Source organism: Hypomesus transpacificus, chromosome 4 (genome assembly GCF_021917145.1).
Source record: "Hypomesus transpacificus isolate Combined female chromosome 4, fHypTra1, whole genome shotgun sequence".
In the NCBI taxonomy this organism is placed as follows: Eukaryota; Metazoa; Chordata; class Actinopteri; order Osmeriformes; family Osmeridae; genus Hypomesus; species Hypomesus transpacificus.
The window spans coordinates 4,406,552-4,476,350 of record NC_061063.1 but is presented as its reverse complement, the minus strand read 5'-3'; the positions used below and the strand labels follow the sequence as shown (position 1 = coordinate 4,476,350).

General features: G+C 42.4%; 7 protein-coding genes across 11 annotated transcripts in view; 2 read left to right on the top strand and 5 right to left on the bottom strand.

Annotated features, from left to right (window-relative positions):
- Positions 1-9,894: 9,894 nt before the first annotated feature.
- On the bottom strand, positions 9,895-12,253 carry LOC124467492 (cellular retinoic acid-binding protein 2-like). Its single transcript, XM_047019793.1, has 4 exons — positions 11,958-12,253; positions 10,943-11,121; positions 10,334-10,450; positions 9,895-10,211 (listed from the first exon to the last, which is right to left on the bottom strand). The coding sequence occupies exons 1-4, from the start codon at positions 12,037-12,039 to the stop codon at positions 10,161-10,163; spliced, it is 429 nt and encodes a 142-aa protein (XP_046875749.1). The 5' UTR covers positions 12,040-12,253; the 3' UTR covers positions 9,895-10,160.
- A 1,375-nt stretch (positions 12,254-13,628) lies between these two features.
- polr3gla (RNA polymerase III subunit GL a) lies at positions 13,629-17,019 on the top strand. Its single transcript, XM_047019791.1, has 8 exons — positions 13,629-13,966; positions 14,422-14,548; positions 14,703-14,832; positions 15,020-15,088; positions 15,635-15,691; positions 15,828-15,895; positions 16,033-16,152; positions 16,406-17,019. Exons 2-8 carry the CDS (start codon positions 14,426-14,428, stop codon positions 16,490-16,492), a joined length of 654 nt encoding a protein of 217 aa, XP_046875747.1. The 5' UTR covers positions 13,629-13,966; positions 14,422-14,425; the 3' UTR covers positions 16,493-17,019.
- Positions 17,020-31,958: 14,939 nt separating this feature from the next.
- txnipa (thioredoxin interacting protein a) lies at positions 31,959-36,093 on the bottom strand. Its single transcript, XM_047019448.1, has 6 exons — positions 35,589-36,093; positions 35,049-35,124; positions 34,788-34,935; positions 34,036-34,395; positions 33,439-33,741; positions 31,959-33,299 (listed from the first exon to the last, which is right to left on the bottom strand). Exons 1-6 carry the CDS (start codon positions 35,842-35,844, stop codon positions 33,252-33,254), a joined length of 1,191 nt encoding a protein of 396 aa, XP_046875404.1. The 5' UTR covers positions 35,845-36,093; the 3' UTR covers positions 31,959-33,251.
- A 643-nt stretch (positions 36,094-36,736) lies between these two features.
- Positions 36,737-46,414, bottom strand: LOC124467029 (thrombospondin-3b-like). Of its 5 annotated transcripts, none has more exons than XM_047019099.1 (23): positions 46,041-46,376; positions 45,096-45,302; positions 44,620-44,873; positions 43,646-43,748; positions 43,321-43,347; positions 43,081-43,163; positions 42,908-42,959; positions 42,638-42,786; positions 42,283-42,423; positions 42,015-42,089; positions 41,740-41,892; positions 41,514-41,624; positions 41,296-41,403; positions 40,935-41,094; positions 40,696-40,814; positions 40,489-40,541; positions 40,033-40,310; positions 39,601-39,779; positions 39,323-39,371; positions 38,979-39,175; positions 38,699-38,871; positions 38,256-38,395; positions 36,738-38,133 (listed from the first exon to the last, which is right to left on the bottom strand). In XM_047019099.1, the coding sequence occupies exons 1-23, from the start codon at positions 46,129-46,131 to the stop codon at positions 38,078-38,080; spliced, it is 2,958 nt and encodes a 985-aa protein (XP_046875055.1). In that variant the 5' UTR covers positions 46,132-46,376; the 3' UTR covers positions 36,738-38,077. The 5 variants fall into 5 exon arrangements, 4 of the variants coding, with proteins under 4 accessions (XP_046875056.1, XP_046875055.1, XP_046875057.1 ...); XM_047019101.1 differs by having other exon boundaries at positions 36,739-38,133; positions 40,117-40,310; positions 46,041-46,350; XM_047019100.1 differs by lacking the exon at positions 43,321-43,347 and having other exon boundaries at positions 36,737-38,133; positions 46,041-46,377.
- Positions 46,415-47,187: 773 nt separating this feature from the next.
- On the bottom strand, positions 47,188-55,368 carry LOC124467031 (metaxin-1-like). The gene is made up of 8 exons (XM_047019103.1): positions 55,225-55,368; positions 52,296-52,365; positions 51,768-51,847; positions 50,666-50,758; positions 49,337-49,519; positions 48,455-48,531; positions 48,097-48,254; positions 47,188-47,866 (listed from the first exon to the last, which is right to left on the bottom strand). Exons 1-8 carry the CDS (start codon positions 55,303-55,305, stop codon positions 47,640-47,642), a joined length of 969 nt encoding a protein of 322 aa, XP_046875059.1. The 5' UTR covers positions 55,306-55,368; the 3' UTR covers positions 47,188-47,639.
- Positions 55,369-55,519: 151 nt separating this feature from the next.
- On the top strand, positions 55,520-59,276 carry LOC124467032 (histidine-rich glycoprotein-like). Its single transcript, XM_047019104.1, has 7 exons — positions 55,520-55,836; positions 56,430-56,501; positions 56,620-56,683; positions 57,323-57,501; positions 57,644-57,717; positions 57,938-58,077; positions 58,212-59,276. Exons 5-7 carry the CDS (start codon positions 57,670-57,672, stop codon positions 58,819-58,821), a joined length of 798 nt encoding a protein of 265 aa, XP_046875060.1. The 5' UTR covers positions 55,520-55,836; positions 56,430-56,501; positions 56,620-56,683; positions 57,323-57,501; positions 57,644-57,669; the 3' UTR covers positions 58,822-59,276.
- A 6,292-nt stretch (positions 59,277-65,568) lies between these two features.
- LOC124467302 overlaps positions 65,569-69,799 on the bottom strand; it is a 5,530-nt gene continuing 1,299 nt past the window's right edge. The window contains exons 5-9 of the mRNA XM_047019543.1: positions 69,402-69,539; positions 68,185-68,232; positions 67,754-67,867; positions 67,477-67,581; positions 65,569-67,284 (exon numbers count right to left, since the gene is read on the bottom strand). Of these exons, the coding sequence (XP_046875499.1) occupies positions 67,177-67,284; positions 67,477-67,581; positions 67,754-67,867; positions 68,185-68,232; positions 69,402-69,539 (513 nt within the window). The 3' untranslated portion in view covers positions 65,569-67,176. The remainder of the gene's footprint in view (positions 67,285-67,476; positions 67,582-67,753; positions 67,868-68,184; positions 68,233-69,401; positions 69,540-69,799) is intronic.

Below are 69,799 nucleotides of genomic sequence, written 5' to 3'. Positions count from 1 at the left end.
TAAGGTTGTGCTCATTCATAGCTCCATTCAATTCAATGATTAAAAAAGATCTTGCCATGCAAAGATGGCAGAGTGGAATTCAGGTCATAAAATTATTCGGAGGGCTTTAGGTTGTGAATTTATTTTCAGATCATCTGTCCATAGATGTTTAAAAGTCAAGTCAACAATGACATTAGCAAAATAATAACATACACACATACATCCAGCTGTTTTGCCTGCGGTCAGCTAACCAACATCATTAGGCTGGTCTTTGAACAGATGGGTCAACAGAACCCGTTTTTTTTTTTTCCAGAAAGGGCCTCTTTCTGCCCACTGGCTCCCGCAGCAACAGCCCAGAAACAGGTCAGGGAGGGGTGAAAGCCTGGGCCTCCTCCACAGGCTCCATCGGCCCCGCGCCTCAACGTTCCCTGGATGTGACGAGGGCCCAAGTTCAATCAGTTCTGCAGTCACACTCTCCACGTCTCCCTCTCTCTCCTATCGCGCTCATCTGTTTGATCGGTGGCATGCGACGAGGGGAAATCAATCAGGCACTCAAAGAGGACGGAACCAGAGCTATCTCCAGCCAGCGCGGCGGCTCGCGGATCTGCTTTGGCGACGGCATGGAATTTATCGCTCCGTGTCCACAAAGGAGCCTGGGAAATGGGCAGGATTCCGTCAGGTGGAGGAACACACCAGGGTTGATAGGAGATACTTGTTTCAGTGTTTCGCACACACAGGTAATTGATGTTCACAGTGAGCATGTCTGTTGAATGGGAAATGGTGAGCTGCTAACCAGTCTGGGGCGACAATCTGACGTCTACTGAGCCAGACGGGCAAACTACCTGACCAGAACCGAAGGGAACAGAAGGGGGGGTGGGGGAGAAAGGAAGGAGAGGAGATATGTAGATTGACCACATACGAAAGAGAAGCAGAGATACGTCTAAATGAAAGATATGTCATCGCATGAGAGACATTATAAAAACATATTTGCTAGCTGGCACAGGACCCTCAGAACCATTCCATGACTTAGAACCTAACTCCCGTTGCCGTATAGAATGTTCCGTCTGTTCCATATGTGTTTGGAAATATATCTATTATTCAAGTTCTGCGGTGTGCGGTGATATTCCTAGAATGTGGGTCATCCCACCCTTGTTTTTCCCAGTCGCCCCTGCCTGAGCTGCACCGCTCCCCTCCCTCCCCCTCTGACTTCAGCAAGGGGCGGAGGAAGGGCAGGTGGGATTTCTGTGCCCACGTTTCGCGGGCCGGTACAGATTTGGCATGTCAGGTTGGGTCAATCTTGAACCACAAAACCCACCGCCGAACACTTCACCCGGTGTGATGGAGAGATGGGCAGGGAGGCTTGCAGGTCATGCACTCATCGTGGCTGTCTGCCAGGTAGGGTTGGATGCAAGGAGGAAGGGGTTGACATGCAGGACAGATCAATGAACGCTTCACACGAGCATGAGAGATGAGATTGGGGCTCGTCCTGAGAAAAATCCGGAATCCGATTGAGGAGGCCTTGCACTAAACACGGCTCTTACCGTGACACACAGACTATCTCTCGCACACGCACGCATACACACACTCAAGCAACAGCCCACTGTGGTGAAGACGAGCGCACAGCAGGTTCGTGGGACAAACCCAAGACAGAAGCCTCTTCTCTGGTAGCTGAGAGTTTGGCTGGTCATTAGGAGGGAATACCTGCCAGCCACCCCGAGGCACACATGCTGATCTCACAGTGTCTGCAGCCAAACACCTATTAGAGCAAGAAACAGTAGCTTCCACAGCGGGTAGGTCCTCACTACAGAGGATCACACACACACACACACACACTTCAGAGTTCAGGCTGTCTTGAGCTTAGTCTTTGACACTAAGTTGATGGCATTAAAAGTTCTTGGAAAAGGTGGGTGGGGTTGCCGAGGTTACTTTAGGTATCTTTGAAAGCGATAGTCTCTGAGATCCAGTCACCTTAGTAAGTACCATATTCTCTCTTCACAGTCTTTTTCCCTCCCTCCCCCTCTCCCTCCCTCTCTCTTTCCCTCCCTCCCTCCCTCCCCCTCTCCCTCCCTCTCTCTTTCCCTTCCTTCCTTCCCTCTCTCTTTCTCTCTCTCCCTCTCTCCCTCTCTCCCTCTCTAATAAGTACTGAGTCAAGACCTCAGCTGTTTGTTTGTGCCTTAACATATCATTACACATTCACCATGCCCTGACTGATAATTTACCAAATCTAATACATAGCAATTACTTGGATAGTTTTTTTTATGATACTCCTATAATAGCAAGGGTGCTTTTACCATGAAACACAATGCAAATGTCAATGAACCACAATAAACCAGAATGAACCAGAATTAATCTGAATTCCAAAAATAGGGAATGGCTGTATAGGGAATGGCCATCTAATCCCACAGTTCCATCTGAACTCTCTGATTTGAAATGATAGGATTACATGACAAATGAAAATGAAAGGCCTTCAGAGGACCAAGGGAATGAACCAGCATTAATAATTGAGCTTGTACCGTCTCCTCTTTCAGCACCAAGGGTCCTGTGGGAATCAATCTGCTTCCCACAATTCCCTAGTAGGGTTACATCACAGGTGCAAACTGACAAATCGTTACTTTCCCAAGGTTGGGGTCGGCACTTTGCTCGGCAATGTAGACATTAATGCCACCCATCAAAAAGCACTCTGGGGTTCCAAATGTAATGTAAATCAAATTATTACCAGAGCTTCTCTGACCAACAAGTCTTATGTGTGAATTGGCCAAGTGGCATGTCGACATAGAGTTATGAACACAATTTGTCTTTGCCACTCTCTGTGTTCTTTTGTAAACTGAACACACTTTCCATCATCTGGTAAGTATGCTTTCAAAAGCCCTTTTCTGACTCCGACTTTACCATTACAAGCGCTGTCTAGATGGTGTGGCTAAGTACAGAACAATAATAATTGGTTTTTATCAAGGACACTTCAGTCAATCCTGAGCACTTCATTTGGTTCCTGTGTGTGGATAAGAATGTCATCAAATGATCCTAAATCAATCAATCAGCAGCTACCTCAAATTATTAAAACTGTGTTTCCGACCTTGGCTTTGTCTGGGTGTGATATGGGATTGAATGTAAAAGGTGTGGTGGATAACAATCTCTATCTCTCTCTCTTTCTATCTCTCTCTCCTCTTCAGAGGACTTGCATAATTAGGGGGGAGGAAAGGAATGCCCACTTCTGCTCCAGGCTGATTCTCAGCAGTAATACTCTCATTCATTCCTCCGCCGCGCCCTCTGGGGGTGAGCCTGGCCTTATCAGACAAGCTCATATTCATCATCATTTAGACACATTCGGCTCAGGGATCACCCGGTCGGGCAGGGACTGGGCCGCGGCATAAACGGAGCTTTTTTTCTCCATTTTGAATCTGAAGAAAAAGGCACGTTATCAGCATATATTCTGATGAGTGTTTGATTAGAACTCTAATGTATAGCTGTTAGGTACCCAACCATGTGCTGAGAGGTCTTGATAAACCCTCAGGATCAGGGTCATTTAGAGTGGAGCATAAATCATTTCCCACATTTTTCTTTACGCGAGATGTAATGGAGTGCAGGGCAGGGAGCAAGATAACCTACCATTCCCATGGTTCGTTTCACTAATATTTTAAGGACATAGTTCAGATACCCACAACAAATCAGACCACTAAATGCAGAAGCCATTGCAGGATATGTTGTATTTTAATCCCTGAATGGGGAGAGAGCACAATGCACTTTAAATATAAGTAGTGTTAATACTCTGGTGTAAATGCGTGTGGGCATGTGTTTCTTTGTGTGTGTGTGTGTGTTTGTGCCTCTGTGTATGTGTGTCTTCATGTGTGTGTCAGTGTGGGAGTGGGGGAGTTTGTGTTGATTTTTTCCACAACCCAACAGTAATGGGATGGGATGTTGGTTTCCATGGCAGTGCTTCTGCAATGGCATCTTGCCGGGTTCCTTCCTCAGAACTAAACACCCTACAAAAAGAATCCTTCCACAGAAAGGTGCCACCATGGCCGGTTGTCTTCACTACAGCAAGGCAAGAGAGAGAGAGAGAGAGAGAGAGAGAGAGAGAGAGAGAGAGAGAGAGAGAGAGAGAGAGAGAGAGAGAGAGAGAGAGAGAGAGAGAGAGAGAGAGAGAGAGAGAGAGAATGTCTGTCAGTCATCAACCTCTCACAGAAGCTAATTGCACACTGCTCTACCCGTTAAAGATGGGATAAGGGTGGGGGAGTCAAACAAAGACAGGCTGAAAGATGGGGTAGTTACACAAACCTACAACACACACACACACTCACACACACACGCACACACAGGCACAGACCCCCTCCCTGTTCTCTACCCTCCCCCACATTGGGGGATGTCATTGTGTCCCTCCTCTAGCATGTGAAGGTGAGAAAATATGTGCTGCCAGTGCACTTTCAGGTTCAGGCAGCAGGAGTGTGCTTGTTCAAGAGCTCTCCAAGGTGCTGATTTAACCAACAAGCCTCTCTACAATCACAGTAGTACAGTGAAGGTAATTTGATAACTTGCCCAGAGTACCTCTATTGGCTCTAATCAGACCCGCTCCTTCGGTCTCCAATTTAGGACTAATCAGGTTCACTTCGGATAGAAATAGCTCGTCATTCCAGGTTCCAGAGGTCATAGGGGGCCTTCTGTGAGCTAGCTTCCCATGCGCTGCGCCTGTGGGGGCGCTGTGCCTGTGGGGGCGCTGTGCCTGTGGGGGCGCTGTGCCTGTGGGGGCGCTGTGCCTGTGGGGGCGCTGTGCCTGTGGGGGCAGCAGTCTCCTTGGCTCCATCTCAGTCCTGGCCCTGGAGGAGGAGAGCATGGTGGATGTGATTAGTCTCCTCCTCTCTGGCCTGGTCTGACATACTGCTGGCTTATGTGTCTGGCAGGCTGTGGCTTGTATTAGGCCATTTAGCTCACGCCGCACACACGCATGCCGCACACACACATGCCGCACACACGCATGCCGCACACACGCATGCCGCACACACGCATGCCACGCATGCCACGCACACACATCCACACATCCAAACACACAAACACGTTAACACATTAGAAAAACATACTTTATTCACAAAGGGCATAACTCGATTTGGAACAGAAATATGACAGTGTTGCCAACACAGCAAATCTGAATGTATCCATGTGCATCCAGCACTGAACAGGTCTTCTTTCTCCTCCCCAATCTCACTGCTGCACATGGAGGCTGACTGGAGAGGGGGGTAGAGAGGAAGAGAAAAAGGGAGAGGGAAGGAGAGAGAGATAGAAAGAGGAAGAGGAAGAGGGAGGGAGGGAGGGAGGGAGGGAGGGGGAGGGAGGGAGGGAGGGAGGGAGGGAGGGAGGGAGGGAGGGAGGGAGGGAGGGAGGGAGGGAGGGAGGGAGGGAGGGAGGGAGGGAGGGAGGGAAAAAATCTAACCAAAAAGGAAGAGACAACTCTTTTGACTTGACACAGCAGAAAATAAGATTAATGCTAGCCTTTCCAAACACCCGCTAAGAGAATGACCTTGGACATGCTCAAACATATTCATCCCCTCAATGTCACCATATCCTACAGCCAATCTCATTACGTCATTCAGTCATACAGACCAGAGACGCAACCGCATGAACAATTCCACTTGACCGTCATCACGGTTGAAAACACAGAAACCAAGTAAACACAGTCCTCTGGTTGGTGACGTACACCATCGCGTGTGACAGCTGCTTCTCTCCGCGTCACAAGCGTGTGCCTGTTATGTGACAGCTCTGTGGAGAAGAGAGGAGGCTGTCGACCTTTGCGTTGATTCGATAAGGAGCGAGCGTCCTGTCACATGTGCCAGTATGAAATATGACAGCTTTTCACAGCAAACCAGAAAAATAACCCACACCTCCAAATACCAGTGTCTGTGGTTGAACCGCAGGGGGAACTGGAGAACCACATGGTTCACTCACGGCCTCCAGCTGTGCCAGCAATAACAGAGACTAGGGGAGCAAGGGATGGAGGAAGGACACTCCCCCACACACACACACACACACACACATTGCCTTAACAAATATTTTGCCTTCCTAACATTTCCAGTCACACAACATACCCTGGCAACCAGATGATCCCATGGCCTCACTCTCAGGCTGACATTTACACCCAAGCTTTACTTCATCTACGTCCCAGGTACGCCTAATCTAGACATCCAGTGGAGGGAGACAGTCGAATAGGGAGTCCTGTACATGACCTCCGTTTGGAGGCCCCTAACGAGGCTCTCCCTTATAGTAGAGTCCTGGCAGCCATGCAGAAGAATGACAGGTGATCAGACAGTGGAACCGGAATTCTCCCATTTGAGTGTTGCGTCACTTTGAATCATTCTGCTAAACACAGCTTGGCAGAACTGTCAGCGAGCAGGTTTTGCAGGTATGTCTATGGTAAACCCTGCTGCTGCTGCTTGGCTTTGCAGCAAATCTGACTGTGCTTTTGTAATCATTATGGATAATTAAAGCAGCATTACACATCGACACATTAGAGTAATATGTATAAACTCCAGATGTTGTATATAGCACTCTCTCCTCTGACATGGTCTAAATTGGAGATTTATGCCAACAGGTTTTTATCATTTTGCAAACCCGTCTTAAGGATGAGCCAATTAAAAGTGGTTGTGTGAGGTTCATTACTCAATTGTTGTTTTTGTTTTGGGAGGTTTTAGCTGAAAAATGTAGGCCTAAAACAAGTCATAGTTACTGTAGACTACTTGTAGGCTAGTACATTATTTTGATTGGTTGTGTTTGTGTTTCTGTATCTGGTGCTTTGGGATTTGACAAGCAGTATTTTCCCCATGTTTACGTATGTTTTAAACCATGCAGGAACTATTCTGACCTGAAATCAAAATAGGGCCAAGGATCCAAATATAACTATACAGATTAGGTCTCTGAATAAAAAAAGAATTCACGTTTTTATCTCTATGACTGACAGAAGGCTACAAACATGCCATTACACAATAAAATGAAAATGAGGACAGGGAAAAAAATGGATTAAAAAAAAAGAAAACCTAACAATGAAACAACAGACTGAGTGAACTCATTAATGAATGCTTCCAGCACAGGGGGGAAAGCAAAGCAGTGGCACCACCAAGCCAGTCTGCCACGCTAACAGCTCTACAAATAGCGATCTATCAGAAGTACCAATGAGGGCTACAGTGAGAACATACAAACAGAGATGGAGAAGTAAATACACCACTGTCATCCAATCCAATTGAACTCCTTCTAGTTCGTGTCGACTGATTTGGGAGTTGTAGCACACATGTGCCACATGTGTTTTTCCCAAACAATACACATGCCTTTGAACAAGTCTCTCCTCTGGGGAGACCCTGCTTACAAGCATGTTTGAAATAGGTTAGCCCAAATGTTAATTCTGTATTAATGTCTCATTTGAATTGTTCTACGACTGCACAGTAAACCAGGCTACTATGCTATGGTTAAAGTATGTTTTTAGCACAGACCTCACATCTCAAATCCTTCAGTAAATCCATCTGAGGGGAGCTGTTTGATAGAGCAGTAGGGGAAAAGGCTGGATGAACACTGATACGATTGGGGATTAAAAGCGTCATTTTTTTCTGTGATGTGATTACTGCACTATTATGAGACTGGGAGGAAAGAGGAGACATCAACTTTAGTCTTACGCGCCCTCATTTGAGCGAAACATTACACACTACTACCATCAAGTGGCAGAAGTCCAAACCACATCTGTGTGTCACGTGTTCTGTAGTTTGGGATCGGCTGGGAATGCTGCCTCAATGCACCAATAAGCAAAAACACGCACCTGCAGTCGATGATGTTACCTGCAGTCGATGATGTTTAAATATGACCCCCCCCCCCCCCCCCCCCATTAGTAATCATGAAGACACTAGCTGAAGAAGGACAGTAAAGTAGGAGCTGTGGAAGGGACTTCCATCCCGCGTGTCAGTTCCTGTGTTTCACCACAGTGTGGCACTATTCTGCGTCTGCGGTTTCACATCCATCCTGTGGCTTTTACAGTAAAACGGTCTGGATTTTCGTTTGTATATGACAATTGATTTTTCACTTCAACAATTTATAGTGATAGGTATGTGTGTGTGTGTCTTTGGGGGAAATGGTGGAGGGGGGGGGGGCACTGAAACAGAGTTTGTGTTTGTGTAGATGTAACGTAGACAAAAATAAATCCCTGTCACGTGGAAGCCAATTGGTCCTCCCTCACCCCTCACCACTTCAGTCATATGGGTTGCTGGAGGGGACAGGAGAACAGTCATATGATAGTAAAACACACACACAGACCAACAGAATCATACACAGACACTAAATAGGGCGAGAAGCATTCGCAGCTGTTAGAAGAGACTGCATGGCAGTGTTATATCATTTCAGTTAAAGTTCATGTTTATGTCCCAGTCCATGTAGTCTGCACGAATTCCTTTTGCCCATGAGTAAAACTGGGATCTGGTGCAGATGGTGCTGATTCTCGGTCGCGGTTGTAGAGTTCGGAGTCGGGTGCTTTTCAGTCCAAGAAACCACAGCATTCCACAGCCAATCAAGCGATGTGCGGCCCCATGACATCATCGCCTGTGGAATGAACTGACATAATAGCAGTGTGGAAAGTGACCTGGGAAACAATCTGAAATGAAGTGCACTGGGCAGTTAATGTGGTCAGAACAATTCCAATCAGAATAGCAAGCATCAAACCAAGTTGACATTGAATCAAATGTAAACACTGGGTATGGGTCTGTGTGACCCTCGAATGCTTATTTAATGATGGTTTTTCCTTTGAGCCAAAGCACACAAGACCAGTTTTGTCAAACACATATTGAATTTGACTGAATGCACTAAGAACTCTTTTCTTGAGTAAGATGCACAAGTACAAAACGATGTCTGTCTCTTGTAGACACTCTCTCTCTTTCCTTTTCTCTCTCTCGCTCTCTCTCTCTCTGCCCATTCACAAAGTTCCTCCGTGCTGTGAGTTTATAGAGAGCACACAGTTTGGAAAGCACCCAGGCGGCCTGCTGGCTCAGCACGCATGCAAGGAGAGAGCCTGAAGTGAGCCTCACAGGAAGGCTTGTGCTCACCGTCAGAAACCCTGGAAAACCCATCAATGTCTGTGAACCTTGCAAGCATTCTCCTCAGGAAGCCCACAGCAGACCCTGCACTGTGTCACGACAGGCTCTGCACCATGAGTGATCGAATCAGCGTGAAATATGTGGTGGATGAATGCAGCACAAAGATCCTTAAAACGATTCCTGTTTTTTTCACTGTTCGGTGATACGTCTGGCCAGAGTTCATGTTGTGCACCCATCGGTCTGGTTTTGAAACATATGTCTGGCTGAGAGGGAGAGAGCTGCTAGCAATGTTTCTACTTTACGAAGTAGAGGTAGTCATTTGACACTTTGTAAGTGGGTGCAAGGCCAAGGAAAAGGGGTGGGAGGCCTTTCTGGAGAACAGACTGTAAGTAGGGGCAGCTGGGAAGGAAAGCACAGGGAATAGAGTTGGTCTCGATATGAACTTATTTTCATGTCCCCCCTTTTCCCTCTCTCACTCTTTCCCTACCACTCCCCGTTTTTTCCCCTTGTCCTTGCCAAATGTGTCATAGACAACTATGGTTTTCATAAAATATGGATTCTCTTTGGGAGTTTTCAAACTTCTCATTGGCGCAAATGGAGAGAGATGAGAGAAGATATCACGTAGAGGACAGAAAGGAAAGGGTGTGGAGATCATTAAAAGGACAAGTGGACAAGTACCAAGGAGTTACGAAAAATCTGGGTGGAGAGGGGCAGGGAGGACAGAAAGAAAGGGATCTTGAGCTGTTTCTTTGTGGGTCTGAGGCTAAAGAAAACTCTAGAAGCCTTTCAAACACAGAATCCATTCATCCATTCATGTTTAACACAGCTATGAGAAAAGTAAAATGTACAGTTGCTTTGGTAGTAATATACATGCAGCATTTATTTGTTGTATTTTTGTCCATTATGCAGAAGAATAAATATGGCTTTAGTAGTGGGACATTCTTCAATGTAACAGGATGTGATTAGACATCATTGCATTTAATATAGATATAAAACAGAAACCATGACCAAATATGACTTGAATAGGCAAACAGAAGGCACATACATAAATGTATGTGTAATAGATGTATATAAATGTATAAACAGCATTGTAAAAGTATAAAGGTATAATAGTCCAAAGAATCTCCATCATTCTCGTTCATAAACTCTGGTGCACACCACATCCCCAGCACTCATTGTCTGAAAAGCCAAAGGAAAGGGATTTAATACAGAGACACTCTGGAATGGATCTCTTACAAAGACTCTCAAACACTGTTTACTTGAAGACTTCAGAGTCCGATTGGATGACTGGATTGCATTACCAATATGAGCTCGCCATCATTGGTCAGCTCACGGGTCCAGGCAGTCTTGGGTCCCTCCCCTTTCTGCTGAGTCTGTTCACAGCTGATCTTGCGGTCTGTTTCCCACTGAGGAAAACTCTGAAGGGAGGCAAAGAGAGACAACCATGCATATCAACGACAGCTTTCCAAATGGAAAGGTCTTCCTTGGTGTCCACGAATAAGCAGGTGGCCACAGATGAGCAGGTTTTGACTTGACAGTTCTCAGCATGCTGCATGTTACAGGCCTCCTGTCTACCAGGTGGCCTCGTCTGTCCCCCACACTTGACCAGACATGGGCCCGAGGAAGAGCAGACCTCCGTATCACGACCAATAACAACTATCACATTACACAGGAATGACTTCCACATGCCACTGCAGGCTGCAAAGCCCTCCTTCCATACACTATGGCTGAGAGAAAAAAAATGCATGGAATAACATCACACTTAATGGAGAGAATGTAAACCACGTAGGTGTGCGCCCCCTGGTTCTGTGCACATTCTTGGAGGAAAATATGCATAGAATAACAGCGGACCCCAAGGGGCGGCGCATGGTGCGGATGTAGATAAGACGGTGTCGGGGGTGCTGGGTTACCGTGCAGGGGCGCCCGTCCACCGTGGTCTCACTGAAGGACTGTCCCACGGTGAAGGAGATGTGGGTGGTGCGGACACTGGTGGAGGTCTGGATGGACAGGGTCGTCTCCTGCTGACTGATCTCCACCGCGGGCCTGGAGGCTGCTGCCACCGCTATCTTCCTGAGGAACACATTCACACCTGGAGGACACCCACAGCCACACACACAGCCATTCTCCATGATGAACTGACTCGAAAAAAGCAAGTCCCGTTCCACTTGATGGAGGTCCAATATGTTGCTTGTAATTAGTGATTTACGGCCTGTATGCACTGGTTATTGACTTGTTCAGTTGTTTCATCAACCACATATTGAACCCTGGTGCAATGCTTCACCACATCGGATTCTACTGCTGTCTGGGCTGATAGAATGGCGTCCGGCACACAGAGAGACCCCGGGGGCTGTGGAGGCCCAGAGGGGGCCCATTTGAGGGCATAGTTCCGTTTACACTGGCTTTAATTACAATCGCATGAGGACCTTGCGTTAGAAGGGAGAGAAAGAAAAACAGTCTTCCACTGACTATTTGTTATCAGATTTAATGGATGTCACTGACTGGCCCTCTTTTAACCCCTCTCTTTCTTTCTTTCTTTCTTTCGTTCGTTCTTTCTAACTCTGTCTCTGTCTCTCTCCCTCTCTCTCTCTCATTCACTCTGTACTTGTGTGTGAATATGCATATTGTGAGTATCATGTGCATATGCTTATATGTCCCCTATATATTTTTATTAATTTGTTAGGGTTTACTTTGATATCCCACTGACAGTTCATCACAGAATACTGCAAATATTTTCAAAGGATGACAATTAAATACAATTTTACTGATTTACCACAAACAATTCTGTTACTCCATATTGGCAACTACCCCAGTGTGAGATTTTGTAAAAGAGACTGCCAGTCTTTGACTTTTGCAAAAACGTTTAAATGTCTATACATTTCAATCCTAAAAAGTACACAAACGAATGACAGTCAAGACTAAACTCACCCAGTGCTTTTAGAAGTTCTTCAAAATGTTCGGAGCTTTTCATTTTCCATTTTCCAGAAAAGTCTGCAAGTTTACTATCCATTTCAAGTTTTGAATCTAGTGATCGATAACAGTAAATAATAGCAATAGCAATAAATATGTTAAATCCGAATTTCACGTAAGGTCTTGCTCGTACCTAAAACTACTCTGTGCGCTCCTTCTCAAGTACCTCTTAAAATCCTCGCTCTGCGCTCTCTCTCTCTCTCTCTATCTCGCTCTTTCTCTCTGTCTTTCTCTCTCTTTCTCTCTCTTGCGCGCAGTTGATTCAATCTGATGGTTGGCGTATTTCATTCATTGGCTATTGCTGGAATCTTGGCTGAATCTGATCTGCACCTTGGGTGGAACTACACAGATTCGACATCGTCGTACTGAGCAATACCGTGCATATTATAGGCATAATTAATTTCTCACGGGACAATGAGTTATGAGTAAACGATTCAGATGTAATTTGTGGGCAGATTCATATAAATAGCTGCGATGATTATTTTAAATGATCGGTTTGTTTGTTTTTGGCCAATAAGTGCATGGCGCCAGCCAGAGGGGATCCTGTGGACCCCCTAAGAGGATTTAAGGCAAGTGAGCGAAAGGATTAGAGATGTTTGTATCTGAAACGTCCAACCTAAGGCAGAAGGTATTGGAATGTGAAATCAGATATTAGGGTTAAGCTTGAAAGGGGATAGAAAATTGGCTTAGAAGATGTCAGAAGTCTTCAGTGGGGTCAATGAGACACTTTTGATTGAATCTCTATTAAATAAGACCGTTATTTCTATAGAATATGTTTTTGGTTTACTACCAGTCAGTGAGTGATAAGTTAGGCATTTTCCCCATCAGAAAGATCAAAGACAGTCATTTAACTCACAGAGGGTGAATGTGTAGGGGAGTAAGACTACAAATGTAGGGGTAATTACTGATGCGTGGGGTAGCCTAATTAGCCCCCCTTAATACTTTTTGTCTCTCAACCATCCCCCACCCCCTTGCCAACAACATTTCAACAAGTCTAGATTAGCAGTGATACCTCTGGAAACATGATAGTGCATTCAACCAACACAAACACACGACAGTTTGCATGTAGGCCTACTTTGAACGCTAAAATGTTCTGTCATGTAGCCAATCAGAGATTTGATCAATATCATGAAGTGAATCTTAATAAAGTACACTGTATTTTCTTCTGCTTTCACCGCTGGTTGACCCCTTTCTTTTAGCAGTCCTGCAAGACTATGACGTGAAGAGGCCCAGAGGAGGAGAGAGTCACAGAGAAGAAAGGAGGACACCCTCACATGAAAGGGTGACACTGGACATCTTGTCTGTTTCTATGACAACCAGTTTAGTTTCCAGATTCTGGATTAATATGACACCTCACCTGAATACTGACTCATTTCACCGCCTATAATCGCCAGGGCAATCAGAACTGGTAACAGGTGGACAGTGGACTCAGTGTTACCTATACTGGTTCAACTCGTTGGCCTTGTCCAAGCTTCTTTCCGTGGCTTTATTTATCCTTTAATAGGATGACCTACTATTGTGGTGTTTGTGTTCTATTGTAGCAGTAAGCTATTCTATGTATTTTTTTCAAAAGTTTAACTTTCACATAAAAAAAGAAAACCGTTTTGAAACCTTTATTTTGAAACTTTCTAAATAAGTCAACCGGAAAATGGAGTGAGAGTGGCTACACCATGGGCTACACCCTAGCGGACACGTGTGTGTTAGAACACTCTTTTAGCCTACTTCTTAGCTTCCCGTCTTCATAAAAAAAATGTGTTTAACATAGGCTGCATGCTTAGCAATTAGCCGACATGGATAGTGGATAATGTTAGTTGTATTAGATGCCTTAAAATATTATTATATAGTATACATACCCGGTTGGTAAAACAACCACGTTGGGCAGGCTATAGCGTGCTACTCCATCTACAGTAGCCTACTAGGCTACTATCTGAAAAAGGAGCGTCAGTGCCCTAGTAACAGCAGTCTAGGTAAGTCGACCAAGGTAGAACATATCTGCCAAAGTGAACGGAAAAGATCATATGTTCATCAAAATGTAGTAAGACTATCGGTGCTGTTAGCTAATTGTTGTTGCCAGGGAATCAGTCTGGCCCTTTAATTTCCTTCGCTTTGGCATCAATGAAGGGTAGAGCTAACGTATTGAAATGAACCCACGATTTGGTAAATGATTCATTACCTTATAAAGCCAAGGTCTAGCTTTATTTACCCATCATTTTTGTGCTTGTACCCAACATATGATTACATACATTCAGATGATTTACGTTCGTTTGTTTAGATAGCTGCTGTACTGAATGGGATTCGACATTGTAGTAGTAGACAACATTAACCTTAACGTCTACTAGGAGAGGTCATACGTTCGCAAGTGGAAAAAGGTATCCATTGCTTTCTGTCTGATGTTCTTTACATCTATGTTTACCTCTACCAGTGTTATGGCTGGAAGAGGTGGCAGGGGTCGTGGAAGGAGCCAGCTGACCTTCAATTTGGAAGATGTGGGGATTGGAAAGGGTGAAAACCTACCCCCTACCACCTTCACGCCATCACCATTATTTCCAGTATGTTGTATTGCAAAATCTGCTCCATCCCACAAAACACATTGACACTATTTGATTGACCGCTAATGAAATTGTGACGTAAATGACATGAAATTCATTGTGATTTGCCGTGAAGTGTACCCATTACTGACCACGCTGTCTGTCTGTGCTCCAGCCCATGACTGCCCAGCCAGTGCCCTTGCAGACAGGAGAGGAGATGGATTACATGCTGGCGTTGAAGCAGGAACTAAGGGCTGCCACCAAGAACCTGCCCTTCTACATCAGGCGTGCTGCCTCCAAGAGAGGTAGCCTCCACACTCCTGTAGGGTGGAATCATATATGAAGCTCTAAACTGTGTATTTCCACCAGTAAAAGCTGCGATCCTAAAAACAAAGTTTGATGTGATGGAATTCCCCCAATGATGAGAAACTGGAAAGGATGTAAAGTATATTGTCTACTTTATTTGTTCATTTTGACTAACTTCCACCATAGATGTTGATCGCTACTCTGATAAATACCAGACGGGGGAACCTAAGGACGGCACCATTGAGTGGAATCCAGGTGAGCGGTGGTTTGCTGTGGTAGGTTTTTTTCTAATTGATTGGCTAGGGTTAAAATAGGGACAGCGGTGTATTCAAAGACAAGGACAGTCGAGAGCTCAGTTCACACTGTTGCTCCTAATCAGCACCACTCCTAGTGTACCGTTCTTTCTGCACTCTTAGTTATCAATGGAATAGTTATTCCAGGAGGGACTTTGCTTGGTTCTTCACCTAAGAGCTGGTCAAACATGCACCTGGAGATCTACCCTCATGTCGGTTTTTACTCCAACCCCAGTTGTGAGGTCAGGTTGTTTGAAATGAAAACAGACAGGACAGTTGCTATTCCGAAACAAGATTGAGCAGCAGCCCTCCCTTAAAGGGTGACATCTTTGGATTTCCAACAGATGGCGCCAGATAGCTAATCCCCTTTTGTTTGTGACGATCTGTATTGGGTCTTGTTTAATGTTTAATTATGTCACATTATCTATAGGTTATTAATCTGTAGTGCGTACAGATGTGGTTACTGAATGTATTGGTGTATGTGTTAAACATTCTGTTTGTTTTCTAGATTGGAGCAGATTGCCAAAGGAGCTTTGCATTAAAGTGAGGAAGCCTCAAATAAAAAGTGAGTGGTGTATAAACACCTAGAATGTCTTTCCCCTTCTAATGCCATGTTCGGGTACTTCCTACAAACTCTCTTTACCATGTATATATGAGCATAGAAGAATCATCTCGTGAACTGATGTTCTCATTTCTTCCAGTACCTACAGCCCAAGTTAAACGACCCAAGAAAACAGTGGCCAAGGAAGAGATTCTCACCAAGCTAGAGGTGGGATGTCAACAACACCTTTAAAGTCATAAACGGCTATTCACATTATACATATATTTGATCCATCACATAGCCATGACTGGTCTGAAATACGGTATTGTAAACAGTTTTATTTGTTGGGAAACCAAATCCTTTAGACTCTTGAAAAGAAAGAAGAGACTGCCAACTCAGAGGAAGAGGAGGATGAGGAGAAAAAGAAGACAAATGAAGAGGAGGAACAGGCAGAAGAGGAGTTTGATGAGGAGGACATAGAAGAGGTAATAACTCCTGTTGGTCATTTATCCATGCTCCCTACCTTTTCACTGCATATTTTTATGATGAAACTATTTCTTTGTTACCAACGGCATCTAAAGCTGTACTTCAGGAGAGTGGCTATTGTTTAAGTGGAAACCAAAAAATGAATGAACAAACTTAATCATAACTATGACATTTTAAATGGACTGTGGAAGTTGCAATGAGTGTCCCTTGTTGAGCAGTTTGGAGGTTTGACCAAGCCTTTCGAAATTCTAGGATACCGATTACATTATGTCTTACTTTGACAACGGAGAGGAGTTTGGAGCGGACAGCGACGACAACATGGATGAAGCCACTTATTAAACGGAACACTGGAATGGAAGCCAAACTGTCCTAAATGAGAAGACCACCCCCATTTTCAGACATCGGAGGCCAAAGTTGCTCGTCAATGACACTCTGAACAGTTGTATTTTATAATGGAGAGAATAACAGTAGTGCTATGCAATCCTTAAACGTGATAGGATGTGGAGGGTCATTGCTTTTAAACATTTTAATATAATGGGGACCACTTGTGAGAACAGTTAAGGCTGTCGTCACCGTTTCATTCAGAGTGAGCTGAAGTTGCGATGTGGCCATGTGGTTAATATTCATTTCATCCTTTTGATACTTGATTTTAATAGGTGTGCAATTGCAGTGATACTGTGACTGTATGACACGTTTTCATGTAAGTAATATTTCTCAACCAATATCTTAATTTGTTTTAAGAAAATGAAAAAAAGACAATCAGGTGTTTTAATCAAATTTTATTTATGTGGCATACTGAAGTGTGTTAGTTTACAAACATGTTGTTGAATGTAAGAAAATACATTATAAAAGACATCCTAAAATACTGTTGTGTTGACATGCTATACCAGTAGATGGCGTACTGCTCAATAGGTTTGTAATAGTGGCAACTCACGCAGTGTTTCATACTCTGAATAGCCTACTCATACACCATTCATAAAAGCTATTGACCATACAGGATGTACTGCAGCTTTCATCCAATCATGCAATCCATAAGTAATTTAAAAGTCATATAATGTCCATCCCTGGAACTTGAAAGATGAATGTATCACATTCACACTGTTTCCCACTACATTAATCTCACAAGTGTACTGGTGTCACATTTAACCGCGTCCTACTGGGAACATGGGTAATCCCTAGTAGACAAAGAGGTTTAGATTTAGTGCTCATCTGTTCTTCCCAGGCCTAACTCAGACTAACCCACTGCAACCTGCTGTCCTGCAGTTTTCTAGAGCGACAAATGTATTAATTTCAAGCAAATCTTTCATTTTTTTTTATAGAATATAGGTATACATGTCAACCATGATTGAGATTTACCTATGTGCCAAGTATTTTAGTATTGTATTTTAAGTATTCTTCATATAGATCAAATTACCATCACTTCACCACAAGGCCGTAGCCATGGAGTGGGGGGGACGAATTACATTTGTAATGATAATTTTGGACAGGGTGCATGGTTGCCTTTTATATCAATATATTGGGGGGGGGGGGATTTTGACCAGATTTGATGTGTCCCACCAATATATATTATGATTACGGCCTTGCTTCACCAGCTCAATCTTCAAGAGGATAGATTTTAGAAAGTTAAGGTGTCCATACCACATTCCTTCTGAATTTCTTCATCAAGAGTTAGATTGTGTGCTAACTGCACTGTATGTCCACTGTCAGTTAGGAGCTTCTATCTATAACAACAATGTGGCGAAAGGGCAAATGTTGACATGGAGTTCATAAGGAGAACGACCTAACCCTAAGGGTCATGACCTTTTCTTTTGACTACGTGCACTCGGTCACGTACCCAGTCTCACAGAGAATGTGTGCAGTCAGTTCAAATAGTCCAGAAATGCAAGGTGCATGCTATAATTTAGAACTACTGCATAGTCTACTCTAGAATCCCATTTAACATTTTGCTTCCCATATTTCTATATCACACAACATGCGTGCGTGCAGCTGAGGCAAAAGTTACGCGCGAAGGCCTCAGGTGCTTGTCCGTTTCTTCCTAGTGAGAAAAACACATTACGCAACTAGTCATGTGGTGTGAAGGACAGGTGTGGTATGTGGGACTGTAAACAGTGCTCCACAGCTCAAAGTGGTATGTGACTCGGGAACAGAATGGGAAGCTGTCCTGAAGGGCGGGGGCGGGGGCGGGGGCGGGGCCCATACAGGGAGGAACACGATGGAACATTTTCCTTTGTTTACCACACTGGGTGTGATTGACTTGCTGACCTCTGCAGGTGTCAGGAACACACCTAGTTCCACAGCTGTAAACAACGAGAGCTATTGTGAAAGCTGTGTAGGGAGAGCTTCTGATGTGATGTTCTATGTGGCCTGCATTGGGAACTAAGGAACCTGTGTCCGATTTGGTTGGAGGAAATGTAGTGATAGGATCAATGTCTGCAACTTAAAAGAAATGCTTAGGCCCTAAATCCAACCGGCATTCTCCGACGCATCAAATGTCAGCTATTAACCATGCATCAGATCATTGAATGCTTGAACACCAATGCAGTGTGCTTACTTTGATTATTATTCACAATTCATGATATCAAATGCAATAACCCTCAGCAAAATATTGGTATTTCAGGTCACCCACTTCTCTGATGATGCTCTATGTGGCATAACACCCTAAACATTCTCATTCTCCTCCAGTCCAATTTGATATGCTTCCCTACATACTGGAAACGAGCCAGGCTGGACAAAGTTGAGTCGTAACTAGAGAGGAGTCTAGTGTTTGGGCCAGGCATGCTGAAGGAGCTGACAATTTACAGCTCTCGACAGCACCAACATTTTAACAGTTTGGAAGGATGTCAGCTAGCATTACGGGGTAGCTGACCGACAACAACCCCAAGTTGTTTGACTAGGCTCTTGTCTGGTCTAAAACAGCTTGACCTCCAATTGAAGGCACATAGCAACCTTGTTTTGCACTTGTTGTTTTTTTTTAGTTCTTTATTTGTCCCAAGTGTCCCTCACAAAGAGAATATTTTAGTCTGTAGCTGTTTGTTTCACTAGATCTCAATGTCAACCCCCAACTGACAAAATAAATAAGTTGTAGTTCAACAGTTGACCTCTTGGTGACAGTGTCTTCGTGCCATGGACAGAGAGGGGCCAACAAGATGACATAACTTAAACAATGTGAGGTTATGCACATTGCTGCGTGTGATAAACAGCATTCAATGTATCCTCTTTCTTTGGGATGGATCAATCAGAACTGCTTACAAAGGCAGTTCTCTATAATGGGGAGGTTCTCTGTTCAGACCTAACCCCAACCCAATTCAACATTGATATACAATTTAAGTTGAAACTAGATTGATCATATATATGATCAAATCAATAACTTTCAATGGGTTAAGTAAATAGAAATGATGATGTTGTCTATTTTACTGCAAAGTAACATGAGAATTCAGTGTCAGCCTGTGTCCTAAGGAAACGCAAGATGTCACAGGTTTGGTTGCCTAGCTAAAGGTTATCCTATCCACATTACACAGAGCAACACGAGCAGGTTTGATTCCCACCTATCAAGTGTAGCCCAGAGCTCATCACTAATCAATAAGACTGTCACCATAACTGCCATAGCCCTGTCTGTGTTAGTAGCAACAAAGCTTTTCAGTTACTATAGTAAAACTATTATATTGAACCCAGAATAACTAAACAGTGGAGTGTTTTTCCTAGCATTTTTTAGGCCCAGGTCAAGTGCACAGACTTGCATTTGCAATTGTTAGTTTGAACTGTTCAACCCGCTATCTTCAATACTACCCTAATTGCTTGCTGTCGACCACTTGGAGGCCACAGTGATTAGAGACTAATCCGGGCCTAGCGACAAGCAGGCTGGGTGGAGGATGCCGGTCCCTCCCCTGCCCGCTTCCACAGGTGTGACCACCACACGGTGTCCTTGTTTCTGACACTCGTCCAGCATGAGATTGAGCTAGACCGCATGCTGAGGAACACCTTGAGGACACTCTGATACTTAATCCTTGGTCAGAACGATTAGGCCGTAAGTCAAAAAGAGGATTTAACCTTGGAAAGTGAAGAAAGGTGCGCACGTGGCCTCAGGGATTAGACTAACATCATTAACTACGTCATTATCTCAGTCGTTCCCTTCTCCAGCGAAAAAATGGATGACATGTCAGTCAGAACAGAAAGAAAATATGAGAAGGAAGAGGAAACCATGGTGTTTGGTTTGATTTGTTGAACAAATGTTCTGTGGTCTCTTGGGAGAGACAAGGGGTCTCCTCCCTACCCCCCACCCCCCACCTCCTCCCCAGGGTGCCCGTGTGTATTCAGCTCAGGCTGAAAATGCCTGCTCACTTCTTCTGCTCCCTGAGACTAAAATAGGAGGGAAGAGTGTGACCTCCCTTTGCTGTAATCTTTTGACTAACTCCTCCTTTGCTGATTACCCCAGGTTCCCTGCCTACTGCTCTTACACCCAGAGAGATGAACAAACCTGATAACATGCATCAATCCTTAGTGAAGGCCATAAAGTTATTTATTGTTAGATTGTGGTGTGGTTTATATACATGTCTGTTCAGGTTGTTAGGGGAGAGATGTGTCCTGCCCTCCTTTGCTGAGCCAGGACATTTATTCTACCACAGATTTGGAGCCATGCGTAATGTCTTCTGACTCCCACGAGACAAGGAGCTAACAAGCCACTTCCTGTTTTAGCCTCAGCAAGGAACATGCTGTGCTGTGTCGTTTCCTCTGCGCCCTGTATGTAGGAGGGTCGGACTTAGGCTTCCTCTGTTTGTACGTTTTACAGCTTTCACTTCCCTTTCCCCTGACCCTGGCTAGTTTGTCACCCTGAGACGGTGTGCCTTTATTATTTCAGAAAACAAAGAAGGCATGAAAATGAACCTGTTTGATAATAATTCAGTTCATTGTTTGGATGAACTTCACTCATGACGCACAAACAGTGCTCCAACGAAGAACTGGGCCATTTACCTTATGTTTGACACCATCAATAATGTATTAGCAGTTTGTCCTGCTTTGTCTCTTTTTCTCTTTCAGCCACTATGTCATGTGAATAGCCGGAGGGAGATAGCACAAGGACCACTTTGTTGTAGCTCATATGTTGTGTATACTGATATGGGTGCTTACGAGCATCTGAAAAAGCTCTCCAAGTCCAATAGAGATAGTTGTAAAGGGATTCCCCCTGCTCTCTATGAAGAAGGATGTTGTTATTGTCCTAAGAACCGTCAAACAAAACTGTTGGAAGAGAAAGTTGTCAGATAGATTATCATATGAATAACAGGCTTCTGTATTTTGTGCTTTATCACTTCTGTTTGCCATGTGGCTGGTCCCGCCCAGTGCATTGTGGCTACGCTCGCTACAGTAGTTCTATTTGCATTTTGAACATTATCTCTGCTCTGGCTCTGCTTTGACTTCATGTTCGACACAATGACACCATTGACCATTTTCAAAGCCAAACTGAAAACAATCTGCCTTGTGTGTTACTAGAAGCAAATCATCTTACTGCATAAACTCAGTAATCCTGTCTGTCTGTGTCCATGTAAAAACACTCTAACATAGGAACATAACATTACAATCTCATCTTCAGTCAAAACAGTGCCGTAGTTGTTACAGACCAAGGCCAGTGTGTATCTAAGAGAGGATTTCCACAGTAGTCTGGAAAACATGTTTCTATTGGTGAGTTTGACCCAATCACTGACATCCACCATGTTGTTGTTGGAACACTGAACAGAACACCAACAATGTTTACCCTCCTGCATCAAACAGAATTGCATGAATATTGCATTCCACAACACAAAGTTATTATAAAATGATTATTATTATTAATAATTCAAATCCATTATGGATTCAATGGTTCCCCGTCCTCACCTATGCGGCTGGCTTAAACAGTAAGAGCCAGTCAGTATCATATTATCACCATTTCCATTTTGTCCTTTTGCCAGTTCGGTGTCAACAAGTTACCAGTGGGACAGCTCAACACCGGCCAAGGCTGAAAGGGGGGGGGGGGGGCTCAGCAACCCTCCCTTGATTGATGCTGATGCTAAAATTAGTCCAAAGGGAGGTTAGCTGTCCTGCTGTACTCTGAGAAGGGCATATTTCTGCAAGGCAGAGAGAGTGAAGTCAGGGGTCTACAGAGAGGGCACCTGCATCATTACGATGCACTTTTCAAAAGAACCTCTCTGCTGACAGCCATGAGCCCAGGCCTGGAAACGCACACCCAAGTTGCATGTGCACAAGAGAGACCGTAGAGTCAGATAGCACATTCAACCTTGTTTGGCTTTCATTCACTCAAGGGGATTTTTTCATAGCTGTGCAGACTTGTGTAATAACATAAGAGAAGGGACATTTGCTTTTGAACACTTTGCTCAAATAAAGACATAGGGGAGAGTAAAAGTGACAGCTACAGTGTGTCTCAGAAAGAGGAATGTTACGTTTTAGCCTGTAGTCTGACTGAGAACAATGTATTTGAGGTTATGCCCTACACAAGATGGGGTAACTTCAGGTAAGTTCTTGGTGGAGATGTTTTTCTCTCCCTGGGCCTGGTTTGTTGAAGGTTAACATCACATTCCGATCTCTCTGGCAGAGGGTGGGAGGATGGTGTTTACACAGGCATGTCATGCCCCTCCTTCTCCACTAGCATATCCACTAGCACATACTGTACTGAGCCACAGAGAGATGCCTCTGCATGATTGTCACAATAAGAACATTGATGTGGGGTGCATGCCTTTACGATCTTAGAACAATGCCGATTTTTTTGAAAAGAAATAAAGGGCCAGAGAGTTTTTTTTCATTCCTGCAACATGAATAGTACGCTTTAAAATATAGCTCATAGTACACACAGTAATAAGTAATGCTATTAGGTGTAATCAGCTTTTTTGTTAATTATTCTCTCGTGGAGTTTTGTGGATAACATCTTTAGAATCTATATGTTAAGAGCTTAACAAGAAACTGTAGATGAATGCAATATAATTGAGACAGTGTGCAAATCCTTTCACATGTTGGACAAGTTTGTTGACATGTCTGTATTCATGCATTTGTGTGGGTATGTGTGTGTGTGTTTGTGGACAGATATGTGTTGGGTAACGTCTTGTACATTTGGAGACATGTGACTTTGTGGTGGGAAATATCACCTGACATCCTGTTGTCAAACCTCTGCTGTGTTCTCCTTCTTCTAATTGGCTGTGCTAGTTATCAAACCAGAAATGTTTTTGCACAGTAACAGAGATTATGCAGTGTTCTAAACAGTTATTAATTTATGTGCTTACCATCACCTTTTAAATGATACTCTATTTGTAAATGTCCACCATGGTGGATATGTAAGGAAAAGGCACTGACTCTCAGCACACATATATAAGTTCAGGCCTTATGCGAAAGCCTACATACAGATATAGGCCAATGTAACAGATGCATGTGTGACCTCTCAGTCATGGACTACATACTATAGGTTAGTATCCCAGTTATGCAGACAGCATTTTGTTGACCTACTTTCAGTAAAGGGGAGTCCAAGGATGGCGGAGCCAAGGAGGCGTGAATTAGTGTATTACTGTAACATGTTATTCACTGGGAACCAGATACACCAGTGCTTCACAAGCATTATAGAAGTGGCAACAGATAATAGTAGCATTCACTACCAGGCCATCCAGGACAGTTTGTTCTTAATCTTTCATTTTCAAAAGAGACCCTATGTCGTAAGAGAGTATGCGGAACTCAATGAAATGAACAAACAAGGTTAGTCATCGGAATTCTCATAAAGCTGGGGTCATTGAGAAACCCTTTCCTAAAAAAGCTCTGTCTCCACACCAAACACAAAGCCTGAGCTGCCTGTGGGGATCCTTGCATCCCCTCTCTGCATGGTAGGCGCATGTACAGGTCCATCAGCCAATTGTAAAGCGCATGATCGCCCAGTGCAGCCAATAGGAACTACTCTCATGATTCCTGACTGCAGTCTGAGACGGGATGTTCAGTTAAGAGAGGGGAATTTGTTCGCTTACATATCCGAGTGAAGCGGGAAAGGCAGAACTGAAGGAGAGGACAAGCAAGATGGAATGGAGAAACGTCATGGTTTACAGTTCTCATCTCTTCCTTTATGTTCTGAAATAGGCCATGAATGAAGACTGAGTTCATAAGTATGCCTGTAACAGTCATAATGTTTTCTGATGTTTTATTCAACAACCCCATTTCTATTGAAGCTGATCTTTTTGTCTTAAGAAGCTATCTTATGAAGTAATGAAAATGATCTTACAATGCCCCACTCAGTTTCCTGCGTTGGACTGGGGACGGATAAGAGGCCATATGTTCTTTGGTTAAAGGTAACCTTTAAAGGGGTGTTTGTCTGTGACACCTTTAGTTACCTCATGCGTGTCTACAGTATAAAGGCAAGCATAAATCATTTTTGCATGAGTGATGCATGCATCATAAGTTAAGATCACAATTCATTTGTTTGAGCCAAGGAATAGTCTCAACCAGACACAGTGCAACAATAACATCACAAACTACAAGATAACATAATTCTGATGATTTGACAGTGCAACAATAAAACAAGATCATATCTAAAGTGCAACAGTTTTGTCTGTAGACCAGACACTGCTACAACAGGATCTCAAATACAACATGCAGGAAAGATCCGTTTTCACAGGTACCATAAGAAGTCATGTTTCACAGAAGGTAATGTTCTGCTAAGTGCAATTTAAGTTACCCTGGAGGTCAAGTGGTTACTTTAAATGTAACAAATGTAACTTAATTGACTGTGTTTAGCCTTCTTATTTGGCCTTGTCTCATGAATGCCCATTGGTACTTTTCTCAGGTATACTGTCTATGTTTGGAGAGCAATGGTGACCTGGTGATTTTCAAAAAAGAGTGGCAGAGGAAACACAGAGGTTGGGACACAGCCAGAGAGCAGCCACAGAACAGAAGAGGGAATCCAGACCGGAAGGGTGGGTTTGAGTGCCGGGTGTGGTGATCACGCATGAGATGAATGGCAGGACTCGTGAACAAGAGATTCAGCCAATCATGTTGTGAGTGAGCAAGGGCCTGAGCCTATCAGAAACTCGATGAGAAACCTGAGAACATGGCTTAGGCTGTTATGTGTTTTTATGATATGATATCATCGATGACTCTGAAATAGCACTAGCAGTGAACACTAGGAGGACAAGGATTAAAGGAAATATAAGATAGCTATATTGAGACATGGTAGAAATAGTCTATGTTACCCACATCCAACAGTGTAACATTTCTGTGTCTGCAAGGAACTAAGGTTACATTATTTTAGTTTGGGTCTTGATCTATGGAAAGTGAAGGATCATTGTAATTCAATTTTCTTGGAAGACAAGCTTCACATATCTGGGCAATAGACCAAGGCAAGGATATGTGTGTTAGTGTGTGTGTCTTTGTCTGTGTGTGCATATTTGTCATGCAGTCTTTGAAAGCACAGGCTGTACTACAGTATAGCCAGGCTCATGCAAGAGAGCAAAGCGAGAAGCGGACACAGCCAACAAGGCCTTGTTTGGTCAGGGAGGAGAAACAGCTACACCCAGAGAGACCCTGATAGACCCTGATAGACCCAGATAGACCCAGATAGACCCTGATAGACCCAGATAGACCTAGATAGACCTAGATAGACCCTGGTAGACCCAGATAGACCTAGATAGACCCTGATAGACCCAGATAGACCCTGATAGACCCTGATAGACCCAGATAGACCTAGATAGACCTAGATAGACCCTGGTAGACCCAGATAGACCTAGATAGACCCTGATAGACCCAGATAGACCCTGATAGACCCAGATAGACATAGATAGACCCTGGTAGACACTATTAGACCTTGAAAGACCCAGCTAGACCCAGCTAGACCCAGCTAGACTCAGATAGAGCTTGATAGACCCTGATAGACCCAGATAGAGCTTGATAGACCCTGCTAGATCCTGATAGACCCAGCTAGACTCAGGTAGCCCCAGATAAACCCAGCCATTTCACTGAGAGATGCCTTAACTCAATTAAAGTTAAAATTAAGACTTGACTGATCAAGTGGCCATCTAATAACAAATACTGTATAGAAATAAATGTCATAAATGACATTAATACTTACATGTTTAATGTCATATATGTTCAGAGTAATTATATGTTATTCATCTTTTTGACATAAAATGCTGATGCACGACTGTGACTCACAGTGGGACCAGCATCTTTACTGAGGACTTCCTTTTTCACCTGTTGATGCCACATCACTCACAACACAGTTGGCTGAAACTAGTTTTCATGCACAGCTTTTATGATTCATTCCACAAAAAATACGAAACCATGACCAGACATGTCACCATCACGCTAAAGAAAAGAGTCATCCATTAGAGGCCTTGAACAGATTGTGAAATGAGACATTAATGCAACAGCTGCTAAAAGCAAAGTGAAGCCCTAATAAGCTTGGAGTGGGAATTTTTCCATGTCTGTGAGGGGAATTCTTTGACACTGGGATTTTAAAAAGTTTATATCAGTCATAACAAAACTGAAAGTGTGTGGGGGGGTTTTATCGGTCGAAGCAACCAACAACAAATATGGGCAGAAATTAGAGCATGTGTTTTGTCATTTGTAGTTTATTGAAAGCTTGCGTTTACAAACATAACTAGTTTGAACACATTTTTGACAAGAAGATGCCTTAAAGTGATGAGGTTTTCAAGGTTTGATGACAATTAGTGTTTAATGGTCCATCCTTCTTTTTACCCTGGGCCATCACCTTTAAAACTGTGCAAATGCCAGAGGCTGTCATTATCTCAACAAGCATTGGAAATATGCCAACCAATAGGAAGTCAAATTACCTGCTCTACACCAATCAAAGCTCTGATATAGAGCACTTACAAAGTGTGAGGACCTGGTGGCGTCAACTCTGGCATCCTGGGATAACAATCTTCTAGAAACACTATAATGCTTCACCTTGAAACACTCAAGAGTGTTAGCTTTTGGAGCTAAGATTAGCTCAATTAAAACCTGTTTAAGGAGTGACAGCAGTGTTTGACAGCAGATCGGGCGCAAAATAATCAAACAGATTTGTTCACTCACTGTTAGACAGTCATTTTTTCACTTTTATACAGACAGTTGCATTGTTATCGTGCTGCCCACATGCAATGACATGCACATGCAAAGTCCATTCACAGTTTCTGGCTGTGTCTTATTTGTTATACTTTCTCCCAAATCCTTTCTCCATGTTTGTAAGGACACTTGGGTCCTGGTCCATGGTGGAATTGTGGGCGTATAAAATGCCCAGGAGGCCGAGGAGGTAAGAAATCAAATTAAGGTCAACTAATCCTGGGACTAACAGGTCAATTGATAGCGTTTCGACTGGCAGGATAAACCAGGATATTCCAATGCCTTGTAATTACAGAACAGTTTGAGTTGACTGAGTTCACAAGGCATGCAGAAACACATCCTTCAGATAAAGTGTTTGAAATTCATCACTATGAACTAAACACTGTGGATGACTCATTACCTATTGCAGAGAGCATGGGCAGCCAACCAGGAATGTGTTTGCCTTTGGAGTATCTGTCTCTTTGCACTGATGAACTTTTCTATCTGACCAACATTTTGACATGGACTTAAGTCCAGTCAAGTTAAGTTTCCAAATCTACATAATCAAGGTTCCGTTTATATGACCAGTGAAAAGCTTTCACACGTATACTAATTTTTTTCTGTTACGGCCTTGTCTTTCCATTGTACTCTTCTGTCAGTCTAACTAGGGGAGAGGGTAAACGGAGGCAGATATCTTGATCAAGCTCAGTAAGCAGATCCCAGACCAGCTCTGGTTACATTAAAAGTGTTTGTCCAATTGACCTTATTTACTTCAGCTCTCTGGAATTGCCGGGCAAAGCAAGTTCCAAAACAAATGTTTCCAGGCAACATGTTGTCATAGCTACTTGATTCTGCGGGATATCATAATGATCTAAGAAGGACGTGACCGCTGCTGGGATGTTGTTGGAGGGGCAGCAGGTGATGGAAACCGGTCAGCCACCTTTGTTCCACATGGCAGGGCCACCTTACATAATGCTATAAAAAAGTAAGTGACCCTCTGGATCAGCTCACACACTGCCACCTCGTACTGCACCTCTGCAGCCAGTCCATATGGACGTGTTCCCGTCCAAGTCACTTTCTCTATCTAAAATGTAGTTTATTGTGTCATATTCATTGGAATATCTGAATAACTCTGGGTTATATCAGTTGAATTTGAACACACCAAAATATGTCAAAGCAATGCAGAAATATTCACACGTAACATGTCTAAAATTAACTTAAATGCATGACCATTTCCGGCAGGGGTGAATTATTTTAAACACAACAACACGGAAGTCCATGGTAGCATGTTCTAAAACGGTGGCCTGGTTAGAGGAAACATTCTTTTGGGTGCTGAGAGGAGGTCATAAATACTACATGCAGGGGAGCAGGGTTGGCAAGGTTGACCCGGCCTTACTTGGACAACTCTCCTGTTTTGTTTTGATCTCATCATGGCTGTTACCTGGACAGAACCATGGGGGCTGGCCTAGAGGAGAGGGGAGAGAGGATGAATGGTAAAGGAGGGAGCCCCACTCTTTGGAAACAGCTGCAGTAGCAGTAAACAACAGTGTTCAGTTACATGGGCAGGGGACACCATTGGGACTCGCTGTGGAGACTGTCCAATTGGACTGTAGTGCAAGTAGTTGGAGTATTTATATAAGTAGCTAATGGAGAACCATAGAAGAAGCTGTAAATAGGACTAGCATGCACGTTTTGTTTCATGATGATGTGGTATAATTGCAGTTACAAATACCCCAAACATATTTGATTCTGGCACTTTCAATGTCAGACATAAGGGACTTTCTGGATATATTTAACAGGCCCAGTGATGTGCATGGCCTAGGAGTCCAGATATGGAACGTTAATGTTAACTGGTGGATGGTACCAGATAGTCTGCATTGCTTCAGCTGCACTGGGTTAAGAGCCCAACATTAAAGTTAGTCAAAAGAAATGAAGGAAGGTGAGCACAATTGTCACATGCCCTTGTAGTGCTGTAACTTTTTCCACGTTCTCCCAAATCCTCAGGACTACCTTGGAGGCTTTGTATCTGTGATAACTGTTCTCAGACTTCAAGATGTCTTAACAGGACTGCTGAGGAGATGAGAACTATGGACATTTCAACAAACGTGATTGTGAATGCAAACATGTTTGCACCATATAAGCAGGCATCCTCCATAAAAAGGGTTTGCATTTGACCCTGCACTTGGTATACTGCATGGCCATTGACCACCATATTGCGTCCATTGCATAATGCTGTTTGCAGCAGACAATGTGTACAGTAACCATAGGTCATGTTTTGGCATTAACGCACAAAAACGTTGACAGTGCTGTTGACTGTCAGACAAAAAAATGTGTTTTTTTTGTAGCAATCACGTGGATGCACACAACGTTTCCTACTGTGATATAGCCAATAGGTTTGATATCATGATTGGCTCACAAACAGTTTTGTTCCATGCCAAGTGGAGATAGCAGGACAGAGGGCTTCCAGCTCTGTTTCTAAGAACTGGCACTGGGGTAGAGGTGGGTTTAGGTGACCCCTGCATGTACCACACACGTGTGACCTATGACATATTACTGTATTGGATGTGTTTGACCAGTTGAGGTTCTGTCAACAGGGATATTTTCTAGTTGGTGGTGTGGTATTCCTCATCAGAACGTTCATGAGACATAAATAGATACATAGATAGCATGTCGGCCATGCTTCTAGAACTTTTCAAGTCAGGTTTTGAATCTTCTTTTTATAGTAACGTATTTCTCAACATGTTTTCCACATATTTACAAAATCTAATTAATACATTCCCTTTTTGTTATGTGAATAATGACATCGCAATCACCGTTGGAACATAGTTCAGGCTGACTTCTTAAAATAATTACATCAGTATTTCAAACTATAGAGTTGCGCAATATGGCCTAAGATGGTGATTCTTTCTGATAAAAGGTATATCCCAACGGTGAACTTGCCTTGCGTCAGAGTTTCTGATATCCTCCCACACATTTGCAGGGGTGCGGTTTAATGGGAAACTCTGTCAAAGACACTCCCAAGGCAGGTAGGCACAGGCATGGAATATGAACACACATGGACACACCCTTTTCTGTTACAACCAAGATGCAGTGCTTATCATAAAAGATAGTTCTATTCTTCAGTGTCAGTGCTTCATTCAGCATCTATACAGAAACAACATTCTTCTGAAACTAAATGCAAAAACCACAGAAAGATTGAACTATTATACACTTCAAGGCTAAGAAAAACACTTCATTCATATGACCATTTCCCCCATATCAGACCATGTGCGTGGGTAGTCTTTAGGCCACATACATGTTCATTGGTGGGCAGTTTCAATCTGAAAAAGGTCAGAGATTGGATAAGAGGAGCTAGTCATTCTGTGAAACTCCTAACAATGTAGCGTGCCGTGTTCCAAGTGTGTGCCATACTGGCATGTAAACCATCCCCATCTCCAAGTATAGCAGCTGTGGGTGTACCCCTGCTCTCAATTTGGCTTCCAAATAGTGTTCAGCCTTCAAGGAGTCATTTGCAACCAAGGAGGACACTGCCAAATCGTTATGATATATAATATTTATCACATATATATATGTGATAAATATTTTATGAAGAACGAACTTTAAAATAAAGTGAGTGTATCTGTTTGCAATGCCCAGCCAGAAGATGTATTTTACTGTGACTGTCTAGTCTTCAATTTAATTTGTGAAAGTACATACTGTCACTTGTAAAATTGTAACTATTAGGTAAATTGGAGTTGAGAAATTGCTACAGTACATAAGTATCAGCTTTACTGGTAACACAGTAACATCTGTTTTCATGGTCCAACAGGGTCAGTCAGCCATTCACCTAACAGCCTTTCAACGCAGCTCATGTTCCTACCTGGAAGATAGGTCATAGTAGCTCTGTTATCTGTTATCTGCAGTGGACGTTTCCACCACACAAGCTTGACCTTGAGTTTGCCTTAACCGAGGCCAGGACGGACAAGCGATCATCATTTGATGGGGTTAAATGAGGGGAAGGGAAATGATCGAGAACAGTAACGCATGACTGACTTGTAAACCATCGAGCTCAGGGTAGCTCCTCTAGTTAACCATTACCTCTGAACAGGCCAACAGCTTTAACCTTGCACACATCTAAGATCATTAGACAATATGTATGTACATTATATCAAAAGTTAGAAATGAAAATGATTCATATGTCTCTGTTCACCCGTGCCCTGAGAGAGACAGTAGAGGTGACATGACGGACAGGCAGGACTGTGAGTCAGGAACGGGTCGCTGCCACGGCACACTGAGCCATGAATGGCTCCAGTCTGGAACAGTATGTAAACTAGGCTGTGCTCCATAGGGCTGTAAACTCATACATGGGATAAGGAGGTACATGAGGTGGACCGTGTCAGACAGAAATGGTGTGACAGAACATGCACAAATGTGATAAGTTGCAACTTGAAAAAAGAGAAATCCATTTAGTAGATCTTAAAGGATAAAAGTAGATGGAAGCCAAAGTGGTCAAATCCATCCTGCTGTGATCTGAAGTAGAGAAGGGTTTAAACATGCTGTCTGGGCAGAGAGAGCATATCTTTCCTCAGACACACTGAAGAGCAGCAGCAAAGGATGTCAGAGCAGAAGCCCCCATGAGATAACATTTGAACGCCCTCACTCTGACGTCCACGCTGTCCAGATAAGGGCAGAAGCACGTACTTTGGAGAAGACCCCATTTTCAGTGGAGAGGTTGTGAAGCTTGCAGAAAGTGAGAAGAGAAGGAAACTATAGGTTTATTTTAACGTTTTATTTTGCCTTATAGAAAACGAACCCATTGGGTCTTATACAAAAAATACTTTCCATCTCAGATATGTAGAAAATAATAAAGAATACATTGCATATTTGCAGTCTTACAGATCAGTCTTAAACAAAAGTGAGGAAGAACTAGAAATTTCACAACGACTGTAGAGATGTCCCCCAGTGAAATGCTGTGTAGGGAAACACAAATTGCTCTCACAAAAAGGTGCATTCCTGAATGTCTTCAGGCAAGCAAGGACTTCCAAGCCCAAAAACACTCCTGTTTGGCACTTTGAAGTGTCCATATATTTTGGCCAAGTGACCTAGCCCAATTAGAAACAATTTAAGCCCTTGTTTAACAACAATATTGGGTGGTTGTACAAGGATTGTACAGACAAACACACCCCTTACCAGGAACCACATTCAAAGCAACAAAGAGAAACAAACATTAAATCCAGGAACTTTCCTGGAGGCAGTTATAGAGCAATATGCATCCATAAGTAAGTGCAATACCATACAGGAATAAACACAGTTTCAAAAACACTGGTACATAAACATACAGACTCTGCATAACCTTGATACTTATGGAACATATTCAACATGCAGTAGTTCTCTAGCACAACAAATATTAGCTTGACATTTCTCTCACAAAAATGTTGCCCCTAACAAGCTGCAGGGTATCATTTTGGACACAAACTGTTCCCAGCAAAAGCCATTGTTCCTGAAATCAATCCTATCTTTTGAAATATAGGATTCATATGGAATGATTACACCATGATGGACCACCCCAAAACGCAGTGAGATCATTCACAATCTGTTGAGGACTGGCCCCTCTGGAAAACTCATGGAGTGATAGCATGATTAAAAAAATAACAATCAGACCATCGTCATTTCTCAACAATGATCTCTCACCCCACAAACTTTGGATGATACTGGAAGGAGCAGCTTATTCATAATGAAGCACACCGCAAGGTTTGCGGCTTTCCCTCGGAGGTGGGAACAGCACCAATTCAAGGAAGGAAACGAAAAAAGATCAATGTGGGTGGTGTAGCGTGATAAAACAAAGATGGCCGACGGTGCGGGTCGGCACCAAAAGCCCTTTGCCACTCAACTGTCACTTCCTCGACTCTCTGCATACCAGGGCACTGAGACCCATGGCCCCGAGACTTTCAAAAGTCCTTCCGAAACCTCTCGCAGACAGTACTGTGGACCTTCCGCTCCTTTTCAAGCGAGCCAAGTGCCTTCAATGTCTCGATATAGTGGACCAGAGTTCTGAAGTGCTGAGAGTTCAGCAGACTTGCAGCATGCGTGCGTTGCCATTGTACTCTTCATCGACCTGCGACAGAAACAGGAAGAAAAAAAAAAGGACTAGGTCAGATAACACTTTTTTTTTTTGAGGGTGGGGTGGGGGGAGAAACGCTGTTAAATAAGCGACGCTCTAGGCACTGATTGACAAAGTGAAAAGGGAGTCTCACCTCAGTATAGGCTGGGGGCGGTGGGAACTGGAAGGTGGGCGAGTGCATGAAGATGGGGCTGTCGTCCCCGTCAAAGTCATCCAGCAGGGGCGTGAGGGGCTGGTCCAGGCGGCAGTCGCGGGTGATGTCACAGTAGCTGGGCGGGGCCGAGGGCATCCGCAGGGACACCCAGCTCTGGGAGGCGTTGCTGACGGAGCCGTCCTGGCTGCTCACACTGTTGGTGCGGCTGCCCAGGCCTGCGGTGCCGATGACCAGGGGCAGCTCCAGGATCAGCTTATCGCTGCCTGGGATGTGAATGTAGATCTGGAGAGAGGGAGACAAGCAAGGACAACCTTTAGAATGCTATGAGGTCACTTCCAGGTCTTGGTGCTTTCCCATTAGAACATGTCAAGTGGTCACTTCCTGAGCTATGCCCATTTTGGCTAAGCCTCTTACGCAATATACTTCCGGGAAGATTTGAAGGGAGCACGCCACAAGGCTGTCACTCCTTCTAATATATTCCATCTATCTCCCTTTTTTTCTTCATATAAATAAAAGCCTTTAGGCATCCCGGTAGCCTTTGCTGTACCATCAGGTTTAAGTCACCAAGAGACTCACCATGAGTGCGTATTCCACACGGATGATATTGCAGCCCAGCATGGATGGTTTGATCTTGGGCACTCTGATGCTCTTCCCCTGCCAGGCGTCACACATCCCTGAGATGATGTGGTTCCCGCGCACCGAAGACAGCTTCTGGCGGAAGACCTTGGTGCGCCCCCCAGCCTGGTAGGTGTGCTTGGAGATGATGGCCGCCTTGGGCACCACTATTCTGGAGCAGGTGTTCTCAAACTTGGCGTTGATGCAGATGTCCTCGCCCTCGCAGAAGCCTCGTCTGTCGATCTTAGCGTTAAGGGACACCTGGCCGTCTGGGATGAACATGCAGGTTACATTCTTCTCCTTCATCCCACCTGTGGGAGACTGAAGATGAGAGAAAGGGTGACACCCAGGGTTACTTTAACTGGAATTCTATTAACGTTTGGCATCCAATTATTCTGTACTACCATAGCAGGCCTCTGACCTGAATTTCTATCCATTTCTATCCATTAAATCTGCTTTGGCCTTGAGAGGCTTTACTAGGACAGCAGCTGAGCAGGATGTGACTCAGGTGCCAGACCTGAGTCTGTGCCCACGCATGTTACAAGAGCATAATCTCATAATGGCCATGTGTGTTTCCAATCCAAAGGCAGTACAGATGGGAGCTCAAATGTGCTCTATTAAAAACCATTGCCGATCTATCTGGTGTTGTGGTCGATTTTGAGTTGATGGAAGTGATGGATTTGGGATGATAGAGGCGGGAGTGTGGTGCTCACCAGCAGATCTGGGGTGTTCACATCCAGGGGCTCCTCCACCTCAAAGTGTTTCTTGCACTCCAGGGGCTGCTGAGCAGGTCTCTCCATGAGGGCCTTGACGTAGTACTGGACATAGCCAAACTTGCCCTTGTAAGAAGACACAATCTGCCTGTGGACAGCCATGGAGGTAAAGAAGTTAGAAATGGGGCCACAGAAGCTAATCAGATGACTTTCAGTTAAGTGACACCACACAGAAGGGGCTTTATTGCTAGTGAAACTCACCCTTGCTGGGGAAGCTCAAATCCAAACATGTATTCGTACTTGTTGCCAGGTCTCAGAATAACGGATCCATCAGTATCTGTAGACAGGAGGGGGATTTCTGTTATTTTCTCAACTTTGCCAGACTAGCATACCGTCAGTTCAAGTGTGGGGCGGATGCTAAGCACATCTCTCTTGCGTGCTCATGTTACACACAGCCAACCATAAACTGTTGATAACTGAACTAGGTAATTTTCCAGTTAATGCTTGACACTTCGGATTAGAAACCAAAGAAGGCTGACAAATTAACAGACAATCTACTTGGTCAAGCCCTAGTAAATCCAGTTTCAATTTAACACTGTCAAGAGACAGTTAACAGAGGGCATTTGCAGAATTACAGGATGCAAAGCATATGGTTAAGAAACTAGTATCAGTCTTACACTTCCATTGCATGTAGCTATATGAGCTGGCTTTAGCTTTCTGTAATCTTGGTCTTAACTCACCAAATATGCACGTGATTATGTACAATCAATCGTATTAATTGTTAAGAAAAATCACTCTTACCAGCTGGCTGATCATCCAGATGAACAACTTCCTCGTATCTCAGATACTCGTTCTCCTCGCGGCAGCGTTGTTTTCCTTTGGCATATTCCACTTTAGCGCATCCAATACCTAGCACTTTCATAGCTGAAACTCTGGTCACCTCGGATACTTCCACAACAATCTTCCCGGCTACTTTATCTCCACTGCAATAAAATGCCTTGCTAGGGTCGTTGAAGACTACCTCAAAGGTCTTCACTCGCTTTGTCATCGCAACCATGATTACTTTTCGGTAGATATCCAAGTAAAAATGCAAATAAGTCGATCAAGCTAACTATCCCGACTCGAATTCCTTCAGTGAATTGATTGACAAAGGAAGGGAGGTTCACTGAATCACAAGTAGGAAGCAAAGCAAGAGCTTGCTTTAGTCAGATAGTGTCCTACTGTAATTGTAATCCTACTCTCATGTTAACTGTACGATCTATTGACATAAAGGGAAGGCGCAGCTTTTATATGAGGAGGCCCAGCCAGTGATTCACCAGGGTTGTTGATCGTTTCAGCTGAGCATGTAGAAGTAGAATGCACAGCATGGCTCAGCGCGTGCACATCACTCTCATTGGCCGAGAAACGTTGTTTGTGTTAACTTAAACCAATCAGCGCCTGGAAGCGACGCGTGGGCACCGCGTGGCTTACAGTATTGAACGAGTGCTCAGCAGCTGTCATGTCGTGGGGGGTGGGGGGGGGGGGGGGGGGGGGGGGGGGCTTGTCTGGAAAACTCGATGAAAGCTGAGCCGTTCTGAAAACGCTGGTAGTATTATTTGATCTATACAATAATATTCGTCTGCACAATGGACAGAAGAGACCATCCGTTGGGGAAAGTCGTTTAATATAAGAGTAGAAATAGTGTGATTAAATTTTTATCGGGTAGTCCCATAATCCGGCCATTCATCTAAATTAATCATCTAACTTAAATCATTACGATCTAACCTACAATCAACTGAGACTCATTGTGTTCAAGGATCAAACTCCTTATTCTCACAACATGGAATATGTCAATTTAACTTATTACATAGTTGAAACAGTACATCCATGAAGAAAGGCCATAATCTCAAATCAGAGACCATTCAAATTCAAGTGCCATTCAATATCATAAATTTAATACATTTACAGTCCAAGATTAAACATTGGGACCCTCAATAATGTGCCAGTTATCTAGGGTCATAATAGGATCTAATGTTTAGTCAGGGGAACACAATGAAAGTATTATGCATGGGGGACCTATGTGAATGAAAGTTGAGAAGAGATACCATTTAGCAAAAACTTCTTAGAGTAAAACACTTACAACTAGTTGAGTACAGTTTAGATTTTGTAAACAAGCTCAGAATAAAGAGGGGTCACACTCTGTAGATAACTCTTAAAGATGCATGAAAAGCCAGTTGTGATATATTGCCCTAATAACGTTCTACTGTTGTGCCAATGGTAGTTTCCACTTTGAGTTGATCACCCATACTGTCCATAGGAATCCGTAACAGGTGGTCGTTATACAAAGTTGGAAAACAATTGACGTATGAAATGTGCCCTTCCGAAAAAAAAAGAAGAGTAATGCTTAATTATAGGCCTCTGCATTAAACCACAAGCTATTAATTGCCTTGAGTCTTTCACTGAAAAGACCTACACACAATATAGTCAGATTAAGGCAGGCAGGTCATGTACTCAGCTATGATGATGTCACGTGGTTTGGAATGTGCGATGGTGAGTTTTTGGAAATGAGAGTTCAGCGTGTACTCCGTCCTCAACTTTCACCCCCTTTCTTCTCAAGAGCCATGTTGATGTTCACTTGGTGCCATCTAGAGGGACCTCAAAGTAGTTTACTTCCTTCACCCAGTTCTATCCTTTAGACACAAGGGGCAACAAGACATGCTGTACTAAAATGTTGGAAGAACACTTATAATAAGAAAGCAGTCCTGTATGCTTAGTTGTTGTTGATGTTCAGTTGATGTTGTTAACTTGAAGGCAAAAAAATCTACCATTCCAGTGTTGCCGATCAGAAGACATTGTTTTACATCTGGAGTTCAAATACGAAGGAAAGAGAGATTGGTTTGAGTAGTTTTATTACTATAAAAAGGTGTCTTACAGACAAGCATTTCATGGGTTGGTCATCTCTGAGTTTATGTTCAAGGGTAACATCTTGTGTCAGAAGGATGTTTGCATACACGCACACACAGACACGCACACACGATCGATTTGCATCCATTCAAACATGTATACAAGGTGTGTGGTTTGACAAACACTTTTTCAGCTACAAATGTCCAAAATGTGGATGTGTTGTGTTCACCCATTCACACCTCCAAAGATCTATTGAGCATATTTTAGGTAATTCAACTGCTTTCGCCAACCTCTCTCTCTCATCTACACAAACACACACACACACACACACACACACACACACACAATGATCCAGCAAAGGCACCAGTGATGTTGTGTAGCTTGTCAGGTCGAACGTTGTGCTAACGTCACACCCTGATGTTGATCTGCTTGCGGTATAACTGATAATCATCAGGCACGGTATCTGGGTAGAGGGAGGGTGCAGGTCGTAGCAGGCATACAATCAGTTATCAGGAACACACAATCCTTATTTGAACTCATTTCACCTCAATTTGAAAACGAGGGGTAAAACCCCCAAAACCTTACCATTGCAGCGATACCCCAGGTTGGACCAGATGACCTGTTCCTGAGAGAAACAGAACGCGCCCAGTCTGCCACCCTTCATGGAGGTGTCGATCACCACCCCAGAGTCTGCCACCAGAGTCATCCCTTCATACAGCCTTACTCTGGGAGATGTGTAGAGGAAGGGGTCGACAGGACACAGGGGTGGGTAAGTGACAACTCGCATTTCAAACTGAATACACACACTCATTTCCCTGCGGTTGTTTATAATGTTGTTTGCCAGAAGCAAGTATAGCTATAATTTTGAGGGGTTAGTATTGTTAGGATGAGGGTTGCTTAAGTTGATGTAGTCAGGCAGCTGGTGTCGTTAAGTTGCAGGATGGGACCAGTCTCAATAAATGATTCTTATTGACCCTGTATGACTCTTCATGTCTAGTGAGGGGGTCTGGTTCCAGCACATGTCTCACCTGATGTAGCCCACCTGTGGGCGATGGTTGAGATGCCAGCGGTAGGAAGTCTTGTCCCTCCAGCCCACGTTACGAGGGTCCTTCCACAGCAGGGTGACCTCGCCCGGGGTGTCACCTGTGTGCCACAGGGCGTTCCGCAGGTACTCACCTGGGCCTGTGCTAGACTTCACTGCCTGATGTGCAAAGGGAATACAAGTGAGATGTTACTTGTGAATGTTGGCTGTGGTTTACTGCAGTGTGATACAAATGAAGAAGCGGAATAACTGAAAATCAAACTGGCCTTGAGCTGCAGGCCAGGCTGGGCCATGGCCCTGAAGGGTAGTGACTGCCAGTAGGTCTGCTCTGTCTGCTTCCACATCACCACGTAGAAGGAGGACGAGTCTTGGTAGCCAAAGATGAAGCCTACGTAGTCATCATCTGTAGCCGTGTTGATGTGGAATGTCCCTTCAAAGTCTACGCCATTGAAGGCTGTGTAGCCTGGGGGAGACCCAGAGATGGAAGATGAGAGAATGAGAATAAAAGAGCGGGAGGTAGAAGCAGGTAGAAGCGAGAGCCTAAGACTAACATAAATGTCACACCGCAAGCAAGAAAGATCGGTGGACCAATTTTATGTCATAAACGTACCTATAGCCAAACCAGGGTCGCTGTTCATAGTCTGAACAATCTCCATGCCCTGCAGGCAATGTCCAACACAGAGCAAAGGATCAATTCAATTTGTCAGCATATTGTATGGATACTGCAAAAAATGCTCCAATGTTGTATTGTTCTGTTGATGTATTCAATGACCAAATACAGTTATCGTAATCCTCTCTAATGAGAATAGTAAGCTGAAATACTAGTGTCCATAAATAAATGGTCAACGTTTAAGAGTTCAAGTCCAGTGAGTTGCTGCTATTGATCACCTTATTGAGCACTATCCAGTTGGGGTCTATTTGGGTGTCACCCTCTGGGTCAAGGATGACTGTCTGAAAAGCTCTGAAGTCAGTCAGCGTGACCTCAGCACTCTCCGGACACACGTCAATTAAGTCATTCACCGAATCGTTATCAAAGTCCGTCTCGCACATGTCACCAACCCCGTTTCCTGATGACACAGTACAAGCGCAGGGGTTATGAGTTAACATCTATAGGCGAGGGGAAACAAAGAAGAACATAGACATCCAGTACAAACTTACATGCTGTTTAAAGAAACGTACTGCATATACATCCATCTTCCAGCAACGTGCAGGCACATATAATCCCAATGTAATTCCACACGTATGTTTTCTCTGATACAGTATATAATGCCTTAAAATACCAAGAAGTTGGGACAGTGTCTGCAGCTTCTGTCCACATACCGTCAGTGTCTGTCCACATACCGTCAGTGTCTGTCCACACACCGTCAGTGTCTGTCCACATACCGTCAGTGTCTGTCCACATACCGTCAGTGTCTGTCTGGCTGGGGTTTGGCATGAGCCGACAGTTGTCAGGCCCGGGAGGGTGAACATCAGGAATGCCATCATTGTCGTCATCATCGTCACATTCGTCACCTATTCCGTCATTGTCAGAATCCAACTGGGAGCTGTTGGGCATGTCTGGACAGTTGTCCCTGGTGTCCTGGTGTCCATCTCCATCCCTAGAGATGGATTAACGAGAAGATTAGGAGATTAGCAACGACATTAACTAGGATTTGTTTCGGTAAATTGAAGGTTGCGTTTTACGGCAGCGGTTCAATGTTTGGGGAGGCACATGGTCTATCTGAGCATCAACTGTGTGTGTGTGTGTGTGTGTGAGTGTGAAAGAGAAACACTCACATGTCCTGGTTAGTGTCGCACACATCTCCCACCAAATCGTTATCCACGTCTGACTGTATTTAAATTTTTGTTAACGATTTTCAAAAAAAAGAAAAAAAAATTGTACAAATACAATGACCAAACTCCTCATCTGACATCAACATTCACCATCACGGTCAAACATCTGACCAATTGCATCCAACAACTTTCTGTCTCGTGGTTTCTGACCTGCATGGGGTCGTTGACATCTGGACAGCTGTCGCAAACATCCCCCACTCCATCCCCATCATGGTCCGTCTGCATGGGGTTAGGCAGCTTGGGACAGTTGTCCAGAACGTTAGGGATGCCTACATGAACAGCGGAACACTCTTAAGAAAGAGAAAAAGCTCGACAGAATCACCCGAGCGCCACAGTCATCCTCCATCTCATCTTCTCATCTGGAACTCAATCGATCAGTGTCTCCTTACCGTCCCCGTCAATGTCATTGTCACAAGTGTCCCCGGCTCCGTTGCCATCCGTGTCCTTCTGGCTGCCATTGGGGACGTTGGGACAGTTGTCACATGCGTCGCCGTATGAGTCTGTGTCTGAGTTCTGCTGGTCCTTGTTAGGGACCAGGCGACAGTTGTCCTGTGGAAGCAGAAGAACAAAGCAACACATTTCTTCCTTAGATCTCTCAGTAGATAGCAGATTCAGTCCACTACTCCCTAAAGAGCTCTTCTGACTTTCCCTGTACTGAATGGGAAAGTCTGAGCCGGCTAGTTCACATGCGACAGAGAACTGCCCCTACAGACAAAGAACTGCTATACTAACAGATCTAACAGCACTCACCTCCACATTTATGATGCCGTCCCCATCCGCGTCCTCGTCACACTGGTCACCGATGCCGTCCCCATCGGCATCCTCCTGGCCAGAGTTGGGCGTGTTGACACAGTTGTCCTGCCCACACGGAGAAGAACGTCTCTCTGGTTAGGGTTAGTCATAGTCCATAATGCATCATGGGCTAATACATTTGCATCAAGGTATGTCGCGCGCTAACGCATGCATACGGCTCTGCAGTGGATGTCGTTGTCTATGCAGGGCAGAGATTCGTCGGGGAAGCCGTCGATGTCGGTGTCTGGGCCACACGTGTTCCCATTGCCGGCCCATCCCACGTTACACTGAGACCAGAATCACAAACGGGATGAGTGGACGGATTCAGGCTGAATGCAAACATATAAAACACACTCTGTGTTTGTGTTCCAGTACTGATGAGGACGACCCTGGGTTTGGTACCTGGCAGGAGACCTCGCTGTGGCGCTCCATGACACAGTGGGCGTTGACGTCGCAGGGGTCGAAGGTTAACGCGGAGCAGGAGCGACGCAGGAAGCAGCCTGTTGATTGGTTGCCCACGAAGCCCTCCCTACACTCGCCACACCTGAAGGAGCCCTAGGGGAGGGATGTGTGTATGGGGGGGGGAGGGAGGGGTAATAAAGAGTATGAGAGAGAAGGGGCTAGAGTGAGCTGTGATACATAGAGCTCAGTGACTAGCGCACGTGGACTGGACTGACCTCAGTGTTGATGCAGACAGAGTTGGGAACGCAGGCATTCGACGGATCTGCGCACTCATCCATGTCTCTGCATTCCTACAGATGGTGAACATAGGCTCAGACAGTGAGGGATGTGGAGAGTGAAACACACAAGCCAGGCATATTCAGCATGGTGAGACATGGAGTACAGCAGGTGCTGTAGGTCACTTGAAATATCATTAGTACTTGGTGATATCATTGAGTCGTTACTTTGGATAGTACAATTGGACATTGGTGTGAAAGCTCAGACCTGCTTGTGACTCTTGGCAAAGTCCACTCCCACACCCCTGAGGGGGGGTCCTGAGTACCCGAGGGGGCAGGGCTCACAGGTGAATCCCTTGGCAGTGTTCACACACCCCTCTGGTCGGAAACATGGCTGGGCCAGAGCACACTGACAAAGAATACATCCGAATATTACTGCATTTGTCATTTTCCGCATAGTAAAAAAACATATTTTCTTTTATCTAAGAGTACTGTATATTGAAATATGAGAGAGCATAAAAGACAAAAGTGATAAAGATGGGAGTTATCACACCAATATATCGCTATGGTTACAGGAGGAACCATTGTTATTGCTATGCAATGGGAGGGACTAAATCTGGTACCTCATTGATGTCCTGACAGTGGGTTCCGTTCCCCTTCATGCCATCAGGGCAGGAGCCACAGCGGTACCCTGGGTACTCACGGGTCTCTGTGCAGGATACGCCCTTGTAACATGGGTTTGGCTCGCAGCGAGAGTGGGGCTCATGGAAACCTTAGGTACAGAAACCCAAACATCAAACGTTCAAACACAGTATTTGCTATGATGTGCTGTGGGAGGCTCGAGTCAATGAAGGTGATCCAGATTTTCATAGTGGTTTCTGTTTCTCACTCACCACAAGCCTGGCATTCTAGAATGGTGTTTCTGATTAGGGACATCTCCTTCACCTGTCAGAACGTTTTTTTAGGTCGAGGTCAGATTATTCCAATTTAATGGGATAGTTTAATTCTACAGGCATTTGATGTCTCTCACAAATTCTCACATTTTCACCTTAAGGCTAAATCTCACCTGTTCTCTGATGTCCTCCCGGAGCTCTCCCAATATCTGGTTGAAGATGATGAGCTGGCCAATCAGAGCCTTGGTGTGGTCACCTAAGCCAAACACAACCAACGATCCAAAAATCTGAATGGCACAGTGAAAATGTGTGATCAAGGGAAATATGACACCATGGATGAAGTTCTACTTGAAGGAGTCTGTGGATGAGTCAGGGGTCAAAGTTCAGAGGCGTATATGGGATGGGGTACTCACCAAGAATAGCATTCACATCTGTACTCACTGTTGACAGAACAGGAGACATCATTGATGCTTAATTACCATCCACAGCAGTGGCATGAGTAATACATGATTGAAGTATAATACACTGTTATAACACATTTTTTATTCAAATCAGAACATAAGGCCCATGTCTGAAGGAACCAATATGACCAAGACCAATACCCACCACTAGAGGGTGCCAAAGTTATTGAATACAAAACAGACTCAAGGTCAATATAACCAACAACAATCTACAACTATAAAAACTGAACAACTAGGATTAATATCACAATCAAATTCTGAAACCATACAGACTAACCTGAATTTTGAAAAGATTTATCTCCTTGGAAAGGGCAGTCTGTCAGTAAACCTGCTTTGGCCAATGAGCCACCAAGAGCCATCTTAAGAGTGTCGACTGTACCCTGACAGACATAAACAATGAAATGTATTGTTCATACTTGGTTAGGCTCATCTCACAACAATTAATCTCAATACTCATAAAATTGAAATGAATGATTCCTATGATTGGAGACAGGTAATAGTATGACAGTACAATCAAACGGGCCACATCTTTATACTGTACCTTCCCAAAAATACAGCCCCTCTTCTTGCAGAGGGAATGTGGTAACTATACCCCTATGGTCTCACACATAAGGTGGTGTGGGTGGGACATATTTCATTGAAAATTACTAGTTTGACAGCTCAAATGTCCTTTAATAATGGGACTGAACTATTGTAGAAAATAGGAATAGCAGTTAAAATCTTTTTCTATAGAGCAATAAATGTAATCAGTTAAAATGTGATTTGCACCCATTATTAAAACACAATCGAGGTGTCTTGTGAACAATTTCCAGTTATTTATGTCTGTGGTGTAGTGGTCTATAACTCACATTCACATCACATTCAGCCTATTGAGTGCCTTGTTACATTGTGGCGTGTACTGTATTGCAGTAATAAATTTCATAAAACAAACCTAGAACATACCAAGCCTTCCTGCTCAGTTTACCTCATAAAAGATATAAAGTCAGGAATGCGTATCGCTGTGGGTAGGCTAGGTTTGTGTTTCATGTTCAGTAGGGCATAATTATGCCATTAGTTTTTTCTGTGGGCCTCCGGAACTTTGTATTTAGCTTGGTCTTAAAAGCAACTGTTGAAGTCTACAAGGACCCTAGTGTAGTGAAAAATATATATTTCCTTTACAATACACAGAGGAAAAACTATATTTAACGACAAAAACAGGGATGCAGAACACCCCTTCAAGAAGACTTAACTATCATTTTTAACTATCATCACCTGAAGTCTGGCATACGCCTTTTGTCCATTACGAACTTCCACGGCCTCCGCCTCCACTGGTAATTTGACCAATGACGGCAAGCCCTGTGCCGAGTCGGCCAATCGGCAGTTGACATAAAGCTCCAGGTGTAGGTGGCTTCTTTGGAGCCCAGCCACCCGGAGGATGATGGACTGGGTGCGTCCATCGGAGAGGCCAGGGTTCTGAAGATTCACAGTGTGGAGTTTCCCATCCTCTCGAATGTAGCGCACCAGAACTGACAGACACAGATTATTGTTCATACTGCAGAAAGTATAAATCCTTAACAATCCATGAAGTATCTTTCTGTATGGATTAAGAGAATGATAGAAAAACTATGACATTTAGGTAACCAGAAAAAGATTCAATAGCAGATAGCTTGAAAGGACTTAAGTGCATAACATTTGTTGAAGACAATACAATTCAACCCAGCCTCAAACATCCATAAAAAGAGCAGTACCCTTGTTGACCTTGCCCATGAGGGCCACTTCCAGGTACTTCCTATTGTCTTCCTTGTTATACAGGCCCAGTAGCATCCCTCCTAGTTTGGGTGGTAGGCGGAGAGTAGAGACCAGGTATAGGTCCGACACACTTTGCATGGCTACTGTCATCTTCCCCACTGCGGACGCAATATGCTTGGCATCGTGCAGCTCCAGCATGTCAATCACTGGTTATACAGGAAGTACAACGTCCAACAAACAAATCAAATACAGCAGCATATATAGCATTTCATCAAATGCACCCTTTACACGTAGGACAGGGTCTCAACCAAGCCTATGGCCTTGAAATAGCAAGATGACACAGTGGAAAGGAAAAAGTGACTTGAGAAACTGCAGTGCTCCCCGGAGTGATTACATTTGCTGATAATGGCTCCACTGCAATACAAGGGAAGAGAGAGTTTGTATACAGTGTGATTGTGGGGGAGAGCGTGGGGACGGGCCGGGCAAATGGAAGACATGGAACGTCATGGAAGGTTTTGGACACAGTTATTATTAGGAAGCACCACCAAGGACCAACAGAGCAGAGAACAAAAACAATAGAAATAGACAATAAATTAAAAGAGTCACAGAGCACAAGAGAGAGAACAGATATGGTTGATTTCTGATGGCAGGGCTGCAATATTAAGATTGGATGTCCATATATAGCCTGTTATAGTGACCCTTCTAAATGGGTAGACCTTTTAATTAGACAAAGGCATTATTCCCAGAGTAGGACCTATGCCATCTAATGCATAATGCTAATTGAACACAATCAGTGCACTTCAAATAATTAGTAAATCTAAGAGCCTTTACAATGTATAAAGGCTACGGCCTATGGATAGGTTTTTTGCCTAATATCTGACACACTGGGTTAAAGAAAATATTTTTAAATTGTATAGACTTGATATCAGCTAGAAGCACATTACCTTGCATTTCAGAAGCCAAAGTAAAATCCCATAAAAGCACCACCACTGCAAACAGGAGACTTCTTGGCACAAGCCTCCGCGTATCCATCATATCAAACGCAGTCTCTAAAAGTTAAATATTTAAACTGAAGCGGTCAAGAAATTGAGACCCAGTGTTTGTACTCTACAGAAGCAGCTTGCAAAAAGTAAGTTCAACTTTGTATATTCCTCGATGGCACGTTGAGCAGCCAGTCGTGGCTGCATACCCTGTGCGCGTTGCAGAAGACTGCTTCAGGGTGAAAGTGTTGGCGGGTGAGTCTCGCTCGTGATCCGCGCAGCTTGGGGTAGTCTAGTGTGAGCCCATTTTTCACCCAAATAAAAACCATGAGTTTATCAGCAAAGAAGCGAACGAGACCTAGATAAATTGGTTGGTAGGTCACGGCTTTTTGCCTCAATATCGTGGTTCCGATTTAAGTGGGAACGTTTTTGGTTCCTTTATTTTTATTTTACAAAAACAGAATCAGGTATGTTGGACACAGCCGAAAAGTAAAGGGTCAGTGGTTGCAAACTGATAATACCCTTAATTGACCCCCAACATTTTGGACAATATTTATCTCGGTGCTTTTAATTAATGTGAAACCCACGATGATTTATTGCACCATCTAGGTGCTCACGTTGAACATTGCACATAAGTCAAAGGTCAGAACACGGTAGCCTAATTTAAGTAATTCTTTTTTTTTGCCTTTGCTTTAAGAAAGAACTGTCATCACACACAAACATCAGATGAATATCAGATGAATCCATTTGTCAGCGTATCATTGAATCTGTATATATATCATTGTTTACACTTCAGTCCGACTTTAAGCGAGTATCCAGGAACATATAGTGGTATAACTGAGTGAAGTGAAAGGAGTTGAGTGATCTAGCCTGTATGAGCTCTTTATATTTACATGTTGGACTGTGGAATTACCCAACCTTTTTGCTACATTGAGAAAACATTTGAATGTATTTCAAATGTTTAAAGTAGGCCTATAGGTTTACTATCATCTTGTTAAAGCCTTACTTTTTGACTTTTTGACTTGAACTTTTTCACCAACTTGTGACATTTGAGACTGTTACTCTGATCTTTATGGCTGGGCAAAACCACAGTTTTGGCAAATGTACAACACAATCCAAAAACTACAATTTTGAGATGTTTCAGCATTTTTTCTTTAATGACCTGAAATCAAGTCAAAATTCCGTTTGCCTAAGTAAAACCTGACAAAACATTACAGAATGTGGCTCAAGAGCCTTCATCTCACCACATCGCTCCAAAATTTTAAATAAAACTGAGCAGGAAAAAAGAATACCATTCATGGATTATATTCAAGCGTCCGGAAGATTATAAAACAAGAAACAGTGTGCCTTTCTGGGATGTAAGTAAAAAATAAACAAGTGAAAGACTACGCAATGGATCATGATTTTGAATGGTAAGACTGTACAAAGAACAAAGTATTATCTCGCATTGTAGAAGCTTCCACAGTGATGAACAAAAACCAGTTCCCTTGTTGTCCATAAATATTCAATATATGGAATCAGTGTGTGTGTTAATTTATCCCAGTAACATGAGGTGAAGGCAACTCAATCCTCCTCCTCTTCCTCCTCCTCCTCTTCGTCTCCATGACTGGGCCCTTCTAGCGCCCCCTGTTGTCGTACATGCTCAATGCTGACGATACCCGTCAAGATGGCATAGCCCAGCATTGCACCGAAAGCAAACAGGACTGACAGGATCTGGTTGCGTCTTTTATGTGGCTCACTGTCAAAGTCACTACTGTCTGAATGGACAGACACCTTACGATTGGGGGTGTCTGAAAAGGAGACATAACACAACAGGTGAGGACAATTCTGACAATGGAAAACAGAAAACAAGGAGTCATCTCCCGCTAAACCTAATATCTGGTGAAACAATTGAACAGGATATATAAATCCCATCCAACATATTCCAATGTGTAGAATATTTTTCTAGCAAGGCGAGGACACTCAGGTCAGTTCTAAAATGGACTTTGGGCCTGTAGAGGTTTGGTGTTGGCCGTCTCACCTCGCCCATCGGAGGGGAAGTAGAGAAGCAGGATATTGGAGCAGTAGAGCCGCAGGTTGTCCAGCGAGTTCAGATGCTGCTGGAGCTTTGCGTTGGGCAGTTTGATCTTCAGCAATGGAGCCAGGTGACCAAACACATAGGCATCTAATGAGGATGGGCTGGATTTGCAAAAGACAAGCAGCCTTTGTCAGTAATATCACAGCATAAAAAAGGTGTCATTTTGAATTCACAACACTTGCACTGACCACAAATATCTGACACGCCCCATTATTCTAACATTAGGTAGCCACATACCACATCATTTGCCTGAGCTAATCTAGCATTTAAGCTTCCACAGTTTAGCGATGAAGCCACTTACGAATCGCCGAAGAAGAACTTGTGTGAGCCGAGGCGCTGGGAGAGCAGGGTCATGCACTCCAGGGCGTCCTGGTAGAGCTGGGGGGGGGGGGGGGGGGGGGGGGGGAGCACAACACCCGGACAACCATCAGCATGAACACCCACAGGCATTCACTGCCTGGACACTTATATTTGCACTCTGAAAAAATTCAGTCTTCAGCAAGCGAGGGAATTGATTTAAGGGGTCGTCAATGGGGCCCCATCACAATGCAATCTGTTCATTACACAGACCTGAATTATGGCCGTGTATAGTATCAATGCAGACATGTTGCCCGTATAATCACAGAGCTGGACGAGAGGAGAACACCACCTTTTATTATCAACCACTCCACTCAGTAACGTGGTTGCCATAGAGATGAACCGTCTGACCCACTTACCATGTATTGTGAAAACAAAGGGAGTGTTTTGGTTTCTTAGGCTTTATTAAATGACTACGGCCTTTGGAGAAGAACCTCATAAAACAGGGTGGCCAAATACCAAGTCTGTAATCCCTCTCTGGACGTTTATTTTTAATCAAAATCCCATCCCTTGGCCGAAACAGGTCATTTCGTTCAATCTGTTAATTGAAAACTAAGTCAAACTACATCCATTTTCACTTAATTCCTCGGTCGACACCTTCTCAACTTCTGGCGTCATCTGCTACTTCTCAACTTCTGGCGTCATCTGCTCATCCCTTCCAACCGAAGGGTGTTGTTTAGCCTTTGTGTCATCTCCTCTAAACGCTCAGAACTCTCAAACTATACAGTTTGTCCGTCATCTCCAGCCCTACGGACCCTCGTTTTCTAGCCTTCTCTCTCTGGTCTTCCCACAGCCATCTCCATAGCCCTTCACCTCTCCCTCTCACCTCCTTCTCCAGTTGCTCCCCAGGCTCCAGGAGGGAGTCTCCCCTCACCAGCCTCAGCTTCTCCAGCTGCTGGCTGTGCATTCGGCTGGGCAGCAGGAAGTTGAGTGGGAACGGGATGTGCTCAGCATACCAGCGTCGCGTGACATCAACGTAGTTTTTGGAGTCCAACCACTGTGTGTAGATCTAAGGAGAGGATTGGGAGCGAGGAGGGTGAATATAAGCAGGCCTTGGTGACCATAGATGTGTTTTTTTTAAGATACACAATCAAGATTTGTGTTCTCTTAAACTTGCCACCAGGTTGGGATTTACGCTTTCCACTAAATAACCACTCTAACCACACGCTCTGCACAAGTGTGCTTCCCACAAGTGAACGCAGCTATATAACAGACCCAATCGTAAGTCGTTTCCTAATCGTAAGTCCATACTGCTGCTCAACTCCCAAGGGGTCACCAACACAGATGGAAGGGTCACCACAGGGGTCGCCAAAGGTACTTGAGTCTCTTCCGCTTGTTTCCAGATGCATCCCTGTCCCCCAGAGACACCTCGTCTGTCATGTAATTATCCCCTCTTTTACACAGGAAGACAGGCACTTTTTTACAGGACACGCGTACATTTAAACATACAAGGTACATTTAAATAGGATTCTCCTCAGGGCCGGAACAGGCCATGCAAACGGACTTGTCTTTGAGATGGCCACATAGGGATCAACGTTATCCTGATCATTTCTTTATTGAACTTAGAGAAACGTTTCTTATTCATCTGGCACAAAACTCACCTCAGACTTCTCTCTCACTTCTATTAAGGCATGATGAGTAAACTCCTTCCATTGTCTTGGCAAGTATACATTAAACAAGTCTGGGACAGTGACCTCCAATAAAACATCTTTCATTTTCAGCCTTCATAATGAATTGCAAACTGACGCTAACCTTGAGCAGGACCCAGAAGGTAATGTCAGGTTGGTCCAGAAAGGTAACGTCTATTATGAGAGGACATTTTCCCCTCTTTTTCAGTGACTTGAAAGCATTCCTGTATCCACGGGGGTGCCTCTTTCAACTCCTCCCCCTGGCACGGACTGAAAGGCCTTAGACCTTTGATATTTTTATCATCATCAACCACCGCAGAATGGCGATAATGGGAATGTTAAGGGATTATTTATTTAGCGTTTGTGCCAAACACTGTACCCAGCCATCAGTCTGTTGCACTAGCCTAGGCACACTTTGATAGCCGTCCTTCTATTCACACATTACCGTTGTCTCTCTCTCTCCTACATGGTATGTGGCTTACCCTGTCGACAGACAGAGAAAACACACACACATTCACACCACTTACCAAAGCAGGCAGCAGCTTCTCCTCCAGTAGAGACACAAAGGCCAGTGTGTCTGCTCCCTCCTTGGCTGAGAGGTCATAGTCAGCGTTGTATTTCTGAAAGGTAGGTGGTAGAAGAAGGGAATTTCAGATGTCAGGAGGGAGGGTTGTGGATTCAAGTATGGAGGCTTGGAGAACCAATACCTCCTCTAAGACAAACACAGACAGGTTAGACCACACTCACATTCTGCTTGGTAAAAGCTACAAGATCATAAACAGTAGTAGGTTACACAAAACCATCTGTACCAATATACTGCAGATGTAGTAACTGTGAAAACGAACTGACTTTAAGGAGGACCGTATTGCAAGTTTCATCTTTCCCTTAGTTTACCCATTCGTGCTACAATTTCTTTGTGCTAACATCCAAAAAGATAATGTCGCTACACAACAGGATTATTGCCATCTGGGTTCAAAGAAGCGTTGCCTTCCATCCTTGGTACACTTTCTCTTGGCCAAATCACATTACCCTTGAACTCTTTGCCAGAACCCACTTACCAAAAACCTTCCTGCCAAGGCAAACGAACAAACCTCGTATTTAACCCCATATGCAACGATACAAATGAACTGCTAACTTGTTAGTGTCGATATACTAATGTGGGGCCAATACAGGCCCACACTACATGCAATTGCTGTACACTAAACATAGAAATTCAGTCAGGATATGTCAGACCAGTTACATGGCATTAGTCTATGTGCCATGTCTTTTCCATCCCCTCAAGCACAAAGCTCAGTCTCATTTACCATAAACCACCATAACAACCTACGCAATAAACTTTAACAACTAACCGAAAAACCACCTACTACAAACCATTACCCACCATGGTGAAATCTAGTCCTGTTATAAAGTGAGAAATCACATTAAATTCACACCCATCAGACACCTGTTTGTTATCAAAATCATCTCTTAGCCACGTGCAATAGTAGTACACGCGTGGTTTCTGGTGAGATGCAACAGATTTGGAACGTTTACTCTACTTCCTGTGAAGAACGGTGGGCATTTTCACCTGTTTACAAATTGTTTATCAATTTGAGTGTGTTAACCTTTTTTTTTTTTTTACTAACTAACCTGTTTTCTGAGGTGAATGATAATACTGCTTGGCTTCGAGATACTGCCTTCTTCTTTGGCCTTCAGCGCTGGTAAAACACCTGAAACAAGACCAATGTAGGATGTAAACATTTAAACCTGAGTGGTTTGAAAAACTGAGGAAGACCTTGAAGGTTGTTGACAAAAAAAATAAGTAAGAAAAATATCAGGTGTTCTGGGACCCTGGGACTCTGTGACCTTAACACCATGACCTGTGACTTTGTTGTAATCAAGTGAGAAAAAAAGGTAGAGCTAGCTTCCTGTCCTCATAAATCACAGGCTACCCTCCCTCCCGCCTTTCCTCTCCCTCTCCGGATCAGTACAGCTACAGCCACTGACTAAGGTTTATTTGGATAATCAAGTGATAAGTGACCCAAGTTGTGATTCTATGACCTCTGTGTTTGTGATCTTTTTTGTATAGAACAGTACATGGTCAGTATAGTGTGCAAAAATCTAAAACTAACTACAACTCCACAGAGTTACAAAATGAAGAACGTAGACTGGAGTTACCTGTCGGGCTTTTCCAGGGGTTGGTGATCTTGTGGACTCTGAGTGGAGCACCAGCAAATTTTGCATATGCCTGGAAGAGTGTCACAGCAAAGCAACTAGATGAGTATACTAGTTTTTATTTTATTTTTACTTACAAAAATTTTTTATGCCTCAATAACTGTGAGTCTTTAGGCTTGAAACCCTGTATCTATACCACAAAAACCCAGTGTGAAAATGAAAACACTTCTATCAGACGTCCGTGAGGTTGATAATGAGTTGCAGGATTCCCGACCAGCCAAGACACAGGAATACATTAATCGCTCAAAGTCTAAGCACACAACCCTGGGGGGTGAAGACGGCCCCTTTAAAGACAGAAGATTCTTGTTAGGGAGACTCAAACTGAAGGATTATCTAGGATTATCCTCATTTAACGAGATTTAAAGCAAACAGTGCAACGTAACCCTTCAGGCACAACACTGGCGGGGCAAGTATCTCTTTTTAGTTTTCCACTCTTTAAAACCTCGAGACCCATAAACCAACAAAACAAAACTACCAGTACCACTTGGTATTCTAGTTTTTGGAAATTGAGGAAAGGGACATATCTAAAATGTTGAAATTCATACCAGATGGATTTAAATCAAAAACACATGTCAATCATCCCTTCAGCCCACAATCATCCTTCCTGCCTACAGAGGAAGTCCAAATCTGTCTGGGGGTGGTAGATTTGGGGGGGGGGGGGGGGGGGGGGGGGGATTGAGAACCATATAGATTGACGAGGAGGAAGGGTGACAAGGCCGTAGGTCATCTTCCTTGGATACAAGCCCCCTTCTCTTCCCCGAGCAGCCAGGAAACCGCAGCCAACATCAAACCCAGATCTTGTCATTGCCCGCGGGACAGTTGTACTGTGAGGGTACTAGTCCTAGCACTACAGTGACAAGGCTCAAACTTGGAAATGCTTTTAGGACTTTTTTGGAAAGTTGGGTATGTATTTTGCACACATGGCTATAAACACCTTCAAAGTATCATACACAAAATAGAGGCCGTGTACAAACAAATTACAACCAATAGGCTTTATATTGACTACTTGAGACACACAACTTAATGCACATGTCATGAATAAGACCTGTAGTCACATAACCCTGAATACGGTTCTGAAATAGAGTGGCTTGATAAAATGATGTCCTGTCAGTGGTGTCTTTGCGGCTCGTATACCATTGCAAAGCAGCCCCCAAACCACAGTGGTTGCGTAAAGATTATAAACAGCAGTCAGTTCACGACACCATGACATCCCATGAAGGGATGTCAACCAGTCAAAGCACGTTGACAAGCAAGCCCAACAGGCAATCCACCAGGACTTCTGAAAATACCTTATTTTAGCCCATGACCAAGATTAAATATTAGTAAGAGCTACAATGCAATACATAAGTCACCCACTTAGCTTTATGCTGTGCTTTTCTTCCATACAAATAAGCCAGGGTCACTTCCTGTGTGATCCTTAGTAACAGAGGTGTTTAGAAAACATTCCACACCACCAGCTTCTCTCACCGTGTATGTGGGGGGGGGGACATGTCTGTTTTGCCTGCCAAGGTGTGTCCTGTCTCACAGACTTGCTTGAAAATGCACAGTTGACATTTTATTAAATGACCAAGCCAGTAGGCCTAGGTGATAGCTGAAAGGTACTGTAAGATACTCTAGTAATGTGGTTGAAATGATGCTGATGAACAGCAAAGACATTATATTTTATACTACCCAGACTACTTAACAATGGTGGTAGTATGTGTTTTAGACAGCTGTGATGCACACTGAGATCACTCACACAACAGGACACAGAATCCGAGCAGTTATAACAGGCTGATGTCTAGCTGCAGCAAAGGTCCCTGGCTCTGACAAAGCACGTTAGTATCACTGTAGGTTAGCACTGCCTTTTCAGTCACATCTTAACATTAAACTAACTGCTTACTACTATACTATGATTGAAGTACCAGGCTATTTGCGCAGGGAGAATAAAGTAAGCCTGAGAATAATTAGTCTATTATCCTAGGCTAGATATCTATGATGAGTTTCCTGGATTTTGTTTATAGATGATCTCACTACCCATCTGGTCATTTTAGTAACACATTAGGCTGATATTTAGACTTTGTTTAAATATTTGTCTTTATGACCTCATATATAAGTCTTTGTTTAGGTAACACATTTAATAAATCTGGAGAGAAAGAAACATGATTTAGGTGCGACTGAAAGAAATGGTCAAATGTACATGATAAAGAGGTAATTTTATGTGGACAAATGTTTCACTTAAGTAGGAATAATTTTTGAAAGCCTATTCGTGGTAACAATTGATAACAACATGCCTATGTGTCAAATGTACGCAAGGCAAATAGTTGTCCAGTACAAATTACAAGTATGAAGATTGTAGGAAAATAACGTTAGAAGTTGAGAGTCAAAGAATGAATGGATGCCATATGAAAGTATCTGAGTTAGCTTACAATGATAGCTACAGCTAGGCCTACTGCCAGACAGCTAGCTACAGTTGTACTAGCTAGCTACTTATTGAGTTTAGCTACTTGTTGGCTACAGAGTACTGTACCGTCAATTATAACTTAAATACGTTTAAACTAGGAATATTAGCTACATTAATTTCCCATTAATAATTTTCTGTTTCTTAGCTAATCAGTTAGTTATGTGTACTGGCCAACAACCAAAACAGGCACGTTTGCAATCTGACAAGCACATAATTTCGTTTCGATTTGAGTTGGCAAATTCATTCAATTCAGCCAAGTAGCTAGACTAGTACAACGAAGGAGCTGCAGTTGGTTCAACTGGCTAGTAGCTAGCTAGCTAGGTCATATCACTCCTCTGACAGGACAACAGGTTACCGTGGTTGATTAGATGGAGGATCGACATGGGGTAACAATCTCTTGTATATGTAATCAGAACTTTAGTTTCTTACCAAGACGGTTAAACAGTCTGTATCTACAGAGGGTAAACCCCAATCGCCTTTCCAACAGTACAACTCCAAGGGGGCAGCCATCTTACTTTGACTAAATGACCTTTCACTCGGAAGCTGTTCCCTTCGCGTGTCACATTAGCTACCAATGACAACAAATTGAGATTTCCTCAGCAACGGTTAAGGCTGAGTTGAGAACTGTTTTTCCAACTGTTTTCCCAAAGAGTAGAGTGATATTTGTATTGTGTTTCAAACAAGTTATCTATTCACTATTTAATGATTCACCCACCAAACACGAAATTGTCCCATATTTCTTGTCTTTTGCAGTTTGTCCACTTTCTCTACCTGAGCCACTAGGTGGCATCCTCTACAACCCTGTAGCCTAGACTGCTTGAAATAGACACCAAATATGCATAGCTTATTTGGAATATATAGAAATTAAACTAAATACAGTAGACTACCCTACTTATTTATGTAAAAAATCAATAACAATAATCTTGGTTTGCTATGGAAACATTTGGTTCAACAGCAACTCTGTTTGCATCCCAACCCCATCTTGGGTCATTGGCCGACTGGAGGAGTCATTTGGGTGGATATAAATACTGTCTGAGAAATGTAAGCAAAGGTGCATTTTTATTTGACTACTTGTACCTATTGTAGATTGATTGAAAAGTATGCTGATGAGTCATCAGTGATGACAAGCACAGATGTCAAAGAACTTTCTTTGAAACCAATCCTTCTCTACACTGTTTTCCCTCGTATGTTACAGGACTGGTTACAATACATTAAAGTGGTGGTTATTTTTTGCTGTTTGGGTGAATTTATTAAAAACGAAACTAAAACTCAGTCAGGCTGAATGACTAGGCTACAAGTCATTTGGGACACTGAAGAAAACAATTGTTATGGGCATGTGAACGTTATGTCTCAATTGTCAGATAAGAGAATAGACAATTTAATGTATATTCTAAAGGTCAATCTCCAATCCTACTTGGTAACATATTTTTGACAACTCTTTCCTATAAGATAAATGGTCAGCAATTCACTTTTTATTGTGATAATTATGGTTTACATTTACATGTACTGAAGTCATCTAAAAGTAGTTAAGGTATGTCAAACCCATCAAGTAGCCTAGTGTTGGCAAAGGTCAAACAATTAGATTAGGAGATTGTGAATCATGGAGTCAAATATTTCACTCTGCTTCTCTTTAGGCATGTCCCAGGCTGATTGGCCTGCTGTGTCACACCTTCAAACCACACCTAAAGGACCCCATAAAAACACAGGTTTCTCACCTGTGATCCTATTTGGATCCTCATACATATCCTGGAGGCTACAGACTTGTGGTTAAAGTGATAAATGCTTGTTTTTCAATATTGATTGAGTTATTAATATTTTATCAAGATGGTGCAACATTCCAGTCACATATGGAGGATTACCCAATGGTTGTTGTTGTTTGCTATATCAGGTAAGAAAATAAATATATGACTATTATTTGCATTTAAAATAAATAATGTCCTGTGTGTATTGCAAACAAAATTGTGACTGTATTTGGAGAATATTTTTAATTTACAAGACTGGCTTCTACTCTAAGGATGTATTATACATAGTTACATTAAGCAAAAAAGTTTAACAAATAAAATAGTCAAAATCAGTTTGAATACATTTTTATGAGATATGAAAAATGTGTTATCGCATTGTCCTTTCCTTAAGAATTTGTCCTTAATGTATGTAGAGTTCTTTAGATTTGTTAAAATAGTCGGCCTTTATAACATGCCAAATGTGTAAGAAATGTAAATCAATCTCCACAGAGAAACTTTAGCATTCTTCAAGCAAGTCTATGGGTTGTTCTAACTAATTGTGACAAGACAAACCCAGGAGCGGCTGCATAAAATACCACTAATTTAAACATTGAATTGAATTGGGGGATCCATGATCGCTACATTGACATTATACCAGTTATCAGATATGCAGGGTTTCTGGTAGTAAAACATTAGTTTTACATGTAATTGTCTACGCTATGATACTAATCTTAAATTTTTGTAGAACCACGTTGTTTGTAATTAATACAATAAGAACATCTAATTATTCTCATTGACTCCCAAAGGAACTGTCTCTGCTAGTTTTCTTCCTCGGTATCCCCGTGCCATAAGTCCATCACCATCACCTACACCTGTCAGGGCATACTATCTGAACATTGAAATCATCAATAGGGTGTTCAATGACACTCTGCTGGATACCAGTTCAAAGGACTACATCAAGATGAGAAGCGAAGTCAGTGCAGAGGTAAGGGGATTAGTACTTAAAATATAGGGGAAAGTGTGTACTGTCTTAACTTTTGATTATGTGTTGGACCACATATAAAGTTGGAAGAACAAAAAACAACACAAATAATGAATTTTGCTGTCTAAATGCTTTTGTCTTACAGCTTAACAATGTCTATAATTGCTCACAATGTTCTACAAACACATTCTATGGTGGTGCTCAGAAAATGACCTTCAGGTACTTTACGCACATATTCAAAACTATTTTCAGACATCTGTATGTCCTCAACGCATTGTATGTGTAATAGTGTATTATTATGTGTTAATGACATCAAGATAAAATGCAACAGCTATTTGCATTAACAAGAGCCTTTGTGTGTTTTCTGTTGAGTGCTGTCCTATGTACTATACTCAAGTATAGGGCTTTCTAACATTGAACTTTTTCTTTACCTTCACAGCAAAGGATCAGTAATAGCCACATGCACTGTAGTGTTCTACACAGCAAATATCAATCAATATGTCGTGAAGTTTTTGTTTTTAAAGAGTTTACAAGACAGCCCTCCAGCAGTTCTCCAAATAAACGCAACTTATACACAGGGTAAGGTCTTAGTTGTGTTTAGTAGGTACACATGTATAATTTGCAGTAAAAAAAATCATTTGTGTACATCAAGTCGTTAAGTGCTGTATGTTTATATGTATGTGTATGTGTATATTTTTTTTCTCCATGCTCAGATGCAGTAACACCATATCCAGTGCCAACGACCAAACCTACCACTCCTTTTACAAGAACCACAACCCCTGCAACAACTTCCACCACTCCTCTCACTACAACTACAACCCCTGCAACAACTTCCACCACTCCGCTCACTACAACTACAACCCCTGCAACAACTTCCACCACTCCTCTCACTACAACTACAACCCCTGCAACAACTTCCACCACTCCTCTCACTACAACTACAACCCCTGCAACAACTTCCACCACTCCTCTCACTACAACTACAACCCCTGCAACAACTTCCACCACTCCTCTCACTACAACTACAACCCCTGCAACAACTTCCACCACTCCTCTCACTACAACTACAACCCCTGCAACAACTTCCACCACTCTTCTCACTACAACCACAACCCCTGCAACAACTTCCACCACCACTCCTCTCACTACAACTACAACCCCTGCAACAACTTCCACCGCTCCTCTCACTACAACTACAACCCCTGCAACAACTTCCACCACTCCTCTCACTACAACTACAACCCCTGCAACAACTTCCACCTCTCTTCTCGCTACAACCACAACCCCTGCAACAACTTCCACCACTCCTCTCACTACAACTAAAACCCCTGCAACAACTTCCACCACTCTTCTCACTACAACCACAACCCCTGCAACAACTTCCACCACTCCTCTCACTACAACCACAACCCCTGCAACAACTTCCACCACTCCTCTCACTACAACCACCACCCCTGCAACAACTTCTAACGCTCCTCTCACTGCCACTACAACTTCTACAACAATTTTGCCTAATACAGCCCCACATATTGTCCCAACAACTACAATAAACATAACCCCAAACATTTCCACTCCCAACATGACATCAACAACGACTACAAAAAATGTGATTAATTCTTCAACAACAGCTTTAAACACTGTAGATCCCTCTTTGGAAAATACTACTCAGGGAGCCAATACCACTACAATGAGCACCTTACCTTTTGTTACCAGTAAACCAAGTGGAAAGAATAATAATACTAAACCTTCAGCAAAGCCTACCCCAGGCACAGACTCAAGTTCACAAGCCAGCCCTGCAGCAGGAGGAGGTGGTGGAGGTGGTGGTGGTAGCAACTGGGTGCCAGGATGGGGTATTGCTCTGCTGGTGTTGGCAGCTATCATCCTGCTGCTACTCATCATAATCTTCATCATGTTGGTGAGTAACCCATTACTTAATTTGACACTTTAGTATCCATTTGCTGTGCAGGTTGAAATGTAGTCTATTCTCAAAGAGGATTTGAGACCTTAAAGTTGCTCTTTGCTTGCCTCTCAGAACCTGAAGAGGTTTTCAAACCCCACAGATGAAATAATAGTTGTTTTTGTATCAAGACCATATTCCAACACTAGCCAGAATTAAAAAATGAAAGAAAAATCTCACTTTTCTTTTTACAGGTGGTGAGATGGTGTTGCAAGAAAGAACCAATATATTCTGATGAAAAGGTCGTCCCTATGGATTCTCCACCCCTTCCCTATGCCCCCAATGCCCCTGTACAACCCACTACCATTGTAAGTCTACCTCTGTACCTGAAATATTAATCAGAGATATTTCAAAATGAATATTTTTGTATCCATTCGTTTTTCTTGTTCACCTGTATAGTTGTGGTATGGTTGTGTCTTTTTAAATGGTTTAGAACTTGTGGTAACTATAAATGAACATACAATTAAACAGATTATTCACAATAATCATAGAACATTTACAAGAATAATTACCACAACTAAATGAAATATATGTTTACGTACGAGTGAAGTTTCTTTTCAGAGTAATCAAATGATTTGGATGTTAGTGCTTCGGTGCACATCAAGGCAACTGCTGTACATTTGACTATTAAATATGACTAAAACAATGGTTTACCACTTTTGCGATTGTAAAACACAACTGAAATATCTCTCAACAGGAAGACCCACATCAACCCAAGAAAAACAGAACAGGCATGTATGTGGTCAACCCCTGAAATTAAGGACGAAGAGAAATGACATAGCAACAGGTACCCAGATCCAACACAACCCACATCATGAAATCAGTTTGAATTGATTGACACTGTTAATTCAATCGAGATCCGCCTTCGTGATTTAAGTACTAGCAAATGTTTATTTCTGAACGTGCTCTATATTTAACAATGACAGCAATATTTAGCTTACTCTCTTAGATATTTACATTTTGCATTATATCTCATTTATTTATTTATCAGGCGTTATTATTCCAAACCGAGGTACAAATAGTGCATAGAAAGTTATTACAACAGAACACACACTAACTATATTGGTGGGACAAAAGAAATGCAATATGAAAAGAGCCAGATATCTTTTCCGACCAAAGAGGTTAACAGGAGGACAATACCATAATAAATGGGCAGAGCAAGCCCTTTCAACTTAAGTAAACAAAACTAAACCTTTTAGACCACAGCTATGCGATATGAATAGCAGGTCAGAGGTATTACAGTAATAAAATAAACAAAATCCATAAATAGGGTTGAAAAAATTGAGGTTCCCTATTTACGTATGCAGTTGATTCTTTATTTAATGTACTTTACATATGTCCAACTGATCAGAGGTCAAAGAGGTCTGTACTTTAATTGATCATGCTGTCAAAGCATTTATACTGTGCTACTCGAAGTACACTGTTGAAGAGAGCAACTGTGGAACTCTTCCTGGACACTATTATATTCAATAGTGATTAATAAAGCTATATTTGCATTTACGTAAAAGATTTACGTTAGCAATTTTGAGCCAAATATAAATATTCAATTAGAATTATCAGGGATGAGAAATAGCAAAATAGTACAAATATTTTTGACAACACATAAAGTAAACATGAACATCTTAAAGTTAAGGTTAAGACTAACATTTGTGGGAGGTACAGTACAATCAAGTATAACAGTACAATGTATGTTCCTTGCTTCCTTGTTGTGATTAACATGTTTTCCCTTTGTTTCATCATTTTTTTCTCCCAAGGAAAACTCAAGTCAGCAGAGCAAGAGCGGACAAAGACGACCTGCAGGCAAAACTTCTAAAGTTCTGTCAATGTATGTAGTTTGTCATCACATTCATAATATGATATCCACTTTTTAAGTAGGAAAATATATTAATGAATTATTCAGTGCTTTATTTATTTCCGGAGTGTTGACCTCTAATATCCATTTTAAATATATTTTAATAAACAACACAAAGTAATTATTTTAACATTAAATATGTAACAATCATTATAGTTGTACATGTATAAGTTCTATATCCATAAAAATTGTACATTTATTGTGATTTACACATGTGAATAGTCATTTTACCGTGTCTAAGAACTCTGTTTATTTTTGTGTTATACATTATATATTATATATTCTATATAGAGTCAAACCATGTAAATAAATACCATTGGAAAAAGATTCCCATTCTCAGACCCTTCCCTAAGTGAATTCCCAGTGTTGAAAGACCATTAACAGTTAAGTAAAAACAATCTTACTTTAAATTTCTTGCTGTGATCTGTATCATGTGTTGTTTTTAATTTGTCAAAAGTGAAGTGTGTCTATACAAGTTTCTGCTGTGAGCAAAATTATCCTGACATAACAGTCTGAGATATCAACATATCCAATCAACTTGATAGTCAGTTTCTTGACTGTGCAAACAACCCCAAAATGTTTTACATTGAAACATGATAAACTACTGTTGGAGTATTATATCTGTCCAAAGAACACAGGAAGAGGAGACACTACTGTAGGCATCCTCTCTAAAGTGGAATATCTCCAGACTGTGTGTGACTGTGCAGAAAATGCTAACTGTTCCCTGGTACAACACGCTGAAACACTATGCGATCTGATTCTCGATTATGCTGTACTTACTGTATGCACTGTTTGCATGGCATTTTAGTTTAGGCACTTGAAAGCATCTGCTAAATGATAAAACATTTCAAATGAAGATGTAAACTGTCTTTGCTGATGACCTACCATGCTAGAAGGTGTGGTGTTACCATGGCAAGGAGTGGTGGCCCCATCACATAATTATGGGCAGGGCCATTGAAGACATGAAGGGTTTCCAAAGCATGTACCAAGGGAGAATAAACATTTGCTGTTGTGAATCATCTAAATAGCCCATCCTTACACAAGTACAAAAGAGTAGACATCCCTCATTAGGTTCCGTGAGAAAGTTACTCCTGATGTAGTCAAATTGAAATTGTATTCAAACGGTGTAAACTGGCCTGGTTTTGTGATATTCATTAAATCTGTGGTTCCACATCACACAGGATACTTTGCAACCCATGTGAATTGTTTACTTATTTTAAACAATACATTTCATTTGTAGTTTAGTCAGTATACTAGCATATTGATTCAATCATTTATTGCAGGGTAAATAGGTTCGGTACAATCAGTGGCGATTTTAGACTCTTTTTAGGGGTGCTAAAGCACCCCCTAAATTTCATCTCAGCACCCCTAAAAAATAAAAAATAAAAAATGATTATGAATTATTATCTTAAATAATTTTCCGTGCTTTAACTTGTTAAAAAAAATTTTTTATTGTTGACACATCAGTATAATTGTATTTGATGCTGCTAGTTTATGAAGAAAGGGACTTTCTTAGTTTTTCATTCATTCAATATTTTGCATTATAATAAATACATGTATTAATTGTTATTCAGTGAAATTAGTGATTTATTAGCAAGGGGGTTTAGTACTTTTGCAAAGCATTGTATCCATGTCACATTCTCATTGGATACTGAGCCCCCCTAAAGGTCTGATCCTAGCATCGCCCCTGGATACAATGCAGATACATTGCAACTTTTGACTTGTAAGCATGTGTGAATGAATGCAGTTTCTTCCTGAGAGTTAAGGCCTGTGAGCTTCAGTTAACACACCTGCAGTTCATTGAGTCTGGCATCAGATAATGATGTGATGCACTGTCCCCTGTCGGAACTGGCTTTGCTTATTGAATTCATGGTAGATGATAGAAGATGATAGAAGGGGCAATTTCGTAATGAACTACATATTTCCCATGGAGGTACTATATGTTGCCGATCCCTAAACAGAACAAATGATGTGGTCAGTCTAACTGTCACACCCATGAATAATGAAACTTCCACCTCTGACCGTACTGTATGTAAACATTCAGAATAAGGAAGGCTGAGCATGTGAATCTCCTCTTTGACAATTCTGAATCTCTACGACAATAGAAGAGTTTCAGATTCAGAATCTCATAGCTAACACAATCTAATCCTACTAAGATTCATCACAAATACTCTGGTGTGTCCAAGATGAGTCTAATAGGCTGGCCTGACAAAGTTTACATGCTTGTTAGCCATACCATACTCTTGGATAACACTGTTATAAAACAACGTTTTATGTTATATCTTGTACTCTCTATGTGTTTAAAGTGTTGATCAGCCTGGAAATCAAGCATTTGTGGCAAATATATTATATTATTGCAGAATATTAGAGTAAACCATAACTCTTGTTCTATTCAGAATTATACTTTGAACTACTTTGAACAACCAAATAGCCTTGGAAGAAATGCTGTTCCGAACCTTGTATACAAATATCTTATCACTGCACTGGGCAAAATGATAAGATATTTAATCTACAGGAACAAAGCGTTTCAAGCATTGTCTTCCTCAGTAATACAATGGCACTCGTTTTTAAATGTAACATCTAATCAGAATCGTTTACATAATGACTAACATACAGCCTCTTGAAACTGAAGGGCAGAAGAATAGACCTATAGGCAATGGGATCCTAAAAGGCCAAGTGCACAATGCAGGGTGTAACCAAACACAAAGCCAATGTTTAGCCAAAGAGAATAGCACAAACACATCCACAAGTCTTCACACATGCACACACATGCATCCACATGTGCGCACACACACAGGGTTTGGCTAATCAGAGGATGTTTGGTTTTATGGGACCCTTTTCTCATGTTACATTATAACATTTCATAATTTACATGCATGTAATGATCGGAGGTTCATTATATTAAACTGTAAACTTGGTCAACAGAGAATGCAGTTTGTTGGGGAAATTTTAAAGTATAGTATTTTTAATGTGATCATGAGAAATACATAAAAAAACAAGCATGGCTGCCCGATGTACTGTGAAAACTGAAGACAGATTCAACGCTGGATATAAGAGAATGATAGCCGTTTTTAATATTTTACAAACTCCCCAGGCAAAATACACATTTATATGTAATTGTTGTTGCCATGGTACACAAACAATTCTGCAAATAAATGTCTGTAGGTTAAATCCAAAGAACTAGTTAAATAAACGTGTTGAACTATGCCTTTATTTAATTTAATCTAGGTATCCGGCAACTGTTACTGTAAACTGTAAATCACCCTCTATCTTCTTTTTCACTTCCAGCCCTGGTAATAATGAGTTGTTATTCTGATAACCAGGCTACGTCAGATAATGTGTGGTTACATTGGGTTTGTTTTGTGGTTTGTAACATAGGAATGTCACCTTAATGTTTATCTGTATCTATGTATAGAAGTGTCCCTGCGTCAGAGGAGGGACTCAACAAAAGGCTTTATTTGTGGATGATTAATCCACAAACCTTTGTATTGAACAGTCATAATTTTTCATTCAATTTCTTAACCAACGCCCACATCTCAACTAGGAGTGCCTTGACTCTGGTTATGAAGTTCAACAATCATTGGCTCTCTCTCTCAAACACACACACACAAAAACACACACAAACACACACATACCTACACCCTTGGAGGTTTTTTTGGGCACTGCATGGATGAAGCATGACACCATAATTTTTACATGAATCCAATTAATCTGAAATAGAGGTCACTTCTTTAATATGACTTTTGAGAAAGAGAGAAAATATACTTATGGCAGTATATCAATTATATAACAATCAAGAAATGCCTTAGTCTGTCAAAAGGACCACAACAGCATTACAGTAGTACAGCCTCCACCAAATTTGATTCACTGTAACATACTTCCTTGCTGGGACATTTAGATGGAAAATACATGATCATCTAAAACTGACTGTCTGTCTATACCCTAACAGAATAAATTCTACTCAAATCCAATTTAAAAGTATACAATGTCAGTATTGTTTTCTACAATATTGGAAGTGTACTTACAATGAAATGATTGTGTATATTCACATAATTATTTACAACTTTACTACAGCATGTATAGGTATGTTTGTACTTATACTTTGTAAGTATACTTTAAGTAATATATTATTTTGCTTGGATACACATTGTAAATCACATCAGTTCAATTGATCATTTTTTATATACAACATTCTGAGGATTGAATTCTCCTAAACCCAACTCAATGGTTGAAATGAAAGGCAAAGTCATGTTGTATTCTGAAACAACACAGTTTATGTATCTGTGAACTGAGACTCATCAACTGAACAGTCTAATCACATTAGCAATTCACAAAACCAGATCCATGTCGAGCACGATACATCTAAACATTTACTATTTCTGCTCTCTAGTGGCGGCAATGAGTTGGAGCACCATGCACAAACTGACAGGAAAAGCAGCAACTGTAATGGTTTTTACAGTGAAAAAGATGGATTGATGTTTGAGGTTTTAAGAGGATAATCCATGTCTTTTAATTCGATTTTGCGGCAGCAGCAATGATTAATCTCGTGTTTTGCATGGTTCTTATTCATGTTACCTTGTTATTTCTAGTATGACAGGATATCATTTATTGTAAAAGAGACTGGTCTAAACAAACAATATTGTATGAATACAATACAAATCACAATCCATTAAAGAGTAACGTTCTATCATTGTATTTCCTTCATTATTCGACAAATATACAAAACATTAAATCTTAAAATCTGCCAAAATGCTACTTTGTTAGCATAAACCATATTACTGTTCAGAAAATCTGCTAATCTACTGCTATATCCAACATATGTCTGTGAGTGATGGTGAGTGTGTAAAGCAGCTGTTCATTCTAACACCATGCAGTCATCACTGTTAGCAACAACCTAGGATAATCGAATAATAATAATACATATAATAATAATGTGACATTTCGAATAAACGAAACAATCAGTAATGGAGTGTTCCTTTCTTTCTTTTCCACGTGGATTGGTGCTGCAATATGTGTGTACGGTATGATTGGTCCATTGTTGGTCTTGGTAAGTGATCTGTGTTTGTGATGATGTTCACTTCAAATACATTCATGTGTTGGTACTCAAAATGACATTCAAAGACTTAAACAGCAGTGAAAAACAATCTAAGATATTGTGGAGAACATAGTGTTTGTACATTGTTAGTAATAAAGACTTAGATTACTTGCATCAGTGAAAACGTGTGATTGCAAAAGAAGTAGCATAGTAGCCTACTCACGATAGAGTACACACTTAGTCTACATTATCACCTGCTTAACCCTTCAGGTACACTCCCCAGTACATGCAGTGGATGTGATTACTAAACAACACAGTATTATCTATTTCTAGATTATACAATGGTGCATCCATTTTGTATCTGACAATAATCTTCTGTAATGTTAATCCTCCAACAACATAGTAATAATAAGAGGAATAAACTTAAATACTTGTTGAGGCAAAACTGGTTTGAGTGCCATAATAAAGCATTGAACAGCATCATGGCATACAGGAAATGTTGAGTAACTATCACATGTTCTGCAAAATTAGACTACACTAATGTATTGCCCATACAATACTATTGGCCCCTAGCATGTCATAGCCCCTGATAGCTTCTTTTCCTCAGACCTGGATCATAACAGCATTTGTTGTCTTTCCATTCTTTGCTGGTACTTGATTACGTTTCCCAGATGCATCAAAAACAGTACTGCTGATATTACAAGGCTTCCACTGTGACTTTATAAGTGAATCAGACATGTTAAAACAAACACTACTTTGGTTCAGGTCTACCTCTGTTGTTGCCCACCCTCAGATCCCCCTGAGATGTTTGCGTGGAGAGCAGGGGGCTCGCCGCTAAGCCACCTCCACCTCGATCTCAATGGGCTCCACCTGGGGTTCAGTAGGAGGGGTGGGCGTCTCATCAATCCGATCAGAATCTGGCTCGGTGACAACAACAGCCACCTTGAGAGAGGGGGGAGAGAGAGATAGAGAGAGAGAGAGGTAGGAGAGTGAGAAGGAGATAGAAAATGACAGGGGAAAATAAATACACAGTTTCACATATTATTCATCAGAGATTGAACAGATGGAGCACTGAAGTTGATTGAACAATGGAGCAGGGTGATCGAAGCTCTCTATTTGCAAGCTGTACTCTACCTGAGGTCCAGGAGCCTCCACAGTTGGGGAGGCCTGCACCACCTGGACGGTGGGGGCAGCCGGAGGCCTAGTCTGGGGATACACCGGACGTTGATCACCAGACGCCTAGACAAAGAGATGAGAGATCAAAATACCTGATCAACTGAATGGAGGGAGCAGCACCAGTTGTGGGCTTCCTGATGGTTCATTTGAAACAAAAAAGTCACAATCAGCGGAAGTCATTGTCTCACTGCCCTATATGAACTGCTTCCAAGCAGTGTGGTTATAGTCAACTCACCTGTGTTCCACCATTGGCCAGCACACTGAGCCCAAACAGCATGACAGTGATGCAGATGAGCAGCTCGAGGACCAAGAAGATCACCAGTGTGCCCAGGATGCCGTCAATCAGGTACTGAGGGGCCCAACGCCAGTGGGACCGGAGGCAGAGAAAGACAGTTCCAGTGGGATTTTCAGTGTAGCAATTTAAAGTCCAAGAGATTTTTTTCCCATTTGGGGGAAAGGGTTGATGTAAACAAAAACGCAAGATGAAATCATATTCATTTCATTTTACTGCAATAAGCAAACTGTGACCTTTGACCTGAAGATATGTTATGTCAAAGAAGTGTAGTATTTATCGTATCAATCACGCAAATGGTGCAACCTGCCATGTGTGCAGTACAAGTGTTGATATTGACTGAAACATGGCCATAATAGTGGTCAATTACTTACTTTACACTGTTTCTCAACCAGCTCAGTGCATCTTCTGAAACAAAATTGCTGCAGTAAACAGTAAACACAAAGAAAGACGTGTTCCATTTTGTAAATCAAGGACCTAGATATTATTACTTTTTTCCCCCTCATGAAACTACACTGCCCCTAGCAGAGGTTGTTTTAGTATATTTAATTTGCTGTCCCATAAATGATAACTGTATTTCTAACGTGGTCATATGTGAGTCAAAAGAAAGTTCCTCAGCTCTGACCACTGTAACTTTTTATCCTTAATGGATAAAAAACGTTTGGCTACAAGTAAATAAATAAAATGTATATGTAATGTTCATGTAATTTAAGGGAGCCATGCAGACATTTTAAAAGTCATCAAAAACATGTGGTGATTGAAAAAAAAAATCATAACACACTTGGTGAGACAGTACAGTACTCACAACAACAATATAATATTTATTTAGTAAAGATGTGATTTGTTAGCTTACTGACCATCTACTCAGTAGAAAAACAGATCTAAACCATCTCTAGTCTGGCACAAGGAGGTCAATCTATGTGGATTAAAAGGCGTGAGCATGAGGATGGGTACTCAGTCATACTGTCGTAAACCCATAACCAAGGCCTCTATGTGGTGTCAACATTATAAACACTTTCTTTGGGATGTGAGGCTCAGGATTTCCATCTAACAACCTTGACCAAGAATCTCTCATTTCTTTGTGTGTACTGCTGTCTTGAGCAAACCTTGTTTTGTTAAAATACATACAATACTAAGGCAACTGTATACAGTTGTAGTACAGTGTAGCTTTGTTCAGCAGACCATTTCGCTTAATCTGGAAGACATTGAAGCAAATGCTGTACAGTACACACTGATAAGACAAAGTTTGTCAACTTGCCAAGTTTGAATCTTGTGACTGTAGTTTTAGATCTTTGACCACAATTCGTGGAATGAGAATGGCATCGTCCACAACTTTTACACAATTGTTGTATTTGATGAGTTATTAATTCCATTCCACATCATTAAATTGTTCTATTGATGACTACAGTAATTAGTCTTCCCCTGGTTTAACACTAGGCATATCATCCAATCACCATATCAACACCTGCTATGCCTTCAATTGATTATACCATGTATGAATGGACTGCATCTCCCACAAGGCCCCCTGGCCCCCTGGTCTTACTACTTACTACCTACTGTACATGTGTGAAAATGCTACAGGGATGGTTACCACAGCATGCATCTCCAATTTCCGACAGTGTTCGCAGTGGTAGGAGTCCTGACGGTAAGGCAGGTGTTTGGACATGAGGCCCAGGGCAGCAGTGGCAAAAGCAGCGCTGATCAAGTGCAGCACCAGGAGACATTTGACCTGAGAAGGTTCATGTACAATTCACACAAAGATGATATGCACTCACTAACTAAAGACATAATTTTCCCTGCCAAGAATGTAGATCTTAATGTCATCAACCCACCTTATCTTTGTATTTATATCTTTATTATTATTTATTTTTAAAATTTTCTGCCAAAACATATATGCTTTATAAATCCCATTATCATCCCCTTGCTACGCTTAACGTCTAAATCGTGATCATGTTGAAAATATGTGAATTAAAAATAATCTAATGTGAA

What these genes read in the sequence shown, in the direction of transcription:
- LOC124467492 (XM_047019793.1), bottom strand. Translation starts at nt 12,039, where the DNA reads ATGGATAGTAAACTTGCAGACTTTTCTGGAAAATGGAAAATGAAAAGC. An exon ending in AGAACTTCTAAAAGCACTGG is followed by an intron (nt 11,122 to 11,957) that starts GTGAGTTTAGTC and finishes GGTGTCCTCCAG; the next exon opens with GTGTGAATGTGTTCCTCAGG. An exon ending in TGGACGGGCGCCCCTGCACG is followed by an intron (nt 10,451 to 10,942) that starts GTAACCCAGCAC and finishes GCCTCCCTTCAG; the next exon opens with AGTTTTCCTCAGTGGGAAAC.
- polr3gla (XM_047019791.1), top strand. Translation starts at nt 14,426, where the DNA reads ATGGCTGGAAGAGGTGGCAGGGGTCGTGGAAGGAGCCAGCTGACCTTC. An exon ending in CGCCATCACCATTATTTCCA is followed by an intron (nt 14,549 to 14,702) that starts GTATGTTGTATT and finishes TCTGTGCTCCAG; the next exon opens with CCCATGACTGCCCAGCCAGT. An exon ending in GAGGAAGCCTCAAATAAAAA is followed by an intron (nt 15,692 to 15,827) that starts GTGAGTGGTGTA and finishes CATTTCTTCCAG; the next exon opens with TACCTACAGCCCAAGTTAAA.
- txnipa (XM_047019448.1), bottom strand. Translation starts at nt 35,844, where the DNA reads ATGGTTGCGATGACAAAGCGAGTGAAGACCTTTGAGGTAGTCTTCAAC. An exon ending in TTTGAGCTTCCCCAGCAAGG is followed by an intron (nt 34,936 to 35,048) that starts GTGAGTTTCACT and finishes GGCTGTCCACAG; the next exon opens with GCAGATTGTGTCTTCTTACA. An exon ending in TGAACACCCCAGATCTGCTG is followed by an intron (nt 34,396 to 34,787) that starts GTGAGCACCACA and finishes TCTCATCTTCAG; the next exon opens with TCTCCCACAGGTGGGATGAA.
- LOC124467029 (XM_047019099.1), bottom strand. Translation starts at nt 46,131, where the DNA reads ATGATGGATACGCGGAGGCTTGTGCCAAGAAGTCTCCTGTTTGCAGTG. An exon ending in TTGCCAAGAGTCACAAGCAG is followed by an intron (nt 42,090 to 42,282) that starts GTCTGAGCTTTC and finishes CACCATCTGTAG; the next exon opens with GAATGCAGAGACATGGATGA. An exon ending in AGCCTGGCCTGCAGCTCAAG is followed by an intron (nt 38,872 to 38,978) that starts GCCAGTTTGATT and finishes TTTGCACATCAG; the next exon opens with GCAGTGAAGTCTAGCACAGG.
- LOC124467031 (XM_047019103.1), bottom strand. Translation starts at nt 55,305, where the DNA reads ATGGCTGCCCCCTTGGAGTTGTACTGTTGGAAAGGCGATTGGGGTTTA. An exon ending in CAGACTGTTTAACCGTCTTG is followed by an intron (nt 52,366 to 55,224) that starts GTAAGAAACTAA and finishes ACACTCTTCCAG; the next exon opens with GCATATGCAAAATTTGCTGG. An exon ending in AGAAGCTGCTGCCTGCTTTG is followed by an intron (nt 49,520 to 50,665) that starts GTAAGTGGTGTG and finishes TCCTCTCCTTAG; the next exon opens with ATCTACACACAGTGGTTGGA.
- LOC124467032 (XM_047019104.1), top strand. Translation starts at nt 57,670, where the DNA reads ATGTTCTACAAACACATTCTATGGTGGTGCTCAGAAAATGACCTTCAG. An exon ending in GCTCAGAAAATGACCTTCAG is followed by an intron (nt 57,718 to 57,937) that starts GTACTTTACGCA and finishes TTACCTTCACAG; the next exon opens with CAAAGGATCAGTAATAGCCA. An exon ending in AAACGCAACTTATACACAGG is followed by an intron (nt 58,078 to 58,211) that starts GTAAGGTCTTAG and finishes CTCCATGCTCAG; the next exon opens with ATGCAGTAACACCATATCCA.